General features: G+C 37.2%; 2 protein-coding genes and 1 non-coding gene across 3 annotated transcripts; 1 reads left to right on the forward strand and 2 right to left on the reverse strand.

Moving 5' to 3' along the window:
• Positions 1-14,386: 14,386 nt before the first annotated feature.
• On the reverse strand, positions 14,387-17,021 carry LOC145788337 (protein rolling stone-like). Its single transcript, XM_082600115.1, has 3 exons — positions 16,935-17,021; positions 15,318-15,618; positions 14,387-14,865 (listed from the first exon to the last, which is right to left on the reverse strand). The coding sequence occupies exons 1-3, from the start codon at positions 17,019-17,021 to the stop codon at positions 14,387-14,389; spliced, it is 867 nt and encodes a 288-aa protein (XP_082456241.1).
• A 12,579-nt stretch (positions 17,022-29,600) lies between these two features.
• On the forward strand, positions 29,601-57,368 carry LOC145765419 (uncharacterized). The gene is made up of 13 exons (XM_082577242.1): positions 29,601-29,720; positions 31,457-31,576; positions 34,038-34,139; positions 34,822-34,937; positions 38,359-38,491; positions 42,730-42,948; positions 43,644-43,905; positions 44,955-45,096; positions 46,825-47,011; positions 48,862-49,011; positions 51,650-51,795; positions 52,795-52,892; positions 57,145-57,368. Exons 1-13 carry the CDS (start codon positions 29,649-29,651, stop codon positions 57,180-57,182), a joined length of 1,785 nt encoding a protein of 594 aa, XP_082433368.1. The 5' UTR covers positions 29,601-29,648; the 3' UTR covers positions 57,183-57,368.
• A 3,262-nt stretch (positions 57,369-60,630) lies between these two features.
• LOC145765800 (U6 spliceosomal RNA) lies at positions 60,631-60,735 on the reverse strand. The gene has a single exon (XR_014288666.1). It is a non-coding gene; the product is annotated as a U6 spliceosomal RNA (small nuclear RNA).
• Between the last annotated feature and the right edge of the window lie 11,354 nt (positions 60,736-72,089).

Here is a 72,089-nt window from a genome sequence, read left to right on the forward strand (position 1 = left end):
GTGGAAAAAAATAGCTTTTTGGGTTGAAGATTTATTATTGTCTTGCACATATTCTTTGCCTTTTTTATAGGTGTTTGAACAGGTGACTTTACCCGAGAGCTTGTCACGTGATACAACTGATGCATGGCTAGCTGCTTTAGTAATATTGTGGAAGGACAGCCGACATGCATCAATAGCGTGCTTGCTTGTGTAGATTAACAAAACTTTAAAGAAGTTATAAGCTACCCACGCATGCAATGCTGCAGCATGAATGTAGGCTACCCTACGTTGCTTGAAAGAACAGCATCCTAAATTCATAGCGGCATGTACTTTGTTCACATTAGAAGCGGGCTACTTGCACAAGTATTTGTTTTTCTCTTTGGTGGTCAAAGTTTACGTCACTTCACTGTCCTCACTTCTTTGTATTATGAATAGGGCCATTTTTATTTTGACCTAAAAAAATTTTTTTTGACTTTATTTTGACCTAACAAAATTGCTAATTTGTAGAGGGCACAGTTCTTCCTTGAATTGATACCAGTTACCCAAAAATAATATTTTGTCGATTTCAGACCCAAACGTAATATTTTGTCGAAAAGTCAAGTTGTTTTATGGATTATAAAAAGTGCGTCGTGTTTTTTGGCGACAGGAAAATCTCCACATATCTGTCTAACTTTTGCTGATTTAGCTTGCTTAGGCATTTTTGTATTACAGAATGTCAGTAGGCTATTCCTACAATCCAAACTGTTGATCTTCAAAAAGACCATGTATGTGAAGATGGAATGTTTTATAAAAATTATTTAACGTAACAATGAATAAAGAATGGAGTGGTGAGAACCCTGGAACTGGAACGGCAATCGAAAAGGCACCGGTTCGACATAGCTCAAGAGCACACGGCTGTTTCTGTGGCAGGACACTTAAAGGCATGCTTGAAGGTGGACACGAAGATTGGCTTCCTTGCCTACCCGTTTACTTAATCTAAATCTTTAACCACCGGATGTAAGCCTGGATACGACAAACAACAACAATGGACAACTTGCGATAAAAGTTACTGCTGATCCCGGAGCATTGTGACATATTTCCTGCTTTTATGGGTTAATATGGTTTAATTGTGTCGCAGTTCCTGATTTGCAATGCTTCCACGATGATTTTGACAAAAATTACTCTCAAGAAACACAAAAAGTTTGTCAAAAGCCATAAATTGACAAATTTTGACTTTATTGTCAATTTTGACTTTATTTTGACCTATAAACTTGTTAGAAACAGTCCCCTAGGACAGCTGCTGAAAACAACTTCATTCTTTGATTCGTAGATAGACAAGGTCCTTAAAAAATTTTGACTTTATTGACTTTTGCGGGCCCTAATTATAAACTTCAAAACTATAGTGTACGTTGAGTAGTAGAAAAAATCTACGTAAGCTTTTGACGGTCAAACCATCAACCTTGAAGAAAACAATTATAAGGCTACAAAAGAATAGTCTGATGTTTTCTTTTTTATCAGTCCCCTTGAGAAAATTCAGGGCCCTTAAATGATTCCAAAATCCAAGCGGGTACAAAAGTGCATAGACCCCTATCAACGCTACTGCGTTTCAATACAGGCGAATACGTGTTCATGGCATTTCAAGTTATGCTGTCGAAGATCGCATCAAGTCGTGCACTGCTGCTGCAAACTATCTTAAATTTGTTTAAATTTTAGGGTTTGTCTTAAATTAGTCTGTCTCGTCTCAACCTTGTGACGTGTTTTGACAAAACTCTATACTTTTATACTTCAATCTTTATCTTAATTCTTAGAGCTTATGAGCTGAATTGCTAAACCAGTGGTTCTTAACCTTTTTTTCTATCAAGCCCCCTTTCAATAATGGTCATGTGCCTCGCGCCCCCCTAGATTTTAAATAAGTATCATACCAAAAAAATTGCATTTTTGTCTGTTTATTGTATGAGTGAGATACTTGACACTGCGTCTTAGCGATTTTTAATACGAGGTTTAACTCCAGAGACTGAAGAATGTAAGTCTCCTTCAACTCTCAGCCTGTTTCTGTACTTGGTCTTGATAGCAACGAGAGCACAAAATGTAGCTTCACAAATTTACGTGGATCTAAACATTGTTAGAATTCGAAGAGCCCGAGTTGCGATAAGAGGGTATAAACAGGAAGGTAATTGGTCCAGAACGTCTCAAGTTCCAGTTCTTTGAAGTCTTCTTTAGCTGTGGAGTTGAACTTCATCTCAAGAAACTTCTCTTAAGAGACAATTGTCCTTCTTCGAAAATATCAACTACTTCGCATTGAAACGGGTTTCTGATGAACTTCCAGGTTTCACGCTTCTCATCCAGGTCTGGAAAGTATTTGATGAACTCCTCTTTCAATTCATTAAGGTGGGTTTCTTTGTTTCTTCAACTCAGACTCAAAGTTACCATCTTCGAGAGCAGAATCTAAGTTACTGAAGCTCGCTGGATTTCCTTGTTCAATTCGACTCTTCCAGAGGTCGAGTTCGGCTATAAAAGTTCGAGTGATGTCATGGTGCATATTGATGTTGATGTTTTTCCCTTAAAGCTTAAGGTTGAGAGTAAAGGACATTAAAGTAATTAAAAAAAATTGAAATTGCTGTGGAGCTCGCGTCCCCCCTCCCTGAGAGATGCTTCACGCCCCCTAGGGGGGTGCGCCCCCCGGGTTAAGAACCACTGTGCTAGACCATTTACGAGATATTACAACCAAGAAAAAAAAATAATAAAGTGCGTTTAGCATATGGTTAAATTAGGGAAATTAAGCTTCGTATCTTTTCATTTTACCTACTTGATGTGCCATTGCTCTACTCTTGTAGAACAATGCACCACTCGCTTTGTATTGTTTATAGGTGTACTACTGATTATATCAGTGTTGTACGCGTCAATGAAATAAATTGACGGCGTCAGCGTTATCGCGAATTGCCTAAAAACTTTACGGTGCAAACTACTGCGTAAGCTCTTAAAGAAATCGACGGCGTCAGCGTCAGCTCTAATTTCTAGCCCTATTTTAGCCAAGGTCTGACAAAACGGGAGTATTCGACTTCTAACGAGTTTGGTTTTTGAGACTGTTTCGAGCTGCGAAAGACGATTTCGTCTTTTCTCGACTCAGATTAACCCAGGATACGATAAACAAACCAGAAACTGCATAATTGGATAGACGAATAACTGCCACAGAAAAAGGTTTTTCATTGCTATCAGTCTGAAAGTCAAAACGTCAAACAAAATTTAGCTCTCATTGTGAAACAAGATTTTCCATGCAAACGAAAAATGACGCATAGCGCGTGACACTTAAAATAGTTGACGGCGCTATCACTTCTGTCAACTAAAAAATAAACTGACGGCGCTAGCCTTAGCGTCAACAAAAAGTTGACGCCGTCAACGTACAACACTGCTTATTATTGTATCCTCAAATCACCGCATCGAGTAGGCTGTGTGGTTTCTTCGACTGCATAAGGAAAGTACGTAAGCATTACAAATGCAAGACTTAGCAGTACGGCCGTTGAAAGGATATTTTTGTCTCAGTACCAATGAGAATGTCGGGCTCCAAATTCAGACATTTCTAAGAAAAACGCACCATATCCAACGGATACGAAGTGGTTTCTTTAATTTTCCGAGCCTTTTGGAATAGTTGTGGGTCCCTAGAATCATCCTGTACCTAGGTCTAAAAGTAGGCTAGCCTCCTGGACACACCTGGCAACACTGCTGCTTAGCAGGTCACCTGGCAATCATGTAGACGGTAGGCACTTTTACATCATCCACTCGTCGAAGAGTGCCTGCTTTTCAATGTGAAATTGCTTTGTGTTTTAGTCACAATTTCGACTTGTTAAAGTGGCTACCATTAAGATCCTTCTTGCACTCAGTTCAGTTGCAGAAGAAAAAATAGTATTAGCAGAGGGTGGGAATCGAACCCACGAAATCGAAATTACTACTCCTCTGCCCGAACCATTAGGCAACGGTGGTTGTGGTGAAGCATTCAGTTAAATTTCTTTGTATCAAAATTTTTCGATCAGAATATCACGTGTCGAGTCACATGACTAAAATCAGCTGAATCGCGAATGAACATGTCACGCATGATTGCGTACCTTTTCGACGAGTGGGTAATGTTAAAGTGCCTACCCATGTAGACTCTTGCAAAAATTTACATTGGCCGCTAAACATCACGATTCTCTCATCAATCTTGACTCTCGTATGTGATCAAATCTAAGCTACATTAGCTCGGCATCTGATCGGAAAAACTTTGCACACGTATTGGAAAGCTTCCAGAGAATTTGCTTTCAAGCGGTCAGTTTGGAATTTTTTTTATTATGAAACGACACAAGTAGGCTCAGTGTTGAAAAGGCGAGGAAATCTGTCGACGCCCGAAAAGACGTGAACCTGGCTTTCATCAAAAGCATGTGACTGGTTCTTGACAGCGACATGCTTGTATGTGTGTAGGCTACACGATGATTGGAGCCCTTGCCTTTTTGCCAGCCGAGTTCAAATCTTCAACCACCAGATACAAGCTTGGATATGATGAAAATATCTTTAATTTTTTTTTATGACAGATAACTGTGGTCTCATGCAGAGAATTTTTCATTTGATTAGAAATAGCCTACTTCCAAAGCTTGAATATGGTGAGGAGAAGGTTTTTCATACCTCGAAGCTGCAGTTCTTTTCATTTAATTCTTTTCCCGATCTTGTAGTTAGAACAAAATAAGCTTCTGAAGGGAGTAATAAAGAAAGTCATGAGCTCTGTGGGTCAGAGTCATGAAATGAAAAGATGTCAGACGAAAAAAAAACTGCAGCTTCGAGCAATGAAAAACCTTCTTTGCCATATTCAAGTGTTGTAACTAAAGACTACCTCAAACAAACTCTTCAAGTTGTTTGTTTTTCTATACTTCATGGTAATATGAACAAGACCATTCATGTGACCTTTTTTTATCTATGTGATGCCCTCATTGCTTTCATTCTAATAAGAAGTCTGTCAAAGAGTTTTACTGTGCCAATCTCATTACTGTATACGTATTGAATCTACTTTGTGCTGAATTGTCTTTTGGCTGCTTTTGCACCTCTGCTGCTGGTATGGCACTGTAGGGTATGCCTTATATTTTTGTGTTTGATCCAAATGTGCTCGTTCTTGTCTGATACAAATAAATAATAATAATAATAAAGCAAATAGCCTTGGCCTAAGACGTGTATTCCTACTCAGTGACATCCGATGAAGTTACAATCAGTAGCGAATGTGGAGGCATTTATTCACGTGCTCGCCTAAAACTATGGAAAAAACTATATTCAAATTATGGAAGCCCTTAAGCATGCGGCCAACATGCACTTTTACTAACTGAAAAAAGGTGGCTACATATACTGTATTTTAAGAAAACGATGCTTTGATTGCATAGTGATAGACTGATAATCAAACGCAACATGCGACATTTGCATACGATGTAGCCTACCACGTTATTAGAAAAAATTAATGTAAACAAAAGTTACTAAAACAAGAAAAAATAGTTAATTTTTCTGATCTAGCACTCAAATCTTTTTACGTAACTGCTTTCAGAGTTGCACCATCTCAGTTCTTTAATTAAACTTAATCTTGACAAAACTGTGGTGCCTTACCCCCAGGGCCCGATTAACCATGAGGCACACGAGGCACAGGCCTCAGGCCCCCTGGTTTTGGGGGCCCCCATTTTTTTACATTAGTAGGGAAAGTACTATAATTTGGCCCACCTAATGAAAAATCTTAATATTTTTAAAAATATCCACAACATTGGGGTGCAACTAACTTTATTTAATTAGTTACAGGCTAGTTGGTTTGCAAAAACAATTCCAATCAAAAAAACATAACACAAACAAAGAAAACTACATTATTATTTTTTTTATATAGTAGTCCATATTATCAACCCAGTTTCTAAAATGAACCACCCTGTTTCATAATATGGACCACCAACTACCATACTGTAATATGGACCGTTGCCATGTGAAAGTAAATATATCAAGGAAGTCAAACTTCAAAGGCATGAAATAGAACACAAACACTCAATAAATAAAAATAGTCTGAAACGTTCATGATAGTCATCTCGAACAAGTTTCAAATCATTGATCGTTGGCACAGTTGTCACAATAGTAAAAATGAGCATTTGATATATCAGCACAACTTTCATGGGCCATTTCTTGCACTGACAACACTAAATCCAATCCTCATCAGTGGACTCGTCACACACAAGACAAGTGCATGCAGAAGCAGCATTGCTTGGAATAACTCTCTTTTTTGAAAACTTAAAGGTTAAGACTTTTCTCACTTGTTTTGCTGGTTTAGCTTTTTCTGTGAACTTGATTTTATGTTTGTGTGGCGTACCTGTCAGCACAGTAGCCTTTGTAGTTTTTCTACGTTTTGTTCCCTTCGCAACTTGCTTTGGAAGTGGGCTTATGTCCTCGACAGATACCCTGCATGAAATGCTAACTGAACAAGGTTGTAAGTTCTTAACACTAAATGACGATGGTCCTGGTGCTTGTGAGATTGCTTCATACGGTGCATCAGCTAAAATTTCAGCATTTAATTCTGTTGACATGATAGAATTTTTTGCCACTTTTTCAATGTTTACCACATCTTGTGACAAAGGTGAAATGTTTCGAGAAATTGCATCTTGAGTAGACATATCTTGATCATCAATTATCAGCGGTGATACATTGTTTGGAGATGTGTCTACTTCATGAGGCTTGTCAGTAACTTCAGCTGAGTGAAAATCACTTTCATCAAATACAAGAGGAATAAATTCAGTAAATTCCTGCTTTTTTAAATCCATTTTAAATCCAATTTCCATGCTTTGACATGTCAGAATTTAATCAAATTTTTTATGATATCATGAAGTGATTATGCAAATTACTGGTTGCAGCTTTTATCACTATAAGAAAGCAAGTTACAAATATATATATTTTATGATGCACTCTAGAAAGTTTGAAAAAAATGTATAAATCTCATGGAACTTCATTTCTATGCCTGTCTTCATTACTAAGAAACAAATTTCTACCAATTGACCATAACCTGGGCCACTGGTCCATATTACCAAACAGTTAGGTGGCTGGTGGTCGATATTACAGTTAGCATAATCTTATGCTGCTTGGTGTCATTTAGAATTAAACAGTGGACATTTCTTCAAGATTTTGGCAGATAGTCATTAGTAATGCCTCTCCTGCAGATTACTTTTGTATAATCTTTTGTAACTGCAGAAATATTTGAAAAATTCTCAATAGTTTGGACCAGCAAAATAACATTGCAGACCCCCAAAACACAAAACCTCTAGTAACAACAAAGAACCAGCTCAATCCTTTGAATCTAAAACAGTAAAAACTAGGTCAGTAAGAAAGGTTAATTCAAGCTGTTCACAAACCATGAAATTATTTACTTCAGTCATTGAAAAAACAGCAGTAGTCCAAATTATCAGCCGGTCCACTTTATAGCACTTTCCCCCTATCGTAGGCGTAGGTAGTGAAAGTTGTTTTGCTAGTGTGTGCACACTTGTTATTTTTGAATAACAATTTCAAATTGTGTAACGATTTTGCAGTAATAGTTGAGCACTCCTGCTCTGCATCGAAAGCAATTGCCAATAGGGGGCTAGGGGCCCCTAAACTTAGCTGTGCCTCGGGCCCCCATGAGCCTTAATCAGGCCCTGCTTACCCCCAACGTATGTCTAGATTTAGCTTACTCCTGGTTGTAATGTTGGCAGACCAAACTCACGTCTGAGGCCAGACTAAGGACAACCTGTATTATTGCTTTTTGAAACTTAGTTGTACAGTACCAACAGGGGCGCCGGAACGATTTTTGAGTGGGGGGGGGGCAAGATTACGAAAAAAGGGCACTTTTGTTTACTAAAAGGCCAATTTTTTTTCAAGTTTTAAGATAAGATATAGCGATAATGCTAATCTATCAGCTCACTATGTATTGAGTAATGATAGCCTACAAGTGTCCGGTATACAAAGAAGGGCATCATGCTATATTATAATGATGTAACCTACTGTCAAGCCTTAAAGCAGCCTGCGGCCATGGCCGCTAAGTAGTGCTTGAATGACTGCCAGTGCTACCTCCTCAATCGGCCAAGTTTGGCCGCCGGTCTCTTCTAGCCAATTATTTAATTTCGCAATAGAATGATCGTGGATTGACTGACGAAAATATGTAGTAACAAAGAGTGACGCAAAATTAGGTCAGCGCGTCATAATCGCCACTGTTGCATTGTGCGGGAATATTTGTTATTGATGGAATATATCCATCTGCGATCACCAGCGGTGTAAGTCTTGTTTGTCATTCCTGACGTTTATTTTAACAAAGTCTTAATCCGAAGTGCTAATTTATGTCGACTGGCAATATTGTCGTTTTTATGTCGATTCGATGTTGTAGGACATTGAATCGTTGTTAAAAAGGAGAACTAGGTTAGTTGACGTCCGAGGGGAAAACATTTTTTGATCATATTTTGCAAAAATTATGCCTCTTTTAGTAATGTTCTTCACATCATTGAAATACTTATTTTATTACCTTGCCTTCATCGTCAACACATGTCGAACGTTGTTTATCGTTGCTAAAAAGAATTCTAGGGAAGTGGCGAATTTTTTTAAAATCAGCCACATTGGAAACACTCGTGCGAGTGTCGTTAGAGTTAGATGGTCCCGCATCAGTACTGGATTACTATCCCGATAAAGCAGTTATTGCGTGGTGCAACGAATCTATTGTAGGACGTCGCCCAGGCCCAGATTTCAACAACGCTAAGTGATCATTTTAGCATTGTTGCAAGTTTAATTCTATTTACTTGTGCTATCGTTATTTTTATTTTGTATTTTGGCCTCCAAGCACGCAGATTTGTCCGCCGAGAAGGAGCTCCCGGTAGGCCACGATGGCTGCCGAAAAAAAAACGAGTTTTAAGGCCTGTAGGCTACTGTGTTGCAAAATTTTGTGCCGTAAATATTATTTTGAGGCAAAAATGAAAGATTATAATCAGGCTAAGAGCGAATAGCAGAAATTGTTATATTGCAAAATGTGCAATAGCTTACATGACTTTAAAAGGGCACCATTGCCCCCCCTGCCCCCCCGCTTCCGGCGCCCCTGAGTACCAACCTGATTTTCTTGCTGACTTTCGACTAAACCAATTCTTAATAGTAATACTTCTATAAACTCTATCAATAGGGTTTGTCAAGGGCACACTGTAAATACTAAACGAAGTGTTTTGTATTTTCTTACGTGACAATGACAATGAAAGGACTCTGTGTTTGAAAAGCGTCAAAAGCTCTAAAAATAAAATGAAATAAAGCAATACCTGATAAAAAGAGATGGGTTCACAATGGTAATACAAGCTATGTGATGTTTTAATGAGCACATTTTATTTATTTAGGAGAAAGAGTTTTCTTTTGCGGTGTGAGTTTGTTGTACTAGGTTATATGGTGTTGCTTTGTTCACCCTCAGCTGTTTGGTTCTGTCGGATCCAACAAGGTTTAGTCTTTTGTCGATCATGTTATTTGTCTTCAAATTATCTTCAATTTCATGTTGTTTTTCTTTTGCATTGTTGGCTTAATCGTAGTTTAAGAAAACGTTTTTATGGTGATTGTGACATTTTATCTACATTATTAGCGATGACTTAATAGTAGCTTATAGCCTACTCTCCTACTGTAGGCTATTAAGTAGTAATTTTGTTCTGCTGACCCAAATACACAAACCGTTTTTCTTTCTACTATCAAATATGAGTAACATTATTAAAGTTGTGAACTATTATGGCAGTAGCCAACTTCTGGAATATCATATTGGTGAAATCGCCATCGTGAAATCACATATCTTCTGCAACATCTTTTAACAAACCCTAAATATTCAGCCAACACGTTCCCCTGGAAACTGATCTTTCACTCCTTAGTTGCGCCTGTATCTCTGGTTAAGAACCCCTGATGTATGATATGTTTATAAGGCTGCTCAAGTTACTATTGCTGTCGAAATTATAAGGTTTAAATTTTAAATCTATCAATGCAAGTTGAAACTGACTTTTCTAACTTAAACTGTGTTTCAGTTAATTGTCTTATGTTTCTTGGCAACTGCAAAAGTTCTTTCCCTTTCACTTTTTCACTTAAGCATGTTGGGCTGATTTCCTGGTGCAAGCTAAAATATTAAAGTTTTAGTTTCTTTGAAAGAACTCTTTAAAGTTCAAACTTTTTATTATATTTGTTGAAATGACTGTTAGGTGGTGTTTGTTTGGTAGCCCATGAAAGCTTAAATACGTATGGCATGCTGTTGCTTGGGTAGCAATTTAATTAAACTATTTTCTAGTTCAAGTAGGAAAATTTGTAACATGTTCGGCTTGGGCCGTTTCAACAATTGGTTGTATGTGAGGACGAAGTTAAAAATAAAGTTTCTTTTATTTCAAAAGTCAAGCTGAAAGTTGAGTTTACTGTGATAAATAAACAATAAAAAGGAATTGTGAACTCATTTCGATATGTTTATCATATCTAGCTTTCCACATATTCTATCTACAGCAGCCTATAGCCTATCCCAGATCAGCCTATATCTTTAGTTGTGGGCCTTAGACTTTATTTGGTGATCTTTCAGTATTTTTGTCATTAATAAATCAAATTTTAGTAGAAAGATGATGTGTTTCAGTGGAGTGTTATACTAAATGAAATCAAATGCCAAAAGAACTAAAAGAAACATCTTACAGTACTTTTAAATATAAATATTTCTTTAAATATTTTCCATTCCATCCCATCCCATTCCCCGCTGTTAGGAGTTAGGAAAAGAATGTACGCTACGGTGCTCAGTTGCGGTTCCATAAAAGCTACTTTCAAACTGTCTGCCTAGTAAAGAGCAAAAAGCATCTCAAATCTGCGATTGATATGTCATAGGCTACACTGAGACTTTACATAGGCTACATTTTACACTATAGGGCTGTTCAAAACAAAAATATTTCGAAATATTTTTGTTTCGTTTTGAAGCGAAATTCCTTGTTTAAATTTCGTTTCGTTTCGTTTCGTAATAATTTCTGAGCGAAAAATTTCGTTTGGTTTCGTTTCGAAACCCAAGCCATTTCGTTTCGTTCTGCTTTCGAAACGAAGTATAGAAGAATTTTGGGAATTTATAAAGCATCGAAAACTCATACAGTAAGTTCGCATCATGTTTTTCAAAGGTTTGATAGTAAACGTTTTCGTTTACATTTCTGCAATAAGTGTTTTATTCTGCTTGACGGAGAAAGGATGTTGGCTGTCGATGTCTTTTCCTAATGACAAAATTTTATTTCCAAAAAAAAAAAATGTTTAAAGTTTCCACTTGACTTCTAAAGCAATAGCCTGCTAACTGTAAAATATTTCGTTTTAAAATTTTGAAGTAAAGATATATTTTATATAAAGATAAAGGATATATTTTCGACTTGAAAAAGTTTGTTTCAATCAGGCTTTTACTTTACTCTTTACTTTTACACTTTACATACACTTTCGGTATTAAAGGGGAAATCGTAATAATGTAATCGTAATAATGTAATCGTAATAATGTAATCGTAATAATGTAATCGTAATAATGTAATCGTAATAATGTAATCGTAATAATGTAATCGTAATAATGTAATCGTAATACTGTAATCGTAATAATGTAATCGTAATAATGTAATCGTAATAATGTAATCGTAATAATGTAATCGTAATAATGTAATCGTAATAAAAATTGTCGTGCAACTTATAGTTGTGCAAAGTCAATTTAGGAAATTCAATCCATCAACCACCACATGGAACGCTTGGACTGAAGGCCCTGGATGACGAGACTGTCGAGTGGCTGATGACATCATGCCCAAACATATAGTCCGGAAGAACAGCTCATACGACGAAGAATTTAGAAAAACACAATGCGGTTTCCATCTTTACCAAGAAATTAGGGGCCCTTTATTGATAACCAAATTTAGACTACACGTCTGTGCAAAACGTTGTCTTTGACTGCCTGCAGACTCTTCAAACGCAGTCACGCAAAGAAGGTGATCAAAAGTATAATTGGAGTGTTGCATGTTGGAGAGAAATTAATTTAGAATAAAAAAGCACGCAGTTCCTTCAAAACTACTAAGTCCTATCACGCCACTTCATTACGGCCAGTTTCGGTTTCATTTAAATGTCTTCGTGATACTGGGGGGGTGCAAATAAAAAAACTTATTTTCCGGTTTTGATTAATCTCCATCAATCTGAAAAATGACAGTGCTGATGTTGGAAATGTGAAAGACAGAGCTCAGTGGGACGTTTTTTCAAAGATGCTTAGATCTTTGAATTAAATGGATTAAGTCTTGACCTAAACGGATTATATTGAAGCAAGTGTTGTCACCTTCCATTTAAACAAAAGTATTTATGATTTATGAACACGACGTTCCATATAAAATATAGGCTACTGATGCTTGTCGAAAACTAAACATAAATTGTCCCACTGTGCCCCATTTCCGGTATTGTGAGACACTGCATGAAAAAAGCTGGGACATTGTTAAGTAGGCTTAATGATACCAAAAACAGTTCAACTTTTTGGTGATAACAGTTGGACTTTTTTCTCGGTAAGGCCAAGCCTTAAATTACTTTCTTTGTATTTTCTTGCAGTAGCCTAGATAATCGAATGCCATAAACTACTGTGACGTATTTGGGGACAGTTGCAGAACATTTTGATTTCACTGCTTTTATAAGCTGTAGTTTTCACTTTTCTGACATTGTCACTTTTCTGCCCATTTTTCTTTTAACTTTTCTGCCATTTTTCAGTAGTGTTCTGTAGTTTTCGCAACTTCACCATTGATATTCAGTAGATGTTAAATGTAGCATGGACACTTGGTTTTCCAATATAGCTCAGTTAGTGTGGCAGTCGATGTTTTGAGAAATAATCGGTTAGTCATGTTGCGTTTCTACAACTTTGAAGAAAATGATTTGAATGCAATTTGTTCTAGTAAAGCCAGTAACAAGTATTTGTTCTATTGCCGTCGGATTTAGGCCACCCAAACCTCAAAAACTGGACAAAATAACTTCAATAAGCCTACCTTAAAGAAACAGTACAAAATTAAGAGTATTTTTGTTACTTCAACAAAATGGTGGCCAATCTTGTAAACAGCTTAAGGTTAAGCGAGGAAATCCTATAATGCAGGGATCTCTGAAGTACTGAGGTATTCTGAGGTCCCTGCTATAATGTTGTGATGTTACTTGACAAAGCATTTCAGTCAACATGCAAGATCACGCGGTGCTGGTTCGACTCTCAGACTGTGCGCTTCAGCAACGCATTTCAGGACTGCTCTCTATTCAGCAGCACCTAGTGGATGAAATAATTCCCCGGTAACAACAATTCAACAATCGAAAACTTCACTCTGCCAGTCTCAGTAACCGGTCCTGCGTCAAAAGCCTCTACTACAAGTATGCGAAACTACCAGAAATAACCTATCAAAGGCTTTGTCAGACCAAGGATAAAGTTTCAAAAACCAAACCTTACTCAAACCAAGTGGCCTAATTTTTCAGATAAATGGATTGAATGATACTGGCCACACTTTTCCTTATTTGCCAGTTGCTAAACAGAGACTAACTACTTAGACTTAGAGTCTAGTTTAAGTATTAGATCATATAGCCTACCATACAACCAACAAAACTTCGATCGCATTGTTAGTTTTGCATCCGAGTTTCTTCTGAGAATTTATGCAAAATCATTCATACTTTCAGAGTATTATTCATTCTGGAATTTGAAATCTTTCCAACAAAGTAGTTTTATGTTATGTAAGCCTCAAAGTTTGCGTATTTTTCTCTATCAGCCAAGTTTTGCGTCACGAAATTCTTTTTGCGAAATTTTCATCGTGCGTCACGGTGAAAATAAAGAAACCACGTGGTAGCCTATTGTTACGAAACAGCGGAACAAAACCTAAAAAGGAGATGACTTTCAAAATATAATGAAAGCAGATAAATTATTTTTGTGAATATTGTCCTTTCACGTATTTGCATTATCTGGCATGATTAGTGCATTCGCTTGTTGCTCTATGAAAAACAAAATGTAACTTTTATAACTTTGAAAATATCTTGATTGTGTTTCAGCGACATTTAGGGAAAAGTCATTTGACACGTTTCTATCTTTGAAAAAAACATCAATATTTTTCGAAGTAGCGGTAATTAGTTGTAGGCCCAGAAAAATCTTTTGCAAGTTATATATTCTCTTAATTTTAAAGTTTATTTCAACAAAATATAATCGACAAATAAATGACACAGCAAAACAAAAAATAAAGAGCAAGAAAGAAAAAAGGCAAAGCAAAATCGGAAATGAAAATACATAGTAAGCATACATGAAATCGGAGAAGTAAAAATAAAAATTTCTAGGTTTGTTGCAAGCAAATCCCTTCAACAACCACGTTTCCAAAAACGTTTTCTTTAAATGTCGTTACTTCTAACAAATTGTTTTTTTTCTGATGCACCTCTATGAATATCATACCACAATTTCTTCTTTTGTTTCTTCGACTTTTGTTCTTGACGGTTTATTTTTAAAAATTATCTTTCGGGCAATAAACTGTTTAAATTGATAGATTCCAAATACGCAACAGTGGATAATTGGACATGCCACTAAGGTGACTCCAATTGACAACCAAGTTGCAAACTTCGGGTCATTTTCCCAATCCAGCACTTTGTATATGCTAGATTCGTATCCAGTTTTATGGAGAATATATGAGAACGTCGTGTAAATGGCCGACAAAAGTGAAGCGTGGTAAAAATGTAAAAGTCTCACTGGAATGTTGTGAATACACAAGTCCAAAATAATAATTACAGAGTTGAGTGCGTGATTGTTGACGCTTCTTATGTCAACGTTAGAAGGCTTGATAAGGACGAAGAATGTGAAGGTGGTAATGAGGGCAACGTTCAGGGCGACGATATTTAAGATCCAAACGATGATGTGGAACCAGCGGAGTTCTTGTTAAAAGAAAAAAAAATATTAGCTAAATAAATTATTTGTCAAGAACACAAGCTGCGTCAAACAAGTCTTAAAGGCAACTTGTATTTTGTGCTGATTGGCTATGGGGCGAATTCGGTGCCCGGGTACTTACATTTGCATATGTGAAAGGTTGTTTAAATTAAAACGTATTTGTTACCGATGCAGTGGACTAATGATGGCTTCTCTCTGCAGCTACAAACTTTTGCATTCGTAGGTTACTTTAGTGTTCCGAATTAAGAAGCAGAGCTAGTACTGCATATAGGCCTACAGCTTCACGGGAAGGATAGTCTCAATATTCATTACAAGTCTGTAATGACCTACAATTCTTTATATGCTGGAAATGTGGTCTAATATAATACTCAACCAGGTAAAAACACTTTAACTTTACAAGTTAGCTCCCGTTTTTTAAGCTAAAAAATTTTGTACTCACTTTCTGTTTCTTCGTCTGTATTCACTTCTTTTTCTGTGTCTGTGTTGTTGGATGTTCCACTGTTTTCCACTGTTTCTGTAAAGTCATTGTTTTGTGGATTCGTGCTTTTCCAAAGGCCATAACTTACAACGGAAAATGAAGCTATGCAGTATAACAAGATAATGGTCAGATTCCAGTAAGTGAGAAAGATCCAAAACTTGTCCAACACAGGAGTTTGCAGCAGCGAAATAACGTACCAGGCAAACCAATAAACCAACATGGCGAGTTTTATCAGCCAGAACACCCATCGCCGCTCCGTCCACTAAAAAATAAAACAAAGTACAACCTCATTAAAACGACCGGCACTGGAGTTTGAATAACAAAAGATGTATATGAAGAAAGTAATAATCCAGAAAATTTTTAATTATCATTAAATTTTTTGGAAAACGTTAACGTCTGTGATGTGAAAAGATTTTAGCTTTAATGAAAAAAAATAATATTTAAAAAAAAGTAAATTTTCAAATACAATGATTAAATTGGTCTAAGAGTAGTTAAAAGGGCAATTAGAATGTAATTTGTGGAAATTTCTTTGTGATATTTATTACAAATTGTATAATAAGATAGAAAAAAATTCCAACACGTTTGGTTTTAAATTTTTCGCAGCTGTAATGCAAATTAAAAAGTATCCAAGTGGTCAAATACCCAAATTAAAAAAGTTTCTATTTATTGAAAAACGCAACTTCACTCAAGACACAAGTAGCCTAATTCTCACTCATTGAAGAAAGAAAAAGTATTTTCACAACCAGTTTTGTGATATTTCGTGTGTTGACTTTGATTAATCTGAATTCGAGTTGAGGATGCTAGTATTGTAACAAAATCTATTCTTTAATGAATTATGTTAAGAGATTAAAATTGTTGTGCAAATGGCAGCATTTGAAAAATGAAAATTAGCAGTAAAACGTTGCTAGAATTTTTGTGGGAGAGGAGATGTATTTTAAATCAAATTCTTATGTTAAAACACATAACAATTTGTCAGGTAGGCGAAATATTTCCAGAGTCAACAATTGTTGCCTGGATTCAGCAGTTGTTTATTATTTTGTGTTAGTAATAGCTATTAAATTGTGATAGAAAAGTGATTAATCCGAACATACTGTGATATAAGTAGCCTAGATTTTATGGTAATCATACCGATAGAGTTACTGTAGTTATTGTGCGTCTACGTAATTTTGATGCTGTATAAAATTTTGTCATATTGTTGCTATTTATTGTATATCCAGACACGTTGGTTTCTCTGAAGAATGTTACGTATTTTTGGAGTAATTGATAAGGTGTAGAATGCCAGATCGCCCCTTCATTGAAAAGAAGAATAAAGAAAGTAGACCGGCTTATCTCTATTTTGGGTCAATACTGCTGCAAGAGTTTTTTTAGGTTTCTCTTCTGAAAGAAGCCTAAAAGTACCCCCGTGGGCCAACTATCTATCAACAACGCTTTAGTATCTTTCTCAAACAATATTGCGCCATGTTACATCGCAATATAATTTTGAAAATACTTCAGCTATAGTTTATTTGATTGTTTTGCTATCTTCTTTATTGACACTATTAAAATACACTAATAAATAAAATGTTTTTAACAACCTACCTCTGACTCATAAAAGCGCTTTGGTGTACAGTCGTTGAAAATAAAATGTTTCAATTGAAATTCTCTTTTGCAACTACGACAAGCCATTGTTGTTGAATCAGATTTATTGCTCAATACTTGTATGTAGTCTTGTTAAAATGACTAATTTTCTCGATTGCGTTGATTTCAAATAGCTTTGTTGCAAAAAAAAGAAAAAAAAGTGCTATTTGCAAACAAAGGCTTAAACGTTTTGTATCATCACCAAAGCACGTTATGGCTTTGATAACATTTCATTCGTCCAAAATAACCGCTTATGCTTTCCGTTTTGCTTCTATTTTTACGCTTCAGTGAAAGCGTGCAACACGCAATCCGAGATACAGCAAACGCTTTTCCCTATCACGTTATCCACTGGTTTGCACTGTGACAAGTGACAACACAATTTTTTAACTTGAAAACATATTAGGGCTATAGTGCTTTAGAGACCAGAAAATTCACGCATTTGCAATTTGCATAGAATACTCAAAAAAGCTTCACCATTTTTTGTTATATAAACGATAGGTCTTTTGTGTCTTGACAGATTTTCTTGAACTTGTTGATATCGCCTACAAAGGCGATTCTTTTACGAAAACAAACTGGCAACTCTGGTTGCACAGAAGACACAAATAAGTAACCATCCTCAAAAAAGCCTTTTACTTTAAGATTTTACTGCATGCTGACTACATAGCCGAGTGGTAAAAGCCACGTTTGACGTTCGAAATGCTGTCGGTTCGACACAGCTCAAGAGCATGTGGCTGTATCTTTGGAAAGACACTTAAAACCATGCCGTCGATTGCGGAGTGGCGCTGCTTGCTGCTTTAACTATAGCCCCTGAGTTCTCTTATTATTATGAACAGTTTGCTGCTCTAGAGAGAAATGCCTATGGCTCTTCTTAGGACTATGGCCTGCTGAACTGTAGGGCTACCGCGAATGCACTGTAATTGTATTGTATTGCTATTTTCACGTTTGTCATTTCGATGTCTGCGTCGGACTAAAACGTTTTTACACCATCCACAAAATGGCAAGGCACAGGGGACAAACTGTGTTAAGTTGCATTCTAGACAACAATCACAAAAACTAAATAGATTAAGTGTTTTTCTTAATTGCTTTGTTTGGGGACTGACAATTTTTTTTCTTTGAATGGATGACTACAGTTGCGTATTCAGATGGGAGAACTACGATCCTTTTTCCTTGAGACGTATGAAACAACTTAATGGCATATATTAGGGGAGGGTGGGGTAAGATGAGCACCCTTTTGCTCAAGTCGCTTTTTTAAAAGAAAGTTTTTTTTGTTTTTCATATCTTTATCCTGCGTTGCGGGAAAGCGGACTTGAGCGCTATGCATCGGTGTACGTCTTCCGACGTACACCTGACCCACGCTGCAGCCGACGGCAATGTTTGTTTCCGGTTGTCTACTCTACTTATGACTTAAATTTGGTACTACCCATTACTCGAAATCGATCACTGGGTAGAGCAGTGGTTTTCAACCAGGGTTCCGCGGAACCCTAAGGTTCCGCCAGTAAGTCTAGGGGTTCCGCAAGTTTACATTCAAATCCGAGAGTCTATTTTATTATTATATGCATATTGTTTAAATATAATCAAATATTGATTAGGTTTGCCACTATTAATAAATTTGCTACACTTTAACACGTTCGCTGCGATCCCGAATTTTCGTTGTTTTCTTGCGGTGCGATTACCTTTAACTTTCTGCTTTCCGCCAAATTTCGTCGACATGTTTTCTTCGTTTGGAGTTCTTTCCGGACAGTTTAATCGTTTGTACACCGATGGGTCAAATCGCCGTGAACATGTTAGAGATCATTTTGTTTTGCCAGTATTAGGTTTGTTTTTATATATGTAGGGCCTTGGAACTATGTTTAATTGCATAAGGCAATTAAATTATTGAACAGGGGTTCCTCGAGCTTTTGGAATGTTTCATTGGGTTCCGTTCCACCAAAAAGGTTGAAAACCACTGGGGTAGAGGCAATTATCGTAAAGTTTCTTGCCCAGGGAAACAACAGCAAGTGCGGGTAGCTGGAGTCGAACATGCAGGCTCTCGACTGCGAGCCCAACGCGCTAACCACTCGGACACTGCTGCCGACAATTGTTTTGGAAAATTTTAATAGGGTGAACTTGAAGCACTAGTGAATCAGCTACACTTTAGATTGAGTTTTATCACCTTGTGATTTATATGTATTTTTATATTAATATTTATTAGCATGTTGCTCAACTTACCCCGACATAAATTGTATGGGGTAAATTGAGCAATGACCTTGGGTAAGTTGAGCAATTCTATTAAGGTGAAGCATTCCCTTTTCAGTCTGTTTTATAATTGCGAGGCATTATGCTTTAAAAACACAACACCGTTTTTTTTTTTTTATCTAATATGAAACTAAAAAATACAAATTCAACAGTTTAAACAGTATGTAAGCTGAGGCTATTTCTTTTGGGGTAAGTTGAGCGACTGCTCCAAAATACTTCAACCAGCATTGCACACTTTACCCCATCCTGATTTTTGTCACAAAATTACAAATATTTAAAAACTGCAAGACTAACAAACCTGAATTCTTTATTGAATATCCTCACACTTTATACTTACCGATACAAAAAAATGGATTTGATTTACATAGTGTAACAATAAAGTTATTCAGTTTTGGGCAAAAAAAAGTTAAAATTTTCAACATAAACAATATAAATACGTGCCGTTGTAAAATGCAATTCTCACTAGACATAACAAATACTTTGAATGAAGTGGTTTTATGAGTGATATATTCAGTACAAGAAAAAAAATTCCGCCGACTCGTTTTTCTAAAAACAGGGGTTGCCCATCTTACTCCATTGCACACTTTACCCCAGTCTCCTCTATATGATTGTTATTACTTTATTGAACCAATTGTAATTAGCCTAACTTCACACACGTCTTAAAACAGTCGATGAGTTCACATCTCCCCACCTCTGTGCGTCACTGGATGAGCATATATTAATAATTCAATATTTTGGATTATACGATAACTTATATTCTAGAATGCTATGCATGTGCCTTGTAACAGCAGTGTCAGCTCAGTAGCTATCTTCAATTGCCTTGCCAATTGTTTTACAAAAACGAGCATTATATGCAAAACGGAGAATCGCTCAATGACTCATCACAGTGTTTCGTTTACAAAAAACAAAAACAGAATAAAAATTGCAAGAAAAATGAGTGTAAGCCAATCTTGATTATTTTACTGCCAAATTTTGTGGGTCACTTCCGTACCAAACCATGATCGATTGCGGAAATATTTACCATCAAAGTAAATACAATTTTAATTTGAAGTTTAATCCTAATCGTTTCTCACAGCCTGCTTTTAGAAGGTTTGAAGCAGTGACAGACTTTTTGTTCACCACGTTTCGTCGTTCGTTGAGACAATGTTTACCATGCTCGGTAAGTCCATGAGCGAAAGAAAAGTACTGTTTTCATTAGAAATGGATCCATCTACTTCGCAATTCAAGTTAATCACTAAACAGTAAACAATACAAACCAGTGAAAGTAGACTATTTAGTACGAACAGATGGTAGGATCTATGCAGGATGTGGTCACTATTGTTATCAAGCACGTGTAGACCTATAGTTATATTTGTTTTGTTATGAGCATTTCTCATACAGGCAATATAAAATTTATATTTGAATAAGCTGAAGATTCTATTTCTATAGCGAAATCGATTCTTAAATAAATTACACTAAGAGGCTAGATTGTTGTGCAAATGCCAGCATTTGATGAATGCAAAATAGCAGTAAAATGTGTAAGTTCACTATTATTTTGAAGAACACAACATTAACAATAAAGTAAGTTACAATTGTTTTATTTGACTGACATTTCCTGTTTTAGTATTTCACAAAACGTTTACAATTAAATTACAAACCTCGCTTATTAATTTCAACACTGGTGTGCAAATTTATCCACCACCAACTCTGCAACTCACTATCAGTGGTTGTTGGAAATACTCGTTTCTATGCCCGTAAGGGGCCTTAAAATGGGAATAGCCTAGGACCTTTTTAATCTAAATCCGGCTCTGGATGGCATAAACCAAAAACCTTAAGTAAAAAAATAATAACACAAATTTGTTTGCATGAGTGCATTCAAACATAAGAAGCTGGTTGTTTTAAATCCGAAGTTAATTCTAGGGGACCTTTTCCAGTTAGGTTCGCTCACGTGGCATAAACGTTTGGTGAACCAACTTCGCAGAAACGCCCTGAGGCTTTCTGCATTCAATTGGAAAACACTGTATACCACAAAATTCAAACAACAAGTTAATGGCAAAACTTTCCATCAACAATTGTCGGTGATTAATTTACTTCGAGTCAGCGTGACGTCACTACGAGCTACTATTTAGAATTAATTTTTTGAAGATTGCGCAACATTGCCTAAAAAAGGTCAAAAGGTTGACAACAAGTTATGGATCCATTTTTATGAGAATTCAGTGACAAGTCGTGTTCTGTTAAGTACATTTGCTTCAATTGAACTTTTGGTTTAAGTTTGTCATAAACAAGAAATAAAATGCATTATTTTTTGCTTTGGCAGCACGACTGAAGCACCGATGCCGTGACAATCGCCAAGTAACATATTATCTTCCAAAATAGAATATTTTTCCTTGCATGAAAACATTTTTAAGAAACTTGCAACTTGCAATAAAGTTTAAAAACTCTAACTCAATAGGTTAGTAAAGTTGACCACAATAACGAACAACAAGTGATGTGCCTCATAGTTGCCCCTTGTGCTTACCATTTTTGGGTGCTGTTTGTTGTATTCATCCTCGTCTTGTATTTGAAAAGCAAATAGAATATTCCTTTCTCTCTCTTTCATTCAGGCTACTTGATTGATCGCCTAGACCAGGGTGGTCCAAACCTTGGCACGTGGGCCGCATGCGGCCCGCGTGAAGTTTTTGTGCGGCCCGCAAACACTTTGTGCATCCCGGAATCAGTGCCGGTCTTTGGGGTGTGCAAACCGTGCGATCGCACAGGGCCCGCAATTTACTCAGAAAATGCAGTAATTTTTGTCATTTCCAATGGAAAAATTCAACAAAAGAATTAGCAACAAGAAAACATAGAGACACAACCTATTTCGTCCCCTGAACATTTCGTACCCTGAAAAGATTGAGAAAAAAAAACAACAGAGGCGAAGTCGCTGATCGGAGTTGCCGCAAACATTTCAAAATTTTTCTCGATCTTTTCAGGGGACGAAATAGGTTGAAATTCGATTTTGTTGACAGCGGACAGCACCATTTTACAGTAATATTCATACCCAAATTTTTCTTGAACATGCTCTCAAAATACCCCAAATTCAAAGTAATTGTTCAAAATTTTCTTGGGGAGGTCCCCCAGACCTCCTGCCGCTGGGTGTCGCCTTCGGCGAACACACCATCAGGCAACGCCGGCCGACCGTCAAACCACCCCCTCCTCTTTCAAAATACCTAGCTACGCTATTGAATTGGATCATTGTCATTGGGGCCCGCAAAGCATATTCCGCACAGGGCCCGAAATACCCTAAGACCGGCACTGCCGGAATTATCAGTGCTAAATCCAAGGTTTAAAAATACACCTACGTTTTATAAATACATTACATTCGCCACAACCCTAAATAAGTCGCGCATAATCGGGTCAATAGATAACTATGAGGGAACAATGTCGGTTTGTGGCGACACAAACGTGCGTTGATATTTTGCTTTTGTTGCTAGCACTTTCTCCGTTATGAAGCGATTAAAAAGCGACACACGGAAATGGAATAGAATGGCTGATGAAACCCTGGATGCCTGCTTACGTCTGTCGACCACTGAATTTAAACCAGAGATCGACACTATATGCAAAAGCAAAAAAAACAATAAATTGCTTTGGTTTGCTAATTTGTTGACGTGTTATGTATCGTATCTTTTTTACTAGCTGAAAATCACTTTTCGAGTCGCAAGCAGAGATTAAAAAGTGAGTTAGGCGTGCAGCAAAACATTAGGTCGATCAGAACAGCAAACTCAGTCCTTTCATTGCAACTGTATTTTGTCAGCGACAAGATTTGTTAATGTTCATAGCCTGCGAACAGTAAGAATGTAGCTAAAACAGATCGAAATCTATAGAAAAGAAGTTCAAAATTGCAACCTATAGTTAAGTTTTTATTTAACAACGTTTCTACTTTCAGCAACGCGTTGTCATTTCTCACTATGCGGCCCGTAAAGTTTTTCTCAGACCCTAATGTGGCCCTTCATGTTCGCAGTCTTGGACTACCCTGGCCTAGACAACCGAAACTGTTCGAATAAAAATCACATCGGGAAACGAAACAAGAAAAAACCTTTGAACCAAGGAGTTTATGCTTTGAACACAAAAAACGTCATAGAATTCACGCGGGCTAACTTGCTTTATATTTTGCGAAAGTTTACTAATGTTTAGCTGCAATAGTGTTTGAAACAAAAACTGAGACGAAACGAAATTTTCATGTTGCAAGAACATTGCTTTTTCTTTGATTTCATCTCGATAGCTTAGGCCTAGTTGTTAGAGTGCTCCCCTCTAAATCCCTAGGCATGGGGCTCCACGCTGTCAGGTCATACACGCGTTGACCCAGGCGTATCAAAGACTTATTAAAATTGGCACTGAATCTCACTCCTGCTTGGCACCAAACAAAAGAATGGATTCAGGGTAACAATGTATTCGGTTGCGCCTCTATATGGCTGCATTTACACTGTGCGGTTTGTAAAGTAGGCCTAGTATATGAGCAACGCAAATCTGATACAGCGCTGTATAAAAACATACATGTTTATCTCGTTTCATTTATTTATTTACTGATAGGTCACTTATTTGCAGTGATGTACGCGCATACAAAAATTTTGACGCCGTCAGCGTAAACGCAAACGTTCGAAAAACCATACGCCGTATGCGTCAACGTAACTTCTAAAAAAGGTTGGCGGCGTCAGCATCAGCGCATACACTAGCGTAAACTCATTTTGTTTTCTAGGTGCCAAACATTCACACGGTATAAACCACTCGAAACAAACAAGTTTTATTTTGAATTTTCACGAAGAAACACAAGCATCTGAAAGTGTTCATCTGACATTTTGCTGTGTTTTGGTTCCAATATGTCTTTGCCCATTGAAAACATTCTTTCAACTGCAGCGCTGGAAGGTATTGGCGTGTTCTAGCGAAAAAAATACATTAAAAAGTATGCGTTGACGCTATGCGCTAAAAAACCGCGAAAACTATACGGCGTAGCCTCAAGCGACAACTTACCAAAAAAATGTGGCCGCAAGCGTTAGCGTAAACAAAAAGTCTACGCCGCAAGTCTGCGGCGTAGAATTTGCGGCGTATACGTACATCTCTGCTTATTTGTGAAGAAGGGACGTTCTCTGCTTATTTGTAACTTTTTATTTAGAAATGTATGAAGTTATATATGTCTCGATAGCCTATATTGGTTATACTTATTGTTCTTATGGGAACTAAAACAGTTGTTGAAGTAGGCTATCTATCTTACTAAAGATGGGTTTTGTCTTCTATATTCTCTGTCAATCACTTTCTGCAAGTTACCTTTGTACCAAGGAGACAGCAGAAACTGAAGGGGTTTTACTATAGATGACTTATGGTTTTACGATCCATGGGTTTGGATATAAAACATGACAAACTGACAAATTATTCAAAGAAAATGAAAGATTGTACCAGCAAACATCTATTCTATAGGATTGGCTTTTGATACAAGAGAAGAGTCCATAAAGGACACAAACTGATGTGCATAAATCAACAAGTGAATAAAAAAAATATCAGTAACCTCTCAAGTCATGTAGCTCCGAACAAAGTGAAAATTACATGACGTATTGACTCTTTTTTTATTTAAAAAAAAGTTAATGTCTAAAACGACATTTTTTTACTGCAGGCAGAGGCCAATGTTTCGATCTTAATGCAGTAAAATGAAAGTAGAGAGTTGTCTTGAAATTTCGGACGAGATGATGGTTTCAAGAGTAATAATTAATAAGCCAATGAAAATTGATTTAATTTTTAATTTCGAACTGCAATGACAAACCATTCATTGATTAAAAGTCACTAATTAATTGTCATGAGATAAAACAAAGCGTGATCAAGCATTTTACAACCTTTCACGACGCATCGCAGTAGCCTACCTGGAAAATATTCTTCCGTGCTGTTTACACATGACTCAAACTACATTTGTTTAATTTACTTATGAAAAAATATTTTGAGAGACCTCTTACCAGCCAATGGTCGGGTGAAACGTGAACAACAAGTAGCAGTTACGTGTTCACCCTTTATGAGTGTGAGTCAGTGACGTATCTAGAAAGAATACTTTAGGACAGGTGGACAAAAGAAAAACTGTTGGAGGGAAAATATTTCAATAATTGAAATAAAGAGTTTTTTAAAAAAAAGCTGCTGAATGCAGTCAAGAATTTATTAAACGTCACTCAACATGTAATACTTGGTCATTGAAACGTTGTAATAACTTATAGCATAAAAAATGATTTTTTGAAAGGGTAAGATAATATTCTGAGGGAGTGATTGCTCTCCCAAGCCTCCCCCTTGGCTACATCCTTGGTTTGTGTTATTTCTATTTGCGACATTTGAATATTTAAGATTCATTCAAAATAGGTCTAAAGGTGATTGGGCTCGTTACGCAGAAACTAAAAGTTTACGGTAATCTAAAAGTAACTCTACACAAGCTACTTTTTGTACAACACAAGATTGAAGTGACATTGCTCTATTAATATATTTCTTTACTAAAGAAAGGTTGCGCTAGATAGTTTAAACGATTTTTCCCCCAGAAATCTATTTTATTTATAGGCCTACGCGTAACGGTAAGAGTAGGCCTATGAACCTTTAATTTACAAAATGATTATTAACGACAAACCCTTTGTTTGCATTTGGCTAATGCTTACTTTCTATCTTTTTTTTTAAATCTTTTTTTTAATCAACCTTGAGGCATTGTAAGAGAAATGAACTTGTATTTAAAACTTCAGAGGTTCTGCCATTTTAAAAATGTATTAATTGAAGGACATTTTGTTGGACAAACAATTGGGTTAATCCGCTTACCAAAATAGATGGCCTTGACACCGCGGTCAAGCCTTCTCAACAAAAGGCTGAAATCGATTGCAAATTGACCAGAAAGATTGACATGTACTTGAATTCTTTATTTGCCTAAAAAAATTCAAATGTTTTTATTTAATTGCTTCAGTATTAAAAGGATTTTTAGCATGAAAAGCTTTGGTATGAGAAAAAATTAGAATTTTACCAAGCGGAGGAACACATTCAACAGTTTAAAAATATTAAATGGAATTCTCGATAAGTAAATTCAATGGTTTTCATTGGCAGGCATTACTTTTTCAACTATCAAAATGCTAATACATGTATTCAGATTGCAAGACAAAGAAAAGCACTCAACACTAAAACTAACAAAAATATTTTAGGCAAACATAGAACCCAAGTAACAGTTTGTCTGCAATCAACTTCCGTTTTCAGTTCTGAAGGCTTCTGCACGGTGTCTCGGCATTCTGTTTTTGTACGTCACAGGTTAATCGAAACTAAAAACTTTTCGAAATGTTTTTGTTTCGTTTGGATCCAAAATTCTTTAGTGTTGCTTCTTTAGTTTCTTATTGAAGAAATTCATTATGCTTAAATTTCAAGTTTAGCCAAGTAATTTGGTTTCATTGTTAACTAAAAACAAAACAAACGATAAATTCTAAATGTAGAAAGGATCTTAAAAGTCTGAAGTGTGCTGCTTGTGTTCTTCCATGAATTAAGCACCTCGGGCATATGAATGTTCAAAACAATCATATAATATTTCAAAACTTTTTGAATTGAAGTGAACTTTTTCATCTTGACATCGTTTTGGATGATTTTTGTTATAAAGAATAAATTTTCGCTATGTATTGAATTAATTCAGGTTATTTAACGTCATTTTGGGTTTCATTCCCCGACGTGTTAGATACACCAGGAAAAACACATATGATGCCAGACCCTGGTGAAGTCGAAGGGTTGGCGGCAGGCTGACCAATCTAAATGAGTTAAATTTAAATTCCAATAGAACTGTTGAGTGTTGATGCCAAAGAAAGAAGAAGATTGAAACACCATGAAAAAAGTAAATTTTGTATCGTTTTGACCAAAAAAGTCATTTCAAACAGCCTTTTAAAAAAAACTATCAATATGGTTTTATTTGTAGCCTATCAATATTTGATTAAATTCTGAAAATTATATAATAATGTTGAAGCTACAGTGGCATTTATCTAAAAAATTAAAATGAATCGATGGAAGATGCATATAGAAGAAAAATCTTGTGTTTTGAGAAATTAAAGAAAAGATACCAAAAAAAGACAGATTCTATGGTCAGGTAGCCAGGGCTCTCAGAAGAGATATCAACTAAAAATTCAATGACTTTATGAATGCAAAAATTGCAATAGCTAATTTAATTTCCAGTACCTCACATTACTTGTGTTTAGAAGTAACAAAACTGAGTTTCTTTTGAATAGCATAGTCAGTTAAATTTCGTACTCCCTCACACTGGAGCCGGATACTTACCGCCACCTTGCATATTCGCATCGTAAGTAAAAATTGAAACGATAGTCTAAATTTCGAAAATTTCGAAATAAAAGCGTCTTACTTTTATTAAACTAAAGTTCTTATGTTCGCATCTCCAAAGGAGAGAAAACATCTTCGCCTCTCATACTAAACCATGGCCGCCTGCCCGGAACACAGACACGCGGCACCTAAGAAGCAGGGATATCTAAAGAAGGGGATACGAAGGCTTTTATTACGCCTGACAATAGAAGGGCTTTTGTTTATCGTAAATAATCTGTGCTTATCGTAAAATGACCATTGGCACCGATAGTAGTTTAATAAATCTTGTTATGGTAACTTGCATTGCGCTCTTAGCATCAGGCCTGGATATTCACAGCATGCTCAAGGTTGCTTGTTAATTTAACTACCCATATACTTGCTTTACATCTCGCCAACTGCAAAGGCTTTGTTAAAAAAACAGCTTACTGGTAACTTTTCAACTGTCTTTGTAAACAAGTATTCTTTAAATATGCTCTACGTAACATTTGCTAACTGTCTTCTGTAGCTCAATGTACCAGCTGCACTACAAAACTTTCTACGATTTTAAAAAGAACCACATGTTTAAAGCACTACAAACTACCGCCCTGGTAGTGTCATGAGAATAAGGCAATCGCTGCGAGCCTTCATATCCCCTTCTCTAGATATCCCTGCTAAGAAGTTTCAGAAATCCAGCTTGGCTTATCCGCCCCTGGCGGAGCTTCTCCTTCGAAAGCAATTCACACGCTAGAACAGGGTTTCCCATACTTTTTTGGGCCACGGACCACTATTTGTGAATCTGTTTATTCGCGGACCCCCAATGCAAAGGTAAAAACAAATAAAACAGAATTTTGTGTATTTAAAAAACTGACAACATCAATGGGACGGATGGGATTGCTTCATATTGCATAAGTCATCAATTCTCGGAGTTATTTGTGAGGTTTAGTAACATCAGAAAGACATTCAATAAAGCCAAGCTTAATATACTCCTCATCGTATTTTCGTAAGCTTATCCTCTTCTTCTTTTTGGACAAAACATGCCGCTGGGATACTGAACTTAACAACTAATTCAATGGCAGTATAATTACACAATTAAATTATCCGATAACTTCACTTGGTTTCTCATCTCTATCTCACAACAAACTTTTCGCTCACCAATCTTTGTTTCACTAACTTTTGCGTAAGGGAACGTTCAAATATTATGTAACGCTTTTTTCCGAACTTTTGACCCCCCCTCCCCCATGTAACGCCAACGTAACGTTTTTTTCAAACCCCCCCTTTCCCATGTAACGCTTTTTTACTACGAATTCAGTACAAAAAACTACCATTCCGCACTCGAAAGCGTTACGTAACGTTTTGCTTGAACCCCCCGATGTGACGCTAACGTAACGCTTTGCATAACCCCCCCTCTCCCTCGAAGGAGTTACGTAATATTTGAACGTTCCCTAAGCAAACGGTTGAAATGATCTCAACAAAACCGCAAATCCCGAATGGCGATAAGAATAATATATTACTACGTCATAGACGAGGAATACGAGAATTTTTCGTAAACAACTTTCTAACTGCAACAAAGGTGCAACAAGTAAGATTTATGATACTGGATAGCAAAAGCTTTCGAAATCATTTAAGTTGTAAAGAACTAAGGCAATTATCTTTGACAGGGTACGCACTGTACAACGTATATGTGTGACTTTTTAATTTCTTGTGATATCGCTACGAACCACCTGTGCAGTCGTCGCGGACCACCAGTGGTCCGCGGACCACAGTTTGGGAAACCCTGCGCTAGGAGACAAGAAATGTATTGACATGTGATGTATTAAAGTATTGATAAATCAATCTATTTTTTAGCCTACGTAGTAGTTACATGAGCCAACTGACATATTACGATGTAAGCGTTAGCTACTTCGTAATACCGTATAATTTTAATTAAAGTGCCTTAAATTGTATTTAACTTAAAATACATTACAGTAAAACTGAAAGCATTATATAAAATACTCTTCACTTTAAAATTTTCACGATTCACAATCAGATTCTTACAACGTAACAATAAACTATTGTTGTTTTAAATGCAGTCCATTGAAAAGTTTTAACAACATAATTTTAAAAAGTTCACTTTCCAGCCTAATGTATTTTGCCTATCGTAGGTGAAGCTAAAAAATGCTACAGTTGTACCCCCCAAGAATACCACTTATACACAAAGAAGGAAAAACAAATATACCGTGTCAAGCTGTAAGAAAAAATAAAGAAATAGCTGAAAGTTAAACAAAGTTATTTTTTGTTTGAACTATTTTTTTGTTATTGGTCAAATTGAATGGTTTTTATAATCATATGCTTGCTTTTGCTAACAATTATGAATTATTTGAATTTAAGAAATATTTATTATGAATTACTTAACGGTTGTAAACCTTATTTCTATAGAAAGTATACAGTAATATAACAATAAATAGTTTTACCATCAATACTACAGAAAAGTGTGCAAAATTATATCGAATATAGTTAGTATACCTATTCCTCTAAATTCCTATGATCCTGTTGCAGTGAGTTACACCCTTAATAGTTTCATCCAAAGATTCTTATTCACATATAATTACATGTAGGCTATAATATTATTTATAAATATAGTACCGCTGAAATTTAATGTCTAATATTAAAATTATAATGTATATTAAGACAAGGATGGAAAAGGGACATATTTCCTAACACAGCACAGGCAGTAAGCATATATCTTCAATAGCCACTTGATGATTAATTGCTTTAACAAACAATTGAAACTATCCTGATGCAGCGAGTTCGCTGTAGTAGTAGCGGTTTGCACTAACTTTAGGAACACAGCAGTTCCCAAGTCATGTGTTATGATGAATGGTGTTGCAGTGCCTCGCCAACTTTGAATCAGGATTTCTAGAAGTACGGAGTGCGACACTACCTTCTCATAGTGGGGTGCATTAAATATAAGAGTTGCCAGGCGTTTTTTCAGCAAAGAATGCTCTGCATGACTTTTTTCAGATATAAACTGATGCTTGTTTGATAAATCCTGGATAAATCTACCCAATAATTACAAAGTCCCACAACTTTAATTTATCAACTCTTCACTGCAAAAGTATTTGAAATGGAAGCTCTTCAAAGCAATTCGGCTGCAATCCAAAAAATACGAATTTATTAAATAAGCTTCCTCTGCCTAAAGACATCCATTTATCTAAGCGTAGCACTACTGCACAAAACAAGGTTTTGGTGAAATGTTTTTTCTTTTTTCAAGTTGTAATTTCAAAAGGGTTAAATCACCCAAGTTTTTAAAGACCATTGCATCGATATTGTATTTTGTAGTATATATCTGGGCTTACATATAGTTTGATAAATCTTTAAGAGATTTTTAGGATTAAATTTTAAACATTTACTGGTTTTGACTGGAAAGCATTGATCTACACTGTTACAGCAACGCGATTAAAATACAATTTTGTCAGAAAATGTAAAGAAAAATCTGGCAATACTTTTGCATGACACTCCCCACTCTGAGAACCAAAATGGCGTAAGCCGTGCTTACCGGTAAGTTCTTGTTTTTTCCTGCCATTTTCATCCCTAAACAGAGTGTCAGAGTCGAAAGATCAACAACCGTGCTGAAAGGGAAGAATTACGTCACCTAATCCATTAATCAATTGATTTGACAGAATTTTACAGTAATAACGCTTTTCAACACATAAACTCAACAGACAACATTCAAGACAGCAGCTTCAAGCCAAACAAAAGAACCGCATAAAACAGCTCAACGACATACCGATTCCAACACCATTCATCATAGCACGTGACTAGGAAACTGCGTTCCGAAAGCTGGCGAAAACCGCTACTACCACAGCGAACTCGCTGCATCAGGCTAAAACAGGTCGTTAGTATTCGTATCTACATTGTGAAGAAAGCAACGATCATGCTGCTAAAAGCGAAACTCAATCTATTGCAATTGAAAATGTGTTAAGATTTCAGAAAAGAGTATGCAAATAAAAGATGTGAAGACTGCTTTTTTGATGAAACAAAATGATAGATTAGAAGTTGAAGTTGAGGACTTAAAAGCGGCACTTCAAGTTACTCAAGCAAAAGTAAGTATCAAAAATACGTCATCACATAAGCTTCTTATCAACGTTAGTTGCTTTCAAAGACTAATAGTTGTTGGAATTGATCATAGGCTAAATATCAGCGGCTTGCAATAATTGGAATAACTAAAAGTGTGGCTGAAACGTTTTGTTGAATTTAAATTTCGGCCAAAACAGCAGGCTAATTTCTGGTCTATAAAATTATGCTAAAATGTGATTACAATTTTACGTAGTCAAAATTAAACGTTTGTTATTCGGTACACACTTCCTGATGCACATCAGTCTAAAAAAACAATCAAAGTGAAACAATCAGTTTGCTATTTAATATCACGCTACATATCACAGAGAGTCACATCCAACTTCTTTGAGAAAGCTACATTTTCTAAGACACGTTCTGTTAATAAGTTATGTTGGGTAAATCTTCTAAAGAAAAACGCCCCTGCAACCTACGTTGTTATTTTATAGGTGGATTGTGAATGGGGTTGTGCGATCCACTCGGTGGCGCTACAACTGGGTCCTAGCAACACGCTCGCAGTGATTGCTTCAAGCTTTAGCACGCTTTGCGTAACGCGCGTACAGCTGATATGGGTGGGATGGGAGTGCAGTGTTGTGTTGATGTGAGGGTAAGAAGGTGCATATTACCAAGTTTGATACATTTTAGGCTTGATTTAACGTTGCTGTGGCTATAAAAGCAAATAAGTAAACAGGCTTTTCAAACACCTTGCATGACAAGGTATCGACTTGTGGTGACAGGCAGAGAGGGAGACAGAGCAGTTTTTGTAGCTATAATCCTTTAATAATGTCCTTGAAGTCTATGATTGTGCTGTCTCTTCCTTGTAATAATAAATTGAGATGATTTAACTCCGTAAACATGTCAGTTAAATAAGCAAGATTTTCTTCAAAATTATCAGCATTCATCACATCAATCAATTTTTTTTCAATCATGCCATTTTGTTTTTGGATTTGTTTGGCAGTTTGCTTCTTTTGCATTTCACTATCAATTTTATTCTGCATAAATGCCTTTACTTCTCTTCTTAGCTGAAATAATCGATTCAAAGCATTGCCTTTTGATTCAAAGCATTTGCCTTTTGATGACATTAAATAAAAACTCTTCTTTAATGTCATCTTTTATTTTGTAATGGACGTAAACTAGCATCTGTGCACAAGATCGAACTCCAGTGGACTCATCCACTGCAATGCTGAACAAGCCAGATTCTTTAATTTCCTTCACAACAGTCTCCTTAACATTTTCTGCCATTTCAAAAATTTGTCTCTGCACTTTTGTTGGGTAGAGAAACTTGCATACCCTGCCATCACCTTTTATATAGGCTACCAAGTACTTATAGGCTACTTGCATACCATGCCTTAACCATTTATATAGGCTACCAAGTAGCCTACTTGCATGTTTAACTGTATGATGATTGATGAATCAACCATGTTTGATGGGTGTGCGGAGCACACACTCTGAATATACGCCACTGCAATATCCAGGGTTGCCATCGACATGGTCCCCAAAATAAGGACAACAGAAAAATTAAATTTTCATACAAAATAAAACAAACGTTTTTGAACAAATCTCAGCATTTATACGAGCCATTATATATCACATGCCATATTGTTTGCCAGAAACAATGTGTTCCAGCAACTCATTGTTCGTAAAAAATACTTTGTGCATCTCACGACAACTCAGGTCTAGGTTTACTTTTACTGTAGTAGGGATTTGGCTGTCATTCTACTAAGTTTATTCACTAATTGTTGAAAATAAGACAAAATAAGGACTCAAACCAAAAAGAAGGACATTTCCTAGCAATAAGGACAGTAATATTTTCTAAGATAGAGTTCTTCAAAATAAGGACAAATCTTAGAAATAAGGATGGTATGGCAACCCTGGCAATATCCCTGGAATGGGGTGATTTACCAATTAGGTCCGTGTTGTGCACCGTCTTCCTGGCGTTCAATTAAAAAAAGGTTTTCGATTTCGTCATTTACTCGACAAACCTCCTAAGAAACTCGAGTTGCTAAGCGATCTGTTTCCGACGGCCCTCCCTACTGTTCACTTAGTTAATTACAAGCACTTTTGCAACTTTATGAGAATTCTGTAACTTTATGAGATGTTTTTCTTATTTTTGTATCATTCTGCGTTCCAACCTTCTAAAAACAAACATGTTTTGATAACTACAATGCATATCCGAATCATATTTTAAGTTATTCTTTCGCCCACGCATAACCAAGCGCTGTACAACGCATCGTTTATATGCTGCGCAAGGCTAGTTCTCGTCTAGAAGGACCCAGTTGTACCGCCGCTAGTGGTTTCGTGGTATCCTGTCGCACAACCCCATTCTTCCCTTCATGAATTTCTGACTCAGGCTGTGTTACACATTTTATCTTTTTTGCACCATAGGGCTAGAAGCTGGTCTAGCTAAATAGTTAATTAACAAATACAAAAGTAATCGGCAATAATGTATAGATTGCATCGATTGAATCTTCTTATAAAATTGCTCAAGCAAATCTGAATTTGGAGAAAACAAATTCTGAATCAACAATAAAGAAACTAGAATTGAAGCTACAGGTAGGAGTGCGTGTCAGCAAATACACGTGATAAACGAGAGAGCTCAGTTCACATTTTAAGTAATTTGTTTTATTTGGACCAAAACTGTTTTCAAGTCCAATTACTTACATTATAATTTAATGAAATAATCTACAGCGAATAAGGGTCCAGTGCATTTCTTAGTTTAACGAAGAAGGTTTCACTTGCAGCATATTTAAAATAAACTTTATCATTCATAGCTAATCGTTTTTCGGATGTAAGCTAGAGCGACACTTCCTATACGCAATAAGCACAAGAAAATATTTGTATCACACATTTCTTCGTAAAAAATCTTAAATTTTCATAACAGCATTTTGTTAAAGTAGATACACGTAGTCGTAGACTGTTGCTTAAGTGTAAGTCATCTTTAAACTATTAATCGCTGGGTATTTCTTGATGGTTGATGCTTATAGTCAGCTAGTTGGGCTACCTTCAAGAAGTTGAAATTTATTGCATTTTTATAAATATTTTCAGATTCCTGATGAAGGCTTAAGTTAAGCGGATAACGTTCGACTGTTAAAACTATTTGTAAATATGTAAAATATATTGTTATAATGCTCAACCCTGTTGTATTGTTGTGTCTTGCCTGTCTTTGGTACTAGCAGCAAATTTTTTAACGAAACTATATCTCTAAAATATGTTTACGTCTCCATTAATTTCAAAGAGCACTCAAGACTTGTTGATGATCAAAATGAACGAATTGAAAGTAACCCATCAGAACAATGTATCATTGAAAGACGAAATAGATTCGTTAAGAAATCTTGTTGAAGAAGGAAAACGGTAAGGTTATGTTGAGGTTCACACCTCTCTATTCTATTGGCATGGAAAAACTTTTAAATGAGCACTTTGTTTAAATAAGAATATGTTTGATTTATGATGTAACGCCAAGATCCAACAAGTGTCTTTTGAAAGTTTATTTTAAACGACTTGAAATTACGTCAATGAAAAGCTTTGATACTTAATAAGCAGATGCTTAAAGATCATGTATGCTGCTCATTGTCTAAACCAGGGGTTCTTAACCGGGGATAAATTTACCCCCTGGGGGTAAATTTCACCTACCGAGGGGGTAAATTTACTGAATCATAAATTAAAGCAAACTTCATTTTTTCAGTTAGTAAAAAACTGGTAGTGTTGCACTCGATTTTGATTCAAATTTATGCTTAATGTAAGTTTTCGTCTTTTTCTTTTATCTCCACGCAAGTAGATTACCAGTTTCATTGCAGCAGCGTATGTGTGCTACATTTTTACTGTACCAGTTCAATATGCAAATGCAAGGAAAAAGTGTTACCATTATAGATGAAGGCCTACATGATAAAATTCAGGGCTTTCAGACAAAATTAGGTCTGTGGAGTAAGAGAGTTCAAAAAGGAATTTACACAAATTTTCCAACATTTGATGTTTGGAAAGTCAGTAGAAGTCGCAACTAGATTTGAAGGGCTTTGAGGCAAACCGGTCTAACCCCAAAAATGTCAAATTTGATTTAAAGATGCCATTCAACAGATATCGATATTATCTGTTTATGCTATAACGGTCTAACCGTTATCACGTGTATGTGAAGGCGAAATGAGCAGACTAATTTCAAGCTCTTCGGTTTTTTTCATATTTGCTAGAGCCAAAGTGGTCTAAGCCATAATTTTTTCCCTGCGCTTGAGCCAAAGCGGTCTAAGCTACAATTTTTCCCCTGCGCTTGAGCCAAAGCAGCTGCTGTGCAAATGCTTCAGGGTTGTCAATTGTCATTATTTGCAAATTTGGCTATTTTCAATATCATTTCAATATTATGTTGTGTATAAATCTGTATGATGCAATTTTGGCAACTTTAAATTATTGCAGACTCATTTTTAGCCTATAGGTTGTCCAAAACAAGAATCATAATTACAAGATAGCAGTATTTAGCTAGCTAAAGTATTAAGAGTTGATGTTCTGTGTTAATAGAAAGGTAGGTAGCTAATAACCTTGTTTATGAGAAGGTCAGCTGTTTTTGCATTACCGGACCTCATAATTTTATCGATTTAGAAATTTTTAGAATTCGATTATTTATTCGATTTAGAACTGGTGATCAGAAAAAGGGATACTGGTGGCAGAAAGGTGGAGTGGTTAAAAATTCAATGGATCAGACTTGTCAGTGAATCACCAAGTTTAATGTATTTCAAGTACAACTTGACTGATATTACTGAATGGAATGTATTGGATTTGGCAGAGCGTCAAAGTCGTGGTCGACCAGCCAATGGTGTGGCAGTTCTCAATCGTCTTCATGATCAGCCTGTGCTGATTAACCCGTTAAAACTAAAAGATATCAACGATTTGTTGGATTATGTTCCTCCTGTCTATCACGATTTCTATAAGAACTTGCGTAGTTCTGCGGATCAGGATCTTGATGAGATGCTACCAGACGAAGCAGATCATGAAAACGAAAATGATTAGAGGAAAGTTGTGTGAGTTAATGATATCCCAAAAGTTTTTCACAATAGAACTGCTTTTTTCCTTAAATGCATTGACACTTTCTTTTGGTAAAGTTTTTCTGCCAAACCTAAATATTCTTCAGCCCTTAAAAGATCCAACTGTAGATAGAACTCCCAAAATTGTAACTTACAATGTATGCTACAATGGTCTAACAGCATTTTTGTAGTTTGTATTGTTATGTTACAATGTGTGCCACAATGGTCTAACCGTATTTTTGTATTTTGTTCAGTAGTTATTGCGATTTTTTGAAACATTCAGTGGATAACAGATGAGGCTTGTCACAATATCTAATAAACTTGCAAGCATTGTTGTGTGTATTGTTTGTCGATTTTTTGGTACTCAAAATACTTCAATTGCGATTTACTCAAAATAATGTTTTTGTGGTTTAGACCGGTCTGCTTCTAAGCCCTTCATTTCTGACCGCGAAATCGAAATATACCAGCACCTTGCCGCCTTAAAAAAGAACTTTGGCGGTTACGTCGAAGGTGAAAGTTTTAACAGTAGCCTACTGCTCTTTGGATAACTCATCCCTTCGAAGCCAAGTTAGAAAGTATTGCTGACGATGATCTTTGCAAAGATGAATTGATTGATCTTCAATGTTCAACAACTCTTTGTTCCAAATTCTTATCATGCAATGGTAACTTTTTACTTTTCCAAGTTTTGGTGTGGATTAGTCGAAGAGTTTCCTACGCTGACTAAGCATGCATTTGAAGTTATTACACCTTTTCCAACTATTTATCTGTGTGAAGTAGGGTTCTCTTCATTGTTGACTAATAAAACAAAACATCGATCTCGTTTAGTTCCCAAACACGACATGCGAGGAGCTCTTTTAAAGACTGTTCCAAGAATCTCCAAAATTGTTCGTGGAAAGCAAGCACAAAAGTCTCACTGATTGACTGTTGAAATTGCGTGTCAGTCATTAATAAAAGAAAAAAACTTAAACATTCTTGTGTGCTGTTATCATAGTTATTTAGGACGTTTGAGCAGACATTATTTTTCACAGGACCCCGTCAAGAACAATCGTGTCTTCGGCAAATTAACAGCTTGTTTTTGATATTTGCCAAGGTAAATCCAGACAAAAAAGATGTTTTGCATTTCTTCGCATGGTTGACTGGACACGATGACATCACAAGGGGTCACCAAAACGGTGGGGGTAAATTTTACTTTTTTCATTCGGCAAGGGGTAAACGAGACAAAAAAGGTTAAGAACCCCTGGTCTAAACGGTAACATTTTTTATTTGATGCTGGTAGTTTGTGGTTCGATTCCATGTGGGTTCATAATACTGAAATTAAAAGTGTTATCCATTGAGTTTTTTTCCATCGTGAAGCACTAAGAATAGGTTAAAATGAGATAAGCTGATGATGCCGTCATATTGTTGAATATGATAAAAAAATTAAGTCGCTGAAAGAGCTTGGCAGTTATGGAGCGACAAAACTGTAGATAAGCAATTCCATTAGGGTACTATCTGGCGTTACATCTTTGTTTTTCGTTTTTTTACGCACATGACGCCAAATACGATGTTTTTGTCAATCAATGTTACTCAATAAATAATTTGTTACTGCCAATGAATACAGATTTTAAGAGATGCAGTCAAAGCATTAAAAAACCTACTGTGAGCTAGAACTGATACATGTTATTGACATGGATAGCCTACATAGCCTACACTCTAAGTAGGCTATAATCTATGCTATAAATCTCTGGCTATAAACATGACGACATTCTGTGTCTTATACTCTGCAGCCTTGGAATGAGCAGCAACAATTGCTTGACACTGAAATTATCTGAAAATTTTAATGACATTGTGGATGGAACTAGCTGCGACTCACAAAAAAACGAAGCAATGAAAAAACCTATTCAAAGAGATGAAAATAGTGTAAGTAAAAAAAAAGGTTTTCTTTGCAGTTTTGTAGACTTTGCAGTAAGTTTTTGCAACGATTTTTTTACAGGTTTTTCATTAGAAACAACGCCTTTTTTAAGGAAAAAAGGGGGGCAATTGCCCTCCCGCCGAAAGGTTTTGCCCCTCCCTGAACATTTTCCCAAACTTTTAGTAACTTTTTTCACCTCAAGTTAAGTAATATCAGTCAACAGTCGCTGTAATTGTTACAAAAAGTTCAGTAGCCTACTCTATCTTTTAGACTTTTTAGAGTCTCCTCTTTAGAACAAGGTAAGGATAGCCTATTAGTTCAGCATTAGCATATTCCTTAGCGGCTAAAACATTTTTGACATGATAGACGTGATTAATTATCGGATCAATAAAAACCATCGTATAAATCACAATCATATCAGTTAATCTTGTTCGTACTTATCCGCTGCCAGGAATTTCTACTTTCAAGGCCTTTCCCAATCAGACAGTATTTGTTTGTTCATACGAGACGCAGGCATTTATCAACGAATCCAAGCAATGTCAGAACAAATAACACTATGTAACACAAAACTTGTCCTTGGGAACTATTATTTTCTGATTTAATATGGCCTAAATCAACAAAAATGAGCATTCATATAGTTCAAACTTCGGTTTTGACTTTATGAGATTCATTTATAGGATTTTTTGGCTAATTGTGCCTTTTTAATGCAATGGTTCCCCCTATATCTTTTTAAATCAATATAAAGAAGTTAAATCTAAGATTACTTATTGTTGTCTGTGTTGTCATTGTAAAATAATGACGATGAACGTTGTTTCAGAGATTCTTTAAATACATAAACAAGAAAAAAACATGTATAGAACGCGATTTTAATTTAGGCTACAAACACGATAGAAGACCTAAAGGCCCGAAAACCCTGCTACAGGCCTTTGGTCAAATTATTACAGAGCAAACTTATACGTCGTCACTTAAAGCACTTAAAACTTATAACATAATTACAAAGAAATGTTTTTTTTTTAGATTGGCGATGATATATCAGTTTTCTTTCACGTAAACGGTTCATATGTAGTCCTCCATCAAACTTTCATTGTAGGCTAACTGGCCTTTATATGGCGTTCCTCAAAAACCTGATATCTTGATCAAATCTTTCACCTTGTTTCTCGGGGAGTTGCCCTTTTTATCTTTGAATTGATCAAGGTGAGCATGTAGTGGGTGTAGTTTCAGTGACATCCTGCATCCCGTATTCTAATATACGCATCCCTGAGTTGATCAAAAAGCACCCTTTAGTTTTCTGCCTTGTGATTGCCCAAAAATCTGTTAACTACAGACATAAAACAGGTCCAAACTGTCTGTTTAACTTCAGACAGCATCTCGATCAGGAAAATAATTGGAGTTTATCTGTCGCTTCACTTCAGATCACGTAAATACTCCAGCTTTGGTTTTTGCATCTTGCAGTTTTTAAAACAGCTCTTTAATTACTTGAATGCTCCACCCTCTGTAGAGTTGTTTAAGACCTAGTTTTATGTGCAGAGAAAACATCAGTATTTTTGTTGCATCTACCGGAGGTTGTTGTTTTACATTATAAGGTCCAGTCTCATAGCTGGTTCTTGGAGGCCAATTCCTCTTCTTGCAGTGAAAAGCTGTGTTTCTGCTATCCCAGAGGCAGAGAGCATTGAAACTTGATAGAACCACCCTGAAGCGCCATTATCAAGGCCACCATCTTGAAATCACCAACGACCTCCCAATTGTAAATGTCCTACTTCAATGCACTCATCACGATTTTGATGTTTTAGTATTCTTTCTTTATATAAACTGAGTAAGCGGAAGAATGAAGGGACCCTTGTCTGCGTTACTCAACAATACAGCTGTGAGACTTCTAGATGAGATGTCGATGAAGAGCTTCCACTCAAGGATTGCATGAAATGCTTTTTAGCCTGAAAGAGTTCTTCTATATCATGGCAGTAGCATAAACCGTCTTTAAATATGTAGAACAATGAAAAGCTTCTTTGTGAAATAAGTTGAACCCTGTCATCCAATAAGTCCCATTACTTTATTCAGTAGCGTAGCCAGGAATTTTCAATGGGGGGGTTTTGACGACCCAGCGGCGGGGGGTCTGGGGGGCCTCCCCCAGAAAATTTTGAAAAATTACTTTGAATTTGGTGCATTCTGAGAGCATTTTCAACAAAAATGTGGGTATGAATATTCCTGTAAAATGGTGCTGTCCGGTGGCATAGCAAAAGGATAAGATCATGTTTTCTTCGGAATTTTTCGGAAATAAAGCTAAGTCTCTATGTTTTCTTGTTGCTAATTCCTGGCTGAGATGTTTGAATGTTTGGTATTGGCAAAACTCGCTCTTTTAATGCAGTTTTGTTTAAAATTAGGCAATTTTTTTTAGACTGAAAGCATCATTCTCAATATCGTGACGTCACACGCGTGCCAAAGGGGGGGGTTGTAACCCCCAAAACCCCCCCCTTGGCTACGCCACTGACTTTATTGTAGAAATGAGTACCGTAGCTCAGCATTGGACTTTGTCAATGACAATTTTCCGACACTATCGTTTATATCTTTTTAATGGCGGTAGTAGGGGCGCTTTTTCACTAGTAACTCGAGCTGAAGACAAGACAAACACACTGTGTAGGGTTGCATCTCGCAAAACAGTAAATTTGAATAAATTACAAGTAAGGTATGGGACTGCAAAAATGCTCAGGCTTCATTGTTTCATCACAAAAGCAAAACCTTGCAAGGCTTTGTGTGCAAACAGAATCCAATTGTTACTTAATTTTACCCATTAGATAACTATGGCTGGAAGGAGCTGACAGTAAATTTTCAACGTTATGTATATGCCTATTTTCATGAGAAATGAGAAAAAAATCAAACTAATCTGAGGAACACAGACCTGAAGTTATTGTGGTACAATAAAGATTTCTTATATTTTTTTGGCAAAAGCAAACAGAAAATAGTAATTATTTCCTAAGGACAATTTTTTTTTCTTTTTTTGTTAGCCTACACTGTGTAATTTTACATCAAATTAAATGGACATAAAGATTTCGAAATTACGAAACAAAATTAAAAAAATAAAAACAAAGAAGCAGCAGTATAAGCAAAAAAACGATTTTGCATATTCTGCAAAAAAAAACGCGTAATGATTCAGAAGTTCGAACTGCATCTTATGAGGATCCAAGTCGAAAAAAAGTACAGAATTTCTCGTGTAGCAATGCCGGATCAAATAATTTTAAAACACGATGAAATAATAGAAACACCACAAAGAATTTAATCCACAAAACTGGCAATGTAATAAATGAATCTACTCTTCCTCCTCTCAAAATATTTTAAATAAACATTTCACTCTCTGTTACAGCATCATTTCACAGAGATTTATTGTTGAATTGGGATAAAAGTACTCTAAAAATGCTCAATTTTTAAGTGTTTTTTCAAAATTTTCTTAGAGAGGCCCCTAGCTCCCGTCTGAGTGTTTCACCTTCGTCAATTCGTTGCCAGGTTTACAGGCAAGTGCAATAGTGCTTATTTGCCTCTCCGAAATTTTGTGCAGGCTACATCCCTGGCACCAGTACATCAATATACCGGCAACCTATTTCATGGGCTTGTAAGCAAAACTCAAATAATATTTTCATCGCGGATTTCAAAGGAACGTTGATGCTATAATAGGAATAACTGAAATCACACGTTTTTCCATGTGAATTGTACATCAGAGCAGTGAGTAACGAGTTGGGGGTGTGGAGGGCGAAGCCCTGCAGCAGCTAGGACAATCACTGGTAATATTGCCCCTCTAGTGGAAATCTGTTAGAAGAGAACCTGATTAGCAATATCAAATACATTACGCAGTATGGATAAGCCGACAGTTAGAAGTTTTGTTGCCAATAAGTAGCTCCATCCACTAAATGCAGAATGTGCATAGTTTACTTGCAGTAGGCTATAACAAGGCTAAGTTTGCAACGTTTTACATTATTATTATTATAAGCACTTTACGAGAGAATAAATTTTAAAAGGCAAAAAAGCATATTCATAAGCCAACATTGCCTTTGTCAAAAACGTAATAAAAAAGGATAGAAGTGTTTTTCTTGTTTCGTCAAATAGGCTACGTGTAGCCTATATAGCTTTAGCCTTTATCTTATATAAGCTTTGGAAAAGCCTTTATTTTATATAAGCTTTAGCCTTTAGCGTGTAGCCTTTATCCAATATATCAACAGAAATGAATTAAAATAATTTAAAACGGTGTTATTTTTCTCAGAATTTGCAGTTTTTGTCAAGTCCACAAGTGAGCAGCGGAATTTTGCCAGAAAACAGTTCCTTGTTTTCTTTGTTGAAGATGCCAAGACGGCCTTCTTCAGTTCCCATGATAACAAAAGGTTTTATGCGAGGTTCCTCTGGAACAAGCGGGATAAACCTATTTGAATCACCTCTAGCTACCCCGTCCTTGAATAACTTTATATCTTCATCTCAATTTTTTGTAAGTTCCTTTTTTCGACCGCTATTTTTAGACTCTTCTTGCACGCCTATGACTTATGAGTTCATTGGGTAAATGGTTGCATAAAAGGTTGTAGGTTCTCAGTTAGAAAAATTTTCTTTGGGAAAAGCTAAACGTATAAACTTATGAGCCACTCACTCCATGAATGAGACTAACGCTTTGAAATTTGAAGCAAATACATTATCAATGGAACCTTTTCACGGCTCTTGTCATTGCGGTGCGAAAGTTACTAATAGGTGGGGCGACTAACAAAGACAAAGAATTACGAATTCTTCTTTTGACTACTTCTCTTTTCTATGGACATACTCTTCCAAGCTAAATATAAACATATCCTTCAAATCTTTTTGTCTTTGGTCAAAAAATTTACAATTAAAAATATTGAATAATAAAATACTTGAAAAAACAAAGTGATGTAATAAATGTGCATTTTTAAATGTGCAGGCTCCTATTTGTTAACTTTAGGAACCGTATGATCACATTTTGACCCTTGGGACAATTTAGTTACGTGATATTTTGTAAGTATTTCACAAACCTACATAACGTGAAATCGTACTTTAAAGAGAGTTGCATTTGATAAAAAAAAAAAAAAAACTTATTCAAATCATGCAAATTAGTCAAAACGTCAAAAGAAGCTCTACAGCATTAAGCGTAATTAAAGGTTGTATTTCTTGAAACAGGAAGGAAACACTGTTAAATCATTGAATGGATCCAACTCCACAAACGACTTTAAAAGCAGCGATGATGAGTCTGATGATGAAAGCGGCATTGTACCAGTCAATGTTCTAATTCAAAAGGAAAGAAAAAGTTCGATTTGTAGAAGAAATAGCAATGTGCCGGAACCAAACCATCTTCCTCTTCCTCCGGAGGCACCAGTGCCAAAGAAGTTACCACGGCGACCAGCAAGCTGCCAAGCTGCAAAGTTTGTTTCGGCAGATGCAGGTCATATTATTTATAATGTGCGTTAGAGATAAGTTCATATGCTAAGTAAGTACAATGGGTGTTGGCGAGAGACTCACCGAAAAGAAAAGATACTTTGCCAAAAGTTGGATTATGCACGCTGCCTAGACAATTTTCTGTCATTTTACTGTACAATATGTATGTAAGGGATTGGCTACTTTTAGCTACGCTGTCCCTGTGGCCGTGATCTTTAATATTTTTATTAGCTACAGCAAAGATTGCATCTAGCCTAGGTCAGAGCTCTCCAACTTTTTTGTCATCGTGGAACTCCTGATTTTCTTTCACGTTTGTCACGGAACCTCCACTAACAAAAATTTAGATTAAAACTGTAACGGTTTAGCATAACAATGAAAAAGTAATGAAACAACTATCAATGTTTCTTTTTCGGCTATTGACTGCGCTCAACCTCCTGTTTAATTAATTAACTTTTTGAAATGTGAATGAGACACGGGGATCTAAAGATTTAGAGTGACGTATCGATAAGGGCTACTGAAGCAAGAAATCAATTTTCTTAAGAAACGATGAATCCTAGCGGAATGTTCATGGAACGTTTTAAACTCACTTATCTCCACTCCATGTTTTGCGGAACCCTAGTGTTTCGTGGAACCCCTGTTGAAGAGCACTGATCTAGGTTATTTTGTTTTATTCACCGATCAAATGCGTTTGGTGAAAGCTTACAAAAAAAAAACAAGTACGACCAGTCAGAAAATTGTCAGAATAATATGTAAGAACTGACTGTTACAGTAGATATATCAACGTGAAAGACCTGTTCCAACGTGACATGCCTTAGAGAAAATTATTATTATGATCCACTGTATAATTGCTAAAAGATTAAATGTAGGCGAGTGAGTATATATTCGGTAGGCCTAGATGTTTATGATGTTTATGTTTATATTGTTTATTCGGTAGGCCTAGATGCCTTTGATTCACAGCTAAGTTTTTATGGAATAGGATAATTTCGTTAGAGTCTGTGTTAATGTTGAATACTTGTTTGTACAGATGACTTTGCATTATCACTGCAACCGCTTTAGGTCAAGGACGAGATTACTTCGATGCTATGTTCAATGATGCACAAAAGAGCACGTTATCGTTGAAGGTGTCCGGAAGCAGTGTTGATACTGAATTTTCCAGACCTTCCTCTTCTTCCAACGACTTTTTGCAGTATCCAGGATGGTGAGTTTGCAACCAGATCATTATCATCCATTTTGCTTCAAAGAAGCCTGGTCTTCATTCCGAAACATCAGGATCGACCAGTTGTCTACAGCGACTCCTTCATGTCTCTTTATTGTTGGCATTTTTAATTTTTGGGCTTCTTTTTGTCATATTGTCTTTCACGGTGTCGTTCCAGGTCTTTTTGGTCTTCCTTTTCTCATTTTTTCTATCACTACATTATTCCAAACCCGCTTTGTCAAATTGTTCTCATCCATTCATTGAAGATGTCCAACTCATCTCAGGCGACGACCACGAAAGTACTCTTCAATATTTGCAACATCAGTCCACTCTCTTAAGACATCATTTTTAATTTTGACGAGAAGTGTCTTGCCACACATCATTCGAACCATCTTCATCCCTTTCGTTTGCATTCACCTAATATCTCTCCATCGCCTAGCCTTCACTTTCACAACACATTGCGCTTCTTACACACGCCTTGTATAACCTTCCTTTCAATCTGAGAGAGAGTATTCTTCCACAAAGCGTGTCTGATAATAATTCTTTAAACTGTTTCCAACCATCATGTATCCTTGCCGTCACTACTCTGCTATGCAATTATCTATTTCTAACATATCTTCAAGATAACGGAATTCCGTAACTACTTTTATATCATCGCATACCAATTTCACATGCTTCTCGTACGTTGCATCAGCTACAATACTCTCACATCTTCTACATTCAAAACGTATTCCATTAATCAATCTTCCATGAATAACTGAACATCTCTTGTGCACCAAATACTTGCATTTAATACATTGAATAGAATTGCTTATTACTCTCTTGCCACATGCTGCACATGGATCCATAACATGGACTGCCAATACCTCATTTGTAGGCTACATTTTATTCTTGTTCTCATTGCTTTTGTTTTATTCACATTCACTTTTAAACCTTCGTTTTCCAATGCATTGTTCCACCTGACATACTTTTCTTCCATCTCTTTCCAACTGTCTCAAGATTATAAGCACTAAATCGTCAGCGTACAAACATTTTTCCATTGTTTTATCTACTATCTATTAAAGCATCCATAACTATGACAAAAAACAACGGACTGAGAACTGAACCTTGATGAACACCCACTTTCACTTTTAACCATTCTGACATTTTATTCTCCAGTTTCACTGCTGTCTCAGCTTCCTTGTACGTGTCCATTACTGCTCTTACTTTTGATTCCATAACACCTTTCTTTCTTAATGCCCAATAAATGACTTCTCTCAGAAAAAGATTGAAAGCTTTCTCTAAATCAATGAAGACAAAATATATTTTTTCCGATACTTTCATATTTTTCTAACATTTGTTGTATAACAAATATAGCATCTACTGTACCTTTCCTCGGCATAAAACCCATTTGAATTGCACTTATGTCAACTCTCTGTCGGATTCGCTCTTATTATCAATATTAGTATTAGCAAGCTTATTTTAATCAACAATGGTTCATATAAATCTACGATTGAAGTCTTAAGAATGAGAACTATTTAAGTCACAAACGATAATTAAAAAACAAAAGGTTTAAAATTTAGCAAAGCTATAACCTTATAGCCCACCAGTTCATATGTTGGACATTATAATAATTGATTTGGTCAAGAAAAAATGTTTTAAAAATTGAAACATAGACATCAACTGAAAATTGTTACTTCAGTACCACAGTTCTTTAAACTCAAGTCTTCAACAAAACTGGCTTCTCCACAGCTCTACAGGAAATGTAAAGGTGGTCGACATTGATGTCTGCGGAAGGTTTGTTCGAGTTCACAATCTATCTTCGACTCGCATACAAGACATAGGAGGATACACATTGCAACAAACTGTGGCTGGAAAACAAGTCTCAAAGTATCGATTTCCATCGCGAACTGAATTACCTCCAGGACACACAACAACGGTAGATAGAATAAAAAATCACTTAATTTCTTTTCACATAAACAACAGCCATGTTAATGCTGCAACTAGTCCTCGCCTAGACTATGTGTCGTAACGATAGACACCTTAAATAGAAGGACTCGTAACTCGCAATCTCGGGTTTTTAAACTTGGGTCCCAAAATCTTAAGACTAGTATGTGTAATTTGCGCAAATTGCGCATACATAGGCCTAACTATGACTTACTGTAGGCTACTATGGCTAACTGTTGCTAAATCTATTGAAAATATCCACAACAATTGCAGTTAACGAGCAAGCAATGTTTGCCAATGAATTGCAGCACAAATAAATTTTTGTGATGAAACAGTTGAATTAAGAAGTTGGTCAGCAGCGTAACGAAGTTTGAAACCTTCGAAAGCATGACAAAGAAGTGTGAATTGCAACTAATTGCAACGCTTTTCACAATTGCAACTGAGCACAATAAAGAACTCTCTTTCATGAAAGAGGCGAAAATGCATGTTGCACGCTGGCGTGATATTGAAGCACTCTACAATGAAGATCGTAAAACAGCATCCGTTTAACAAAGGTCACATACACAGCTGTGTAGTAGGGTGGAGTGAAAAAAACTTTTTATAAAATTTTTATTAGCTTGGGGTTGGAAAACTTGCCAATTACTACTAAAACTAATTGTGCAAATTTAGAATGTAATCTGACGAGAGCTTGATCTGCCACCAGCCACTTGAAAATTTACCTTTGGGCCATTCCGTGTCAATTCCCACAGTCAAGAAATTCAACCTATTCAATTTTTCTTAAATTTTACACACCATTTCACTATCTTATATGATGAATACCTGCAAAATTTGAGTGAAATTTATTGAGAAACACGAGAGTTATAAAGCATTTAGTTTGGGGGGGTCTGCCGAGGGGGCACATTTTTTTTATCTTTGGCCATGTTTGAGGTCCTATTACTGCTTAAGTAAATTAGGTAAGAACCTAATTTTTTTACAGGTGATGGTAGGCTACTTCTGCCAAATATTGAAAAAATAACATCATTCGTATTGTCACTTTAAAAGGTCAAAGGTCATAGACATCCAAATGTGGCCGTTTCCAGCTCTCGGTTAAAATTTTCCAAAATTTTAAAACCTTGCTAAGACCCTATTTTTGATTGGTTTTGGCTGAAATTTAGTAGAAATGTTGTTTACAGGATTCTCTATGACATTTCAGTGTAAATTTTTACTGGAGTTATGGTTAACCGGGATATTAAAAGGACCTCTTTTTTGCTTTTTGTCATTTTGACCCATGTTTCACATTAAATACCTCCCAACCCCTTTAATATTTTGTACTGAAATTTTCTCAGTTCATACACGAAATTTCGTTTTCAACATACTTACGTTTTCAACATTTCGTTTTCAACTAACATACACGAAATTTCGTTTTCAAATGAGAGTTCAAAACCTCAACCCCATCCATTGTTCAGCCAGCCAGAGGAGGACTTGAAATAATTGCTGAAAAAATGAGTAGTCATTTGTGCAATTTTCAATTGTTTCTCCTTTAACTCCTCTTGTATATTGTACACCATCGGCTGCATCGCTGAGTGGTCACAGCCATGGCTTGACATTCCAAATGCCGCCGGTTCGACACTGCTCTAGAGCATGTAGCTGTGTCTCTGACAAGACACTTAAAGGCGTGCGGTCGATTGCAAAATGGCGCCGCCTTGACTATAGCCTTTGGTTTCTCTCATGATTATGAGGAGCAAACTGTCCTAGAGAGAAATGCCTATTGCCCTTCTTGGGGCTATGGGCTGCTGAACTGAACTGAGATACCACTAGAAAAGCATTTAATTGTTAGGTTTTTAACTAACTTTTTATTGTTAGGTTTGGAGTTCTACGTGCCCTAAAAGAAAACAGGAACCACCCAACCATTACATATCCAAAGATCTTGAAAGTTGGAAAACTGGTTTACAGTGCACCACTATACTATGCAACTCAAACGGTCAAGCTGTGGCATGGATGGCTTCAATACCTGTAAACACCAATAATTGCTTTGAAATGTGCTCTTCTTTATGAATAATGTTTGTTTTTTGAAATGTTAATTTTCAGTAGCCTTAACTTAGTGTTCTATGGAAAAAAATCACATTAATAAGGGCTCATCAGTAGTCTTTTCTTGTTTCTTTCCCCGACGTTTTCCCTACAGGTTGTCTCCAATATATTTAAATTAAGAGATTTTAGAAACTGTTTAAGTTACCAACTTGACCTCGAAAAAGTTACTATACCATAGATTTATAAATAGGCTAGGTCTGTGTAATATGACATTACAAAGCTTGTTTGACTATCTTCTCTTACTGTTATTTTATTTCTTTTATGTATGGGTTGCCTTTAAACTCGATTGCGCAAACTATAGAGAGCAATGTGTGGGGTGAAAACAAGAAGGGAAAAAAGGACTGAAGAATCGTTGGATATGCTAGAGATGAGAGAGACCATAGACCAACTGGCAAGGGCAAATGGAGTAAGATGGTATGGACATGTGATAAGGAGGGAGGAAGGAAGTTTTCTTAGAAAGGCACTAGATCTAAAGGTGGATGGGAAGAGAAAACGCTGTCGTCCAAGAAGAACGTGGAAACAACAAGTGAAGGATGAATTTAAAAAAGTCGGACTGAAGGAGGAAGATGCAAGGGACAGGGTGAAATGGAGAAAAGGGATTAAAACAATTGCTGCGCGGAAACAATCGGCCACCCCCACTAGTGGGGAACAAACCGACGATGGATTATGATGATGATGATATACGCTGCTTTAAGCTAATCTGAAATGCTAATCTTTAAGCTAATCTGAAATGCTGAAAGTTGACCAACAACTAGTGATGGGACAACCACCGGCTTCGGCCAAACTCCGGCCACTTTTTTCAACTCCGGCTTCTGGCTGGAGATGATAGTGGCTCCGGCCGGAGCCGGAGATATGTGCGTGGCTGTGGTTAAGTTCATGAGCTTGGATAAATGCAATTTTATGCCTCAATGCGGTATTGCATTAATTCAAGAATAGACTACACAATTGCACATGTTGACTGTAACTTTAGTCTTAAATGTATCTGTAAGATTGAAAATGAGTTCAAGAGAGTAATCGAAAATCCTCTATATCCTAAAAACAATAAGTTACTACATCAAATGGACAGAAAACATTGGCAAATTTGAAATCTACATAAATGTTTACACCTAAATGAACCCTTTTAAAGGACAGTAAGTATTGTGATAAAGCACCTTCTTGAAGAGAGCGTAATTATCGCTTCACTGCTTAATAAGAGTGGTAGGCTATACCAACAACCAAGGCCTTTGAGAAAATAATTTGGGCCCGTTACCAATGAGACTCAGCTCCAAATTTAGACACTTCCTAGAAAAACGAACCTTGTTCAAAGAATACGACGTAGTTTCTTCAAGTTTCCGAGCCTCTTGGAATGGTTACGGGCCCTCAGAGAATCGTTCCGAGTCCAAACGTATCCTCTAAGAGTCTAAACCTCCCTGTCAACGCTACTGCTAACAACCGCTTTGTTAAAACATTGATTATATGAAGCAGATATTACCAAAGGTCGAAATTTCCGGCCTCCAGCTGGAGTTTATATTCACTAGCCGGAACATCTTGTCTCCGGCAAAATTCTTGCATCCGGTGCACCACTACCAACAAATATACAAAAAAGTTAACAGATATCTTTATGGCAGCCTATATTTGAAAAATAAAGCCCCATTGAAAAATGCATCACGTTGTCATCTGAGCCTATGGAGAGTCCATTTTTTATAGCTCAGTGTTGGTGATGATTTTGGACGTCTGAAAAAGTTTCTGGAGAGCATCAAGTTATTGGTTTCACACCAAAGTTAAACTAACTCATTCAATGAACAGAGAATATTAAATCTTTTATGGTAGGCCTATGGTTTGCGTTTCTTCTTCAACACCACACTCGCAGAAGATTTCTGTAATTGTGGAATTCGATGTTTTTACAAACCGGTGTAACTTGTTAAAAATTAAATGAGGTTGTTCACTTAGTTATTTAAATAACTTCACTTCACTTAGTTAAATAACATTATGAGTTCTTTTGGTGCAAACTAATCTGAATTATCATGAGATATATCAAATCATAATCTGCTCTTTTTCCGACGTTTTGTCAATCGGACATGACTGACTTCTTCAAGGGGCTAGGTCAGATCGTGACTACCTGTCTAACATGGCAAAACACATAACCATGTTCCTATAAACCAACGAACATGCTAAAGGAAATTCAACTTTCAAACAAAAATTATCGCGCGTTAAAATTAGAAAAAGGAGTTGAAATGTTATCAATCAACAAGAAGCTTAAATAACGACAGAGCGGGTAGAGAGTGAACCGTATGAGTCATGAAGAATGAAGTTGTAAGTTATACGCAACACTGCACAATTTTCAATCACCATGAAACCAATTTAAATTCATCAGACAAGCACTTAAAATAATTTTTTTTATAAATAGCCTAGTTTGAAAAGAGATACCTTCATTATGATTTATTACATGTGGCTTTTGATTATTGTGATAGTTCCGTTTAGTTTTCACCAGAAGAACGGATATCATGTTATTAAACGCGATGTAACTGGCTCACACTTCCAAAAAGGTTTAGGCCATATATATAAATATTATATTTTTTTACAGCAACAAGCAAATTCAAACAGATTCGAAAACTACTGGGAAGGGACCTATGGTAGAGTTCCTGTTTTCCACCACAACTCTTCTCACACATCTTCAGTATTGTCTTCCGAGGTTTCACTTAAGACCTCTCCACCTCCTGCACCAAAAAAGTTAGTAGATCTACCTTAGTCTACTTTATAGTTTCAAGAGGCACAACCACTTCAACTATTAAAGCAGGCTGCGTTTACAGCAGACCCGCTACGTAGTCCACAGCAGACGAATTAGTGAAAATTGTGATTTGGTGCCATTCTGTGCAACAATGGTGGACTTGCAGTAGCTCGATAATTTGACTTTCTGTTGAGTTCAATTTCCAAGCAATTGGTTATATTAGCCTAAGCTATAAACTTAGCCTAGGTACTTGTTTCAACTTAGAAGACTGACACAGTTGGGTGGATTTTCGAAAAAAATGTTAGGCTATTGAACTGATGAGGAAGTTCAACCTCCATCATTCCTCTGCCTCTCACAGAGAGCAATGTTGAGCAAGTCTATTCCCTCATCTTACTATAGGCCTACTGTAGAATGTAGATAGGCAAACTCACTCTACAAACTGCTACCATCCAGGACTAGACTACTAATGACTCTCCTACAAGCCAGCAGTTGTGAACTGAGCAAATGGCTGTTGAGCAATTGATCACTGAGCTAGAAAATTTTTAGCAAATGACTGAAATTGGCAAATGATGAAACTGAGCAAGTAACAACTGAGCAAGCCGACACTTGACATGTCACAAGTCAACAAACTCAGTTTAGCAGGCGATGACCAAGCAAGTCCGATGCTTGTTAAAAGTCTCATTTGCTGACTTGGCAGTAGGCCTAACTGAAATGTACTTGCTGAGTTGTCGCATGCCGAGTGGTCCGGCGATTCTACTGATAGGCTTGCTATTTTTACACAGGTTTGTTTCTGCTTACCACAACAAACAAATTTGATTATTGTTGTGTTGCAATTGATGCACAGACATAAATTTTAGAAGATTCCCATTGAAAGTTGAGATAAAATGTGCTTATTTGAACAACACATTTTCAAAGAAAATGAAATATCTTTTCGTGTGAAAATAAATTCGATTGTATATAAACACATTTTCAAAATGGCCTATTTGTCCTTTTTTTTACAGAGACAATTTTCTCAAAAATGTTCCACAAGCCGTCCTTACTCACACACAAAGTGCTCTTTTGCCGAAATACGTCTTTTCATCAACTCCACCAAACATCGGTAAGCTTGCAACTACACTTGAATCTAGGCTACGTACTGTTCGCCTATGCACTTCAATTTGAATCAGAATTTCTTCAAAAGCCTACGGCTTTACGATTCCATCCGAATAGTTTCGAAGTTTCTGTAAAATTAAATGCCATGAACCTCTGAGATGATATGGAAACAGCTGCTAGGCTAATAGTCTAAATTTGTAAAAAAAAGTTAGATGGTTGAGTGCGTGTAAAGTCAAAGTTACTACGGTAGCCTAACAGCTTAAGGTGGTGAACGTCAATTTGTGCAATTCTCTGAGTAAACTAGTTGTTACAAACTAAAAATTATTGTCAATGCAAGCTGAGTAGGCTATAGTAAGCTAATTTTACACAATATGACTTACTGATTAATTATGTTTTGCAAATGGGCATCTTTTAATTTGTTTTAGTTACAATTAGGGACAGTGGAATACCTTCAATTCGAAAAAAATTTCGAATGGCCTCCCCCCCTTGAGAAAATCCTGTGTAGCCTACGGCCCTACTCCACTGATTACTTCACTTTGATGTGACGTTTTTGTTTGAAAGAGTAGGCTACAGTGGGCTAGACCAGGGCTTCCCAAACTTTTTTGCTCGCGACCCCCTTTACGGTTAAAGGGATAAACAATGCGAAATATACGTTTGTGATATTTATTCAAAGGTTTAATTTGAACGAAAACTAAAAGCAAGCTATCCGTACTCGAAGCCTACTACTTTACTAGGCCTTGTAGCCTGCTGGAAACAAAACCAAACAAAAAGTAAACATATTTATTCACTGTGATGGGTGCGACTGCTCCCTGCGACAAAGCAAGTCTAGCCGTCGCTCGATGTTTGTCAATGCTGGTCTCAAGGCAGCTTCAGTGTTATTTACGTTGGAACGGTTTTTGATCAACTTTGAAAACACTGACACGCACATATACGTGGAGACAAACGGCAGGAGTGCGGTTACTGCTAAGCCATATAGGCCTAATGGTGAATATTCCGGTCTAACGTTAGGCTAAGCCAAAAAGTGTGAAACTTTTTTCCAGAAAATTCAAGCCACAACTTAGTTAAAAGATAGATCTGCAAATTTTTCCTGAGATTTGAAAGAGAGGTAGCCTAATCGGTACTTTGTTTTTGCATGGTCCGCCCCGTTAGCTCAGTGGTTAGGCGCCCAGCTCAAGATCACGCGGCGCAAGTTTGACTCTCGGGGTGTGCGCTTGTGCAGCGCACTTCAGGACTGCTCTCATTAAGCGGCACCTAGTGAATGGAATAATTCCCCGGCAACAATCGGAAAACTTCACTCTGCCAATCTCGGTAACCGGCCCTGTGTCAAGAGCCTCTACAAGTATGCGAAACCACCAGGAATAACCTATCAAGGCTTTGTCAGTCCGAGGATAAAGATTCAAAACTAACCAACCAAATGGGTTTTGGATCCAATCTAAAAGTATTGTCCAATTCTGGAAGAAAATACTTTTAAGCTCTTTCAACAGTCTTGACAAGTGCCGATAACTAGAGGCTTAATATAACGTTTGATTCCTCGCCATTGTTAGCCAAAAATTTTTCAGTAAATGAGATTATTTCAAATAAATCATTTTTAATGTTTTGTTTCTAGATGTTTAATTTTTTGATGAACGCTGCAATTTTAGATTTTAATGTAAAAACATAAATGTTTTCTCCTTGGAAAGACAAATTAAATTCGTTCCCTTTTTTCAGGGAAACCTGACAAATAGCATGATTTGAAAAGCCTTTCCAAAAACGTCTTTACAAACACGGCGGAAAAAGGCTACACTTTTTCCGTTGGAAAATTCACGACTTAATTTTTTAACACTAATAACTTGTTAAAGCATTGGCTTTAATTTTGAAATCCACGTTTACAATGCAGAAAAGAGGATTTTAAACTCTTATTCCATATTTCACTAGGCTATATAAATTTAAAAAATACTGGTAGCCTATTGCGTGCACGACTCTTAATAGTTAATAACTTTCACAGCATCTGGCATATAAGTGATAATATGCAGTGCTTTGTGTAAAATTTGTATACTTTCTGCGACCCCCGAAGTTCGTTACGCGACCCCTCTGGGGGTCGCGACCCCCACTTTGGGAAGCCCTGTTAGACTACTGGTATTGTGAAGCTTCAAACAGCATGTTTAGTTGACATAGGCAATCCACGATTTGGTGAAAAGGCCATCAGCACCAGGGCCGGATTTAGCTGATGGGGGGCCCGGGGCACTTTTAGATTGGGGGGCCCCCGTGCAAAAACCACCTCTACGTCTTCAGTAGCATCAGTCCAGTACTGCACAGCATTTTGCAGAAACTTTAAAGGCCAAAAGGAAAAAATAACACAAAATCACATTTTTTTCCACATAGGAGGGCCCTTCAAAAGTCGGGGGGCCCGGGGCAATTGCCCCCTCTGCCCCCCCTAAATCCGGACCTGATCAGCACGGTGCACCACACCATGAACAAAAATATACCATGAGAATGAGATATAAGCATTAGCTTGATTCAGGGATATCTAAAGAAGGGGATACGAAAGCTTTTATTACGTCTGACAATAGAAGGGCTTTTGTTTATCGTAATATAATCTGTGTTTATCGTAAAATGACAATTGGCACCGATAGTAGTTTAATAAATCTTGTTATGATAACTTGCATTGCGCTATCAGCATCAGGTCTGGATATTCACAGCATGCTCATGGTTGCTTGTTAATTCAACTACCCATAGCCTATACTTGCTTTCGTGACGCGACAATTCATCGAAAGACAATTTATCGAACGACAGTTAATCGAAAGACAGTTTATCTAACGACAATTCATCGAAACGACAGTTCATCGAACCGACTGTTTGTCGAAACGACAGTTCATCGACCGACTGTTTATCGAAACGACAGTTTATCGAACGACGAAGCACATATGCAATGGAATACTCAGAGGTTAGGGGTTAAGGGTTAGGTTAGGGGTTAAGGGCTAGGGGTTAGGGTTAAGGGTTACGGGTTAAGGGTTAGGGGTTAAGGGTTAAGGATTAGGGGTTAGGGTTAGGAGTTAGGGTTAGGGGTTAAGGGTTAGGGGTTAAGGTTAGGGGTTAGGGGTTAGAGTTAGAGTTAGGGGTTAGAGATAAGGTTAGGTTTTAGATTAGGGGTTAGGTTTTCGATTAACTGTCGTTCGATAAATTGTCGTTCGGTGAACAGTCGTTTCGATAAACTGTCGTTTCGATAAACAGTCGTTCGATTAATAATGTCGTTCGATAAACTGTCGTTTCGATAAACTGTCGTTCGATCAATAGTCGTTCGATAAACTGTTGTTCGATAAACTGTCGTAGTACCACTTGCTTTACATCTAGCCTACTGCAAAGGCTTTGGTAAAAAAAAAAAACAGCTTAAAGGGGTACTAAAAGAAAAACCTGACTTGGCGATTTTCCACGTTCTTTGTGTTTAACATGCTACCATAAAACGATTTTCAATAAAATTTTGCCCCATTGCGGTCTGACCACCATTGTGCGCGTGCTTTTGTCAGAGCTTTCAAAATGAGATTGGGCCTGAGCAACGAAGCGTGCGACTGTACAGTCTACGTAACAAAAGACTAGGAATCAACCGATCACGCAATAATTGTTACTGCGGGCGATTTGACTGTAGGCTATGTAGTATGTATGTATGTACATCAAAACAGCGCATTTCAACATCAAAACAGCAGACAGTTTGCTCAAAACATCAGATGTGGTAACGTGGCTTTTGTTATTGCTGTCTTTTATTACGTATTCTCGAGCAGTGTTTGCACTTTTGGTCATTTTGAAAAAAATGAAAATAAATGAAACACTGGACTTTGGGCCTTGCCAGCGCCATTGAAAACAATTTTTTTTGGGTAATTGTTTTTGAAATGTATTCTTGAATGTTCAGTTTAGTCATTTTAATGCTTAATTCCGGTTTGAAATTTTCATTTAGTATGTCTTTAATGGTAACTTTTCAACTGTCTTTGTAAACAAGTATTCTTTAAATAAGCTCTACATAACATTTTCTAACTGTCTTCTGTGGCTGACTGTACCAGCTGCACTACAACACTTTCTACGATTAAAGAACTACATGTTTAAAGCAGTACAAACTACCGCCCTGGTAGTGTCACGAGAACAAGGCAATCGCTGCGAGCCTTCATATCCCCTTTTCTAGATATCCCTGGCTTGATTGAACCGATTGTTAACCGTTGACGGTTGCCAAAACGGGCTGTAGCTTCACGGTTTAGCCTACCTACAATCTCCTAGCCTCTTTTGTTTTTCAGTCTCGCTTCACCCCGCACAAACAAACGGAAAAATATGAAGTTGATAAAAAGTACAAGTCAGGACGTTTAAAACTTTCAAAGCAAAACTTTCGTGCTACTAATTCCTCCCAGCGTACAATTCCGTCTACGCCTTATGGCAACACAATCCCAAATCGTTGATGTTATGTAGACTAAGCTAAGGCCAGTGGTATTGATGTTGTATTAACGCTTTTGTGGTGCAATAATAAAACAAACAAAAAAATATGTTATTCTTGACTTCTTTAGCTGATATGAAATAGTCTGAACATACAAAAGCACCAATAATGAAAAACTAGTTCCAAACATTGACGCCCTCTTAGGCAGTGTTAGGCGCGATAACTCATTTTTTAGTTAAGCGATAACGATAATCGATAAACGAAAAATGCCTAAAGCGATAACGATAAATCAAAAAAAAGTTAAGCGATAACGATAAACGATAAATTATCGCCGATAATGTCCGATAACGATATTTTTTTTTTTCTTGATTAGCGTTGCCCCATCCCATGCAGCACGAACTGTTTTCATCAACATGACGAAAAATCGAACATAATATACTGTAGTGCAAAGGGACAAAACTTTTTGTAAGTTATGCATAAATAGAATCGCAACAGCGGCAGTAAGTATCGAATCTTCAACCTCTTGATCCAGAATCAAATCACTGAGGTAACCGCTTATAATTATACCTCAGATACCAGTTGGATGCTTTTATCAATTGAGTTACACTGCCGCTTACGTGCAGTAGGCAAAATAATTAAATCAAATGAAAATACCATAAAAAATTCCAAACTTTGTATTTTGTTTTCTGCTTAAAGGTCTGTTTACAGCAAAGTCAGCAATAATTGAACCAGCTCAGTGGCCGAGTGGTTTCGCCTTCGGCTCTGGTGCTGGTAGATCTGAGATCGATTCCAGGTCGGGTCAAACCGAAGACTTTAAAAACGGTACCGATTGTGTTCTATCCTGCATAGCGCAGTGAGAATGAGTCGGGTAATAATGTGATAACATCGTAAACCTGATATAAATTAAAAATGAGTCCTGTCGCCAAAAGACCTTAGCTGTTGTAGAGCGACAATAAATAAAACCATAACATTATTATTATTAGCAATAATTGAAAAAATTCCTAAAAACGCAAAATGCTTGAAAATTCATCAGTAATCTTAAACGTTATTGGTAGTAAAAATGTGCATACTGTGAAATCCATCAAGCTTGTCAAATTAGTCGTGTTTGTTTAAGAACAAAAACATAATTATCGTAATTTACCGATAATTTCAGACAATTTTTTTTGTTTTCTTTGTGAACACCATCATTAAAGCAATGGCAGAACACTGAGTTGTTGAGATAAGTATTACAATATAGGCACTGTATTTGTGGGAATAAAAATATTTGATTGAGGTAGGCTATGTCGCATAGGTAAATGAGAAAGGTTATACTGTATTTAGCATAATTTTACCACGCAACTCGATGCGCCTATTGTCATGCAAAAACTACTACAAGATGCAAAAAATGTGATGTAGGTCTGCATGTCAAATGCTTCAAGCAATATCATATTCCGCAATGACTTGTTTCAGTGATGTTGTGTTACTTTGCTAATTTTCATCTTCATATTTTTTGAACTTTCATTTCAATAAAATGCTCGATGACAATAATGACATGACAAGACATTTCCCATTTATCACTTTGAGCGATAAGTAAAATGTAATAACGCTTAAGAATTACGCACAAGAAACTTGTGAAATTTGATAACGGATTTCACTAGCGTCTTATACAGTATATAGGACGGCTTTTTTCTCAAAAAGTACAAACACAATTAGGAAAAAAATTATTGTGATATGTTTTTTAGGTCATAATTATGCAATATTTAAATTTTACGAAAATGTTTTTTAAATTCTTTCACTTTTGGCACAAATGGGTTAACTTTTTAAGTTAAATGGCACTTACGCATTTGGTTATTATTTTTGGATTAAAGTTATATCGCCAAGCTAGAAAAAAATTGATCTTACAGTCTATAACCGATCTTGTGTTGTTATTGTGTGTGAATTTTGTCTTTTAAACTGAGTTTGTGACGTAACCGCACGTCTCAAGGCAAGTTCTTGCAATTTTAGTTAATCTACTCATCTAAAGATTTAATGCGCTTAAAACAGTAAGTTTCATGTTTTGACGAGAGAGATTTTATTTTTTTACGACAATTACTAAAAACTAACACTTCCAACGAAAAAAGAAAACACAAGAATAAAATAGTTGATCGTGAGGTGGCGCGAAAGACCATGTTTCCGATGTAAAAGCGGCCTCGTATTGCGACACTTTCACAAACCACTTGCCAATTTGTTTCGCTTCGCTTCAAAGGAATCTGTACCGCCTGTGCGCTTACATTTTAATTGTAAAAATCACGTGCGATTGCCGATTGCAGCAAAACAACAAGAGCCTTGTTGCATGCATTTCATTGCATTGCAATTTGCAACTCTAAAAATTATTGTGTTGTCAGGGCCGTCGCTGCAGGGGGCGTGCCCCCTCCCCTGACAACGACCTGTGCACACACACTTTAGGCACTGAAGAAAAACTGGTTTTAATTTTAGTTTCATTAACTATAGGTGGCTAGTAAAAATATTACTTTTCATGGTCTTTCCACTTGTGTGTTGATCCGAAATAAAATTTATCGGCGATTCATTATCGGCGATAATCAAATATTGCCTTTCGCGATAACGATAAACGATAACTGAAAAAATAATTGAGCGATAACGATAAGCGATAAAAATTTATCGCCGATAATTATCGCCGATAAATTATCGCCGATAATGCCCATCACTGCTCTTAGGGATAATTAAAAGTTAAAAACATTTTTTAGTCAACATTTTTTCAAAAATATCTTCGGTTTTGATACCGTTTCCGATCGTTTTTATACATGTTTTCAGGTAGGCTACAGTCCAGGAGTCACCAACTGGCGGCCCGCGGGCCGCATGTGGCCCGCCACGCTGTATCGCTGCGGCCCGCGGAAGGTATCAGCGTACAAGTATAACCAAAAATACTTTTCTTGAGGAGTTAAAGAGCACGAAGGCAAAAATAATTTCCAGGAAGCATATTTTCGCTTGGCATACGATTCCACCCACCGACCAATCAGATTATAGTTCTAGATGGGGGTTGCTTAAAGTTATTCCAATGCGATGTCCAGCTACACTGATCCAGTGGTTGAGTAAAACGTCTGTTTTCGAATTTCGAAATTGTCTGTGAGCATAGGGTTGCTTATTTTAAGTTTGCATACCGGTGTCATGTAAACACTAGTGTGCGTTTCACCGTTATTGTGTTTCGCGAGCAGGGTTCTCTTTATGTAAGTTTTTGTTGGCAAAATAGGTCGGTGTGCCAACTCAATTTATAATAAATTAGCAAAATATTGTATATAAATTTAAAGACTTTTTCTGATTGTATTATGAAAATATTTAGCTTAGTAGGCCTACTGCAAAATGTTTTTTTTTTTAAAGAAATATGGAACGCTTCACGTTTTTGCGTGTCATTCTTGCGCAGGGGCCATGCTAATTTTCGCTGTATCGTTCCAATTTTAGTATATGTTCTGCCGAAGCAAGTCCTGCAAAATATTGTTAATCAACAATTCTTGCCACGCTGATAAGCACCGCAAGTGACAGTTGTCAATAATCAAAGAAAGACGGTTTTGTAGACTCTCACAAAAAAGATCAAAACCAACTCATTGCTTTTTTAGAGGGAAGACTGTTCATGAATTACGATAGAATTACGATTTTTCGGTGATTTCCACAAGCGTTTGTTTCATGGTGCCTGGTTTCTTTCTCCCTTTTATTGGAGCCTATTTTTTGCTGATATGTTCGCAGATCACTATTGTTGCCTGTATTGCGATGTGTCAAATATTTCCTTGTTTACTGAAATTGTTAATTGCAAAATATCTTTTGTGAATTGAAGTGACAACACCACTCTTGCTTGGCGATGAATATCCTGATTTTTTTGTTTGTCGTGTCCAGGCTTACACCTGGTGGTTAAAGATTTAGATTAAGTGGACCGGAAGACAAGGAAGCCAATATTCGTGTCCACCTTCAGGCATGCCTTTAAGTGTCCTACCATAGACACAGCCGCATGCTCTTGAGCGGTGTCGAACCGGCGCCCTTTCGATTACCGTTCCAGGGCTCTCACCACTCGGCTATGCAGCCTGATGAAACCGCAGCTCACCTCTCTATAAGTGCGCAAAACAAATGGCCTCGTTTATTAGGCATTGTTAAAAAAGTCAAAAGTGTTGTAAAAGGAGCTTGGCCTGCCAGTAGCGTTGTTCGATTTATTTTGTTCCTGCAGTATTCTAACCAGTGTTCCCTCTAAGAAAATTTTACGCTGAGCAAATATTTGATTTAGTGAGCATGAGCATTTTAATGCTGAGTTAAAATGAATTACCAACTTTGTGAACCGAGTTTGGGAACCACTGGTCTAGAAGAAGTTTAATAAAAAGCGAACAAATTACACATTTACTTCAAATAGTTTCTTCTTGTTTTCGTGGTTTTCCAATGTATATACACTTAAATATATTTATTGCTGAATCTTCGTAGGTAGCTGATTCATCATCAGCTGTTTCCGACTGGAAAATAGGCTATCTTTTGCAAGCTAAGTAATAAAGTTAGTTGCATCCACGAGTGTGGAGTGTTTGTGAAGCAAAGACAAAGGATTGTGATGTAACAAAATGGTACTGTATGCTCATGATGAGCTCATGTGCATCAGCACATGGTATAAATGCAATAAGCGCAGAAGCGTTCTGTCCAAAAATAATGTTGAAGATCATTTTACTTTTAAATTTGGAAATTGCAAGTGCGCAAGAATGAGATTTCACTGCGCAAATAGTCTGGTGGTACTGCGCATTTGCTCAGTTGCGCACCTTAGAGAGAACACTGATTCTAACATATTAAATATGAACACATAGAACGCTAGATACTGGGTACGAAATGCGTTCTTTTGTTGTATAAGAGTTAACCTACCTAAAATTTTATTAGTGCGCCCGCCACAGTTCTCCTTAGTGCCAAAGTGGCCGCATGCAAAAAAGGTTGGTGACCCCTGGGCTAGACGAATAGCAATTCAGTGATGGGCATTATCGGCGATAAATTTTTATCGCTTATCGTTATCGCTCAATTATTTTTTCAGTTATCGTTTATCGTTATCGCCAAAGGCAATATTTGATTATCGCCGATAATCGCCGATCAATTTTATTTCGGATCAACACACAAGTGAAAAGACCATGAAAAGTAATATTTTTACTAGCCAACTTATAGTTAATGAAACTAAAATTGAAACCAGTTCTTCTTCAGTGCCTAAAGTGTGTGTGCACAGGTCGTTGTCAGAGGAGGGGGCAGCGACGGCCCTGACAACCAGTGGCGCGGGAACTATTTTTCTCTAGGGGGGGCTGAAGCTGTCGTAGTGTTGTGAGCTTCTGGGGGGCTTTGCCCCCCAGACCCCCCTTACATGGGGGGACATTTACAACTGGGCATTCGGTCTCCTCCTGTGCAGAAAAAAATCGACGCTAAAACACACACATTGCAAATTGTAACAAATGAAGAACGGCAAACAGCAAAACAGCTGTTCAGGAAATTAAAATGAAAACGAACAAATTAGAAAGTTATATGAAAACGACAGTTTGTAGAAATGAGCTCTCACGCGCTTCCGAAGATTGATTTTCGCTCAGGTGTTTTCTCTATAAACTGTGTCATAAGTTCTTTGACATCAACAGTGTCCAAAATGTTTTGGTGGACAAGCATCAACGCAAGATGAGTAGGCCTACCGTAAGTCGTTTTTGTGTCATTGAGCTTCTCAACCACGCTTTCAGGCGTCTTAGAGCAGAAAAAGAACGTTGTGATGATGCAACCGAAACCGAGAGGCAAAAGCAGAGCTCCACGAATTTTCACGTTTCTTTGAAAAGATTTAGTGTTTGAGGGTTTAGTTGCAATAGTATCTCAGCAACCTTTTGAACGGAGTTTGCGGTTTTTCCACTTACAACATCGCTGAGCAAAGTAGGCTAAGTTCCGTTTTTAGGCTATCTTTTCTGATGGCATTGGGTAAGCTGATCTCAGTATCAGATCTTTCCTCACCGTTTGCATAGATCAAAAAGACCTTCTCTCTGTTGGCTGCTGTAAGCAGATCCGCCTGGTCGAATCTTCGATCAAGCTCAGCTTGAACCAAATCAAGGGCTTCGATGTATTGCCGTTTCTACGCTCCTTCTCCCGCAGACGACAAAGCATCCGATTCCTCTGTGTTTCGAAATCTTGCTGGAGTTTTTCTCACTCGGGGATCCTTTGGCGTCTTTAGGTTATTGACAGACGCAAAGACGTTCGCTGCTTCCATAAGCTTGGAAACGGATTCATCTTTTCTGAGATTTTTGATCCGTTCGCGGAGAGTGGTGATTGATTCCAAAGCTGAAGAAGCAAAGATCTTTGGAGCTGTCTTGCGACGGCTTCTGCTGGCTGAAAAACTTCCCCGCTGCAGGTAATCGCAAAATAAAGCCGCGTCGTGCGTGCTTGTTTTACCAAGCCGAATATGTTTGCACGAGCGTTTCCTCTCATTGCACTACGCAGCGTTTCTTAACCGGAGGTGCTAGCACCCCTTGGGGGTGCTGGAATAGACTGTAGGGGGTGCTAAATGCATGCAGTATAATATCAAAAAATGCCATTTTAATTTTCTGCATTTTTTTGTTATTCTGCCAGTATCAGCAGTTGGCATATCAGTGATTGCTGTTTCGAAGTAGCCTACATGATTTCAATGATTTGCTGTCATTGTAGTCATCTCCCAGTCAAATACTCAAATTGATCCTGAGTAGATTGTGCGAACTTATCTGGTGGGTGTTTTGTTGTAATATTGTTGCTCACCTCTCGCTTCTAGAAACCACCATGGCAAAGTATCTAGAGTGGATACAGCAGCCTTCTTGGCAGACATGAGTGATCATAGGCTAATAGACTAAAGGAGGAGCTATGATTGAGATGCAGGTGAATCAGAGTTGTGGGACAAACTTTCGTCCTTCCGCTTGCTGATTTCTGGTGTGACCAGTTGACAGCACATCCTGCATTGGCACGAGCAGCAATGGAATTGATCGTCCCATTTCCGACTAACTACCTGTGTGAAAAGGCGTTCTCCACCATGCTCCAAATGAAAACAATTGGCCGGAGCCGCCTTCAACATGGGTTGCTCCACGATATGAGAGTGGCTTTGACAAACACGAAGCCTCGAATAGAGAAATTGGTCACACATAAGCAACAACAGAAATCACATTGATACATGTGTAACTAGATACCCAGCTGGGTAACTTAAATATGCTTAAGTTTGTCCATGTTCTTTTACTATTCTCGGGTTTTCCTATTTCTTTTATCACCAATGACGACAGTAGTTTTGAAGAATATACAAAATGATCAATTTGTACTTCGCTTTCCTTTCAATAGTGCAGGCCAAAGTTTAATGGCGGCGTCGAAATTTTGACATGCTATTTGATCACTGGCGGTACATTCTGTATATTTTTGTCGCCTAACAAACGGTGCTGTTGTTTTAAGAGAGTTGATTCACTTACATATGGTTATAATTGAATTTCTGTTGGTGAATGAAAGCCAAATACCAAATCCTGAATCAACTTCGTTAAAACAACTGCTCAGTTTGTTAAACAACAAGAGACTTCATTACAAAATATATCTCCAGCGATCTGAAGGCATGTTAAAATTTCGGCCTGTACTAAACTTTTGGTCGGTACTGTAGTAGTCTTATGTCAATAATAGTTAGGGGGTGCTAGACTGGTCAGGCCTGTTTACAGGGGTGCTAAAGTCAGAAAAGGTTAAGAAACGCTGCACTACGGTATCTTCTGTCATGTCGGTCAGACTTGACAAAGCAATATCATGTATTATTGTAATGTTCAGAAGTAGCCTACGCATGAAATGTAAATATTGCAGAATGATGTCCAATAAACGATGTACCGCCGTGTTAGTAGGGAAGGTGGCTAGCACCGCCACTGAGAGGTATAGCTCCCTGTGATTGACGACTCTTTATTGCAAATGATGAGCGCGACACGTAACAGGAACTCGATTCATCGTAGCAATTAGTGTTCGAAAAAATTTCTGAAATTATGTTATGTAGGCCTACCTTAAATTGTCAGAATTTTCTAGGGGGGGCTGAAGCAATTATTAAAAATTCCAGGGGGGGGATGAATTTTCTCTAGGGGGGGCTGCAGCCCCTTGAGCACCCCTACTTCCCGCGCCCTTGCTGACAACACAATAATTTTTAGAGTTGCAAATTGCAATGCAATGAAATGTATGCAACAATTCTCTTGTTGTGTTGCTGCAATCGGCAATCGCGAGTGAATTTTACAATTAAAATGTAAGCGCACAGGTGCACAGCTTCCTTTGAAGCAAAGCGAAACAAATTGGCAAGTGGTTTGTGAAAGTGTCCCAATACGAGACCGCTTTCAAGTAAGCATTGCAGCAGAAAGACAACTCTGATTGCAGCATCGTGCATTTTACCGCACTTTTCAAGATCAAGACTCTGGAGAGTGGGATTTTATTGCATAGGCTTATAGATTAGGGGCGTAGCAAGTTAAAAGTTGTTCCTGTTTAAAGTTAAAGAGAATTAGCCATGCAGTAAGTAAGAAGTAGATAGGCTATGTATGACTGTCGAGAAAAGATGCAAGAACAATACAGTAGGCCCATAGCTCAGTGCTCTCGCCAGAGCGAAAAAAGTAGGGGGGCACCTGCCCAAAGTGAGAGAGCACCAAAATGTTAACCTAATGAACAAGTCATAAAAAAGCCGGTCACATAATAAACGCCGTAAGTTTTTGTGGGGCAACAATATTATGAATGCTGAATGGTAATTTTGCAAATCAGAGTTAACAAATAACTAATCAACATAATAAGAAATCGGTTTATACGGAGAGGCCACAGAGACAAAAACGTAACAAATAATAGCCTAGTGAATTTGAATGAAAAATCATTTAAAATGCAGCCAGAGAACTGGGGAAGCGCTGCAAACTCACTCAGTGGAATCCGAGGATCGGAAGCTCAGGGAGGTTATCAGAGAGTTTTTGGCATTAAATGGCTAATTTTAACATTGAAAAATCCGCTATTGTTGTTCCAATATTAATTTTGTTTGATTTTGCGTTTTTTGGAATGTTTTAAATTTATTGCTGACTTTGCTGTAAACAGCCCTTTAAGCAGAAAGCAGAATACAAAGTTTGAAATTTTTTATGGTATTTTCATTTGATTTAATTATTTCGCCTACTGCACGTAAGCGGCAGTGTAACTCAATTGATAAAAGCATCCAACTGGTATTTGAAGGTATAGCCTAATTATAAGCATGGCGGTTACCTCAGTGGTTTGATTCTGGATAAAGAGGTTGAAGATTCGATACCCACTGCCGCTGTTGCGATTCTATTCATGCATAACTTAGCCTACGAAAAGTTTATTTCTTTACAGTATATTAGGCTATGTTCGATTTTTCGTCATGTTAATGAAAACAGTTCGTGCTGCATGGGATGGGGCAACGCTAATCAAGAAAAAAAAAAATATCGTTATCGGACATTATCGGCGATAATTTTATCGTTTATCGTTATCGCTTAACTTTTTTTTGATTTATCGTTATCGCTTTAGGCATTTTTCGTTTATCGATTATCGTTATCGCTTAACTGAAAAATGAGTTATCGCGCCCAACACTGCATATTGTGGTTCAACTCTGCCAGAATCTAATTTTACTTTCCAGGTAGCCTACCGTAGGCTAATGAAGAGGTTAAGTTTTGCTGGTGGTTACCTTATTATTGCTCAACGTTACATGGAAAGAAGAGTTTATTTATTTTTTCCAAGACAAGTCAACGATAGCCTACAGTAGGTGGCAAAAGATGTCAGAAATTTCTGGTGTGCTACACGCGTTTGACTAAAACAGGTAATGTAGTCAAGGCGTACGCTACTGTAAGCATAATTAAAACCGGCACAATAAACTAAACAATTAGCAGATAAAATGACGCTGCAGTGCAAGACTCGCGACTTTACTGTAGCCTAGTAATCCGGTGTTCACACCGTTAGCTCAGTGGTTAAGCGCTCGAGTCAAGATCAAGCGGCTATAGTTCAGCTCTCGGGGTGTAGGCTACGCTTGAGCAACGCATCTAAGGACTGCTCTTTATTCAGCTGCGCGTGGTGGATGGAATAATTCACAGACAAAAACACTTCAACAGCTATAGAAATCTTCACTCTGCCAATCTCGGTAACCGACCCTGCGTGTTGCATCAGTGGTTCTAATTAAGCATCTAGGCTACAAAAAGTAGGTCTAGTCAAATAGCCTATAATGGGAAACTGCCAGGTAGCCTATAATTCAATTAAAGGCTTAATCTGTCCGAGGATAAAGATTTAAAATAAACCAAACAAAGACATTAGTCTAATTGTCTGAAAAAAGAATCAAATGAAGCATGTCATTAACTGTCTTACCAGCACAAGCATGTGATCTCTAAATGTGTTAAAACGACATCATTTCGAGCATTGGATGCACACTGTCAGTTTTTGTTTTATGTATGTTTCGGCGTTTCGCATCCAAACAAAAATAAAATGACCATCCATCCATGTAGCTCTCAGTAGCCTATTTGACTAATCGATAGGCAGGCTTCGCACAGGGATACTAGACTATAGAAAGACTTGACTACTAGACTTGTTTAAAAACCCCTGGTTTTTGCAGTTTTGCATCATCGGATCTCCGTTTCTGGCAGCACAAAACTTAAAAGATTAGAAGACATTGGCTAATTATATAGAAACTTCTGTGATAGAAAAAGCTGTGAGGAGACTGTTGAGCATGTCTTGTTGGAGTGCCCAGTTATCCATCCATTTATTCATTTATTGACTGTTCCGGAGCGGAGACGATCGCAAACGAACTGCGGTTGGCAGTCAAGGTATGGAAAAAGGTGGCGGAGATGATCGCGACTGCAGTTAACCGCCACGAAAGCTCAGCTAGTTAGCGTCCGTCTTTGTTTACAAAGAATCTGCAAGATTAAGTGGCGCTTCAAGGAACGCCTTCAAGGACGGTAGGCACTTTAACATGAAGATGTCCAATTTAACCACAAAGCTACTGCTAATTATGACATCATCAAGGTTGCGTTTTTAGGAAAAACAAAGGAAAACGCAAATGGTACGGTAGCTAAATTAAGTCATCGGTTTGCCATCGGCTGACTTGGCGCAGAGGGTTAAGGCGATGGTAGTCATCAGGGGCGCCGGAAGCGGGGGGGAGGGCAGAGGGGCGGATGCCATGGTGCCCCTTTAAGGTCATGTAAGCTACTGCACATTTTGCGATACGATATAACAATTTCAGCTATTCGCTTTTAATCTAATTATAATCTTTCCTTTCTGCCTCAAAATAATATTCACGACACAAAATTCTGTATCACAGAAGGTTAGCCTACATCATTATGACATAGCATGATGCCCTTCCTTGCCATTGTTCTTTGTATACCGGACACTTGTTACTTGTATTATTGCTCGATGATGAACTGATGGATGAGCATTATCGCTATATCTTATCTTAAAACTTAAAAAAATTAGCCTTTTAGTAATAAAAGTGCCCTTTTTTCATAATCCTGCCCCCCAGTCAAAAACCTTTTCGGCGCCCCTGGTAGTCACTTCATTGACGTGAGTTTGATTGCTACCACTTTTATTACTCTTTTTTTCTGTAATTACCAAGGTTCAAAGTAATATTCAACTCTCTGACTCTGGCTGAATGCAGGAATGGTCACAATTGGACGGTAGCCACCTAAAACATGTTCTGATTCACACATCACGGACGACGTTACATCTGATTAATTCGTGGTTGAACTGGATATCTTCATGTTAAAGTGCTTACCTCCAAAGACAGCACTCCATTTAGTGGCTATCAAGTGGATGGAATATAGCGCACAGACAACAACAATAGGAAACTTTACTTTGTCAATATCGGCGACTGGCAGGCCTACGTTTGTAGTTCAACTGTTCAAGCCTTCACAAGCATGTGAAACTGCCAACATTAAGCTCTCATAAGAACCTTTTTACTCCAAAGATAACAATTCCTACAGTCAATAAAACAAAACTAAATGAACCGACTGGAAATTAGGCCTACTCAACAACAACACCAGCTACAGAGGAAGGAGAAAAATTAGCACTTGGAGCGGGGACATAGTGAGTATCTCACTATATCCCCGACTTGGAGTTTTTTAAAATTATGTGTTACTTTTAGCCCATAGTTAGAAAATAAAATACTACAAAATCATACATTTTGCTATCCCTACTTTTTGCGAAACAAAGTAGCCTATCAACATTTTATTTTTCTGTTTTAAGTGGATAAATCTATGGATTACAGAACAACACTTCAATGGCAACTTGTTGTATTTCCGTAATTTACAATAAAGCGGACATGTGTGGTCACGTGACCTTCTTCTTCGTAAGTTTAGATCTGAGCCATATTCGTTGTTGCGTGACGAAATTGGGCCGATTTTCCTAGGAAACTGCAAGAAACGGCTTTATTTCCCCCTAAAAATTTGCAGTGTTTCTGGCAAAGTAAAGAAATGTTTGTTGCATCAAAGTAGGTTGCCGTGACATGCATCTCAGTTAGTTTTATACAGAAAACCAGCAATGAATACGAATATGGAAACACTAAGATCTAGGCAATGTCACTTATCACATTCACACACTTCAGTTGTCATTTTTTTTTTGATTGAATCTTTATCCTCGGACTGGGAAAGCTTCTTGCAGAGCTTAATCCTGACAGTTTTGCATACTTGTAGAGGCTTTTGGATCACTGACGCAGGCCCGGTCACCGAGATTGACAGAGTGTAAGTTTTCGATTGTTGAAGTGTTGTTGCCGTGGAATTATTCCATTCATTAGATGCCGCTAAATGGAGAGCAGCCCTTAACGTGCGTTGCTCAAGCACACACCCCGAGAGTCGAACCAGCGCCGCTTTTGATCTTGAAGTTTCTTCGTTCCAGAAGTGACGCGCTAACCAATTGAGCTATCGGGGCTCATAAATTTGAATGCCAGATGTAAATCTATTTTCTGTCCAAATTAGCTTGAGCATTTTAAACTTTTTGTGTGCTTTAAAATTTTTTTTTTCATACATGTGCAGAAAATTATATTATTTTTTAAAGACTGATCACACTCATAATCTTTACCAGGACTGCTGCATGTCCACTGATTTTTTATAGCCTACTCATTTTTCATACTAATTTCTTCCACCTGCTGATTTGAGTTGCGATGGTACTTCACGTCGGTCAGCCATTACTGTTCCTACCTTGTAAGGTTTTGAAGTAAACGATCTCAAACCAGAAAAGCGTGGTACCGTAAATAAATAGGCTAATTAAAAGTGGAGAGGAATCTGTAACAGTATTATTCTTCTGAAGTACCGTAGAGTTGATTGATTGATTGAATCTTTATCCTCGGACTGGGAAAGCTTCTTGCAGAGCTTAATCGTGGCAGTTTTGCATGGGTGCAACCTAATTCGTACCATGAACAATTCGTACCGTCAGTTCGTACCTTGAAAAGATCGAGAGAAAAAATTAATGAAAGCCGAAGTCGCTGATCGCAGTTTCCGCAAACATTTTAAAAGGGTTAGGGTATCGGTTAGGTATCGGTATCAGTAAATAAACAAACTGAAAAAATTAGAACATTGCTGATCGCAGTTTCCGTTTTTCCGCAGTTTCCACAAACATTTTAAAATTTCCTGTAATGATCCTAAGAGTTTGCCGAAGTCGCTGATCGCAGTTTCCGCAAACATATTAAAAGGGTTAGGGTTGATCGGAGTTTCTGTAAACATTTTAAAAGGATTAGGGTGTTTCCGCAAACAAACAAACAAACTGAAGAGATCGAGAGAAAAAAATAGAACATCGCTGATTGCAGTTTCCGTTTCTCCGCAGTTTCCGCAAACATTTTAAAATTTCGGTAATGATCCTAAGAGTTTGCCGAAGTTGCTGATCGCAGTTTCCGCAAACATTTTAATAGGGTTAGGGTTGATCGGAGTTTCTGAAACAACTGTTTCAGAAAGAAATCAAGAAATTAAAAAACATGTTTTATTTAAATGGATATCCTTCTCACTTTTTCAATAAAGTCTTAAACACCTTCATGGCTGATGAACCAAAAGACACGCCTGAAGAAGTAGATTTTAGTTATTAATATATATACCCTTTCTAGGAAAAGATTCAACAATTTTTGCGAAAAACCTAGCTAAACTTATAAAAAAGAAATTTTCATGTGACATTCATCTTGTGTATAAAACATTTAAAGTGCACCAATATTTTCAACTGAAGTCGCCTACCCCCTTTGCTCTTTCTTCAAATGTTTTGTATAAATTTAGTTGTTTGCGTGACGCAAACCAGACATACATTGGTATGTCAACCAGACATTTGTTGACAAGGGCCGGAGAGCACTTAAACCCAAACCTAACAACTAAAAGTGCAATTAAAGAGCACATCGCCTCTTGTGAAACGTGCACTGACAATGTCTCGATGGACCAATTTAAAATCATCTCTCGAAGCAGATCTGATTTTCAGACTAAGATCATGGAAGCCTTAAGAATCAAACGTAACAATCCATCTCTCAACCGGCAGTTATTCGCCTGTGGCTCATCGTTCCTTTTGTGTGTGTTCTAATTGTTTTGTCCAATGTCTGTAGTCTACACCTCACGTGATCTGTTTCGGATGCAACCTAGTTCGTACCCTGAACAGTTCGGACCCTCAGTTCGTACCCTAAAAAGATCGAAAGAAAAAATTAAAAAAAGCGGAAGTCGCTGATCGCAGTTTCCGCAAACATTTTAAAATTTTCCCCCTGAAAAGATCGAGAGAAAGATAGCACAAAGCCGAAGTCGCTGATAGCAGTTTCCGCTAACCTTAACCATAGGCTAATCTATGCTCTAACCCTCGCTGATCGCAGTTTCCGCAAACATTTTCAGTAGATTCCGCTAACCGCAG

This window comes from Aplidium turbinatum, chromosome 2 (assembly GCF_918807975.1).
Source record: "Aplidium turbinatum chromosome 2, kaAplTurb1.1, whole genome shotgun sequence".
In the NCBI taxonomy this organism is placed as follows: Eukaryota; Metazoa; Chordata; class Ascidiacea; order Aplousobranchia; family Polyclinidae; genus Aplidium; species Aplidium turbinatum.

Excerpts from the sequence above, each read along its gene's own strand:
- LOC145788337 (XM_082600115.1), bottom strand. The coding sequence starts at position 17,021 with ATGGCTTGTCGTAGTTGCAAAAGAGAATTTCAATTGAAACATTTTATT. Across the intron at positions 15,619-16,934 it reads AGCGCTTTTATGAGTCAGAG|TGGACGGAGCGGCGATGGGT; the intron begins GTAGGTTGTTAA and ends TTTATTTTTTAG. Across the intron at positions 14,866-15,317 it reads TACAGACGAAGAAACAGAAA|AACTCCGCTGGTTCCACATC; the intron begins GTGAGTACAAAA and ends TCTTTTAACAAG.
- LOC145765419 (XM_082577242.1), top strand. The coding sequence starts at position 29,649 with ATGCTACAGTTGTACCCCCCAAGAATACCACTTATACACAAAGAAGGA. Across the intron at positions 29,721-31,456 it reads CAAATATACCGTGTCAAGCT|ATTTCAGAAAAGAGTATGCA; the intron begins GTAAGAAAAAAT and ends AAATGTGTTAAG. Across the intron at positions 34,938-38,358 it reads CTTGTTGAAGAAGGAAAACG|CCTTGGAATGAGCAGCAACA; the intron begins GTAAGGTTATGT and ends TATACTCTGCAG.